This window comes from Dermacentor silvarum, chromosome 11, assembly GCF_013339745.2.
Source record: "Dermacentor silvarum isolate Dsil-2018 chromosome 11, BIME_Dsil_1.4, whole genome shotgun sequence".
NCBI lineage: Eukaryota > Metazoa > Arthropoda > Arachnida > Ixodida > Ixodidae > Dermacentor > Dermacentor silvarum.
In genome coordinates, this window is record NC_051164.1 from 59,959,100 (window position 1) to 60,031,188 (window position 72,089).

At 46.5% G+C, this 72,089-nt stretch overlaps 2 protein-coding genes across 2 annotated transcripts; both read right to left on the reverse strand.

Moving 5' to 3' along the window:
* Positions 1 to 6,182: 6,182 nt before the first annotated feature.
* Positions 6,183 to 28,035, reverse strand: LOC119432613 (zinc finger protein 239-like). The gene is made up of 4 exons (XM_049659024.1): positions 27,822 to 28,035; positions 21,381 to 21,454; positions 16,414 to 16,504; positions 6,183 to 9,557 (listed from the first exon to the last, which is right to left on the reverse strand). The coding sequence occupies exons 1-4, from the start codon at positions 28,013 to 28,015 to the stop codon at positions 8,780 to 8,782; spliced, it is 1,137 nt and encodes a 378-aa protein (XP_049514981.1). The 5' UTR covers positions 28,016 to 28,035; the 3' UTR covers positions 6,183 to 8,779.
* A 14,405-nt stretch (positions 28,036 to 42,440) lies between these two features.
* LOC125941314 (uncharacterized) lies at positions 42,441 to 47,390 on the reverse strand. Its single transcript, XM_049658323.1, has 3 exons — positions 47,310 to 47,390; positions 43,798 to 44,014; positions 42,441 to 42,542 (listed from the first exon to the last, which is right to left on the reverse strand). The coding sequence occupies exons 1-3, from the start codon at positions 47,388 to 47,390 to the stop codon at positions 42,460 to 42,462; spliced, it is 381 nt and encodes a 126-aa protein (XP_049514280.1). The 3' UTR covers positions 42,441 to 42,459.
* Between the last annotated feature and the right edge of the window lie 24,699 nt (positions 47,391 to 72,089).

Sequence of the window (72,089 nt, forward strand, 5' to 3'; positions counted from 1 at the left end):
ACGTTCGGCTAAGTTTTGCTAGGCTCCAGATGATACTCCGGATGAGCACGCAATCGCCGCATTCGTTCTCGGCTGGCGGCACGACGAGATTCCAGCTGAGCGGCTTCTTCTTCGGGAGTCTTGTACTTCTTCGGCCATCCCATGTTACATTTACTCAGTGCGAAGTCTACGAGGGTTGTGTGTTTCGCCGTCGCGGCAACATGATCTTTATAATCAGTGTGACGTCATGACCGAGCTTCACAAAGTGTTATCACTAAGCAAAGCAAGAATTGCGGCGCGAAGCAATGACATGGCTGGGCGAAGCTGGGTAAATGATTGCTCTAGCGACCGCATTGACGAAGCGGGTCTGCCGGAACCCGGGGTCGACCGTGTCGGTGTTGCAAGCTGCGCAGTGCAACGCGCAGGACGTCATCGCTGGCGCGGCAGCGGAGGAGCGTAGCCGGAGCTGGGAGAAGCGAGGCGCAGCTGTGGCAGGCGGTTGCTAGGCAACGCAGGTGACCTCATCGTTCTTAAAGGTTTTTTTTGTTCGCGACACACGGACTGACGGTCGGCTTAAAAAGCTCCACTGTTAAAAATGTTTTCCAAGCTATCCTAACTTGCCGCTTCTGAATTGAATCAGTATCAATGTGTTCAGCTCTTCGTTGTTTATTAAAGACGATAGTCTTTCTTGGGGAACTTAAACGCTGAAAATTTGGTCTGTCTGTCTGTCTGTCTGTCACCCGATTCAGCCACTCGGCCAAAGTTGGACCACTTGCTTACCGCCCACACTACTTAAACTGGTACGGCTGTTCACACTTGTGAACGTTATCGATCACAAAGTAAATATTACGCATATCTGAGGCGCAACATCACTAGGTAAGTATTAGGAGGTGTGTTCCTTTAATAGAAAATACATAGATACGTAACTCTAAAGACCCTAGTTTCTTAAGCTGCCCTGAAAATGCCATGATATGCGCGCCAACGAACGACGTTCCCCGACTGCGCGCCGACGAGCGCCCTCTGCCATGGAGGAAGGAAACCCTCTGCACAAGCTCATGTTTCCCGATGTATTGCCAGATGGCGTCCATGTCTCACGCAGCGCCTCCTCAATTTTATCAATGCCAGCCAGATGCGGCCGATTCAACATAAAGGAAGCGCTGTCTGAGGCAGGGCAAAACATAAATGGCCGCTTGATGAAATAATGCGGTAAAATGAAATCTGTTCAAACAAACCTTCATGCCAGGACGGAAATGGTACGAGAACAGCATCACGGGTGGCCGCGGATCAGACCAGCACTCATGTAGTACGGCCGGCAGAAGACTATCGTCTTTCGACGACATTTGCAGCGAAGCACGCTGATACGCGGCAAATTTTTTTAGCAAATACTTTTAACCAGCGGCAGTCACGTTTCTTACTGAGTAAACTTCCCCGGGCGGCCACTACCTGATTGTTTATTTTCTGCTTATCACTCGCGGGTGCGCTCAGCTGCGATAGATTTGTTCTTGCTGTGCACAAGGCTTGTAACGCAGTTATTCAGTATACGTTGTAATAGCTTGTACCAAATACGTATTATCGCTAGTCACTCGCTGAGTGTGTGGATTGGTACGAAACGCTCGGCTTCGAACATAAGGGTGCGGCCGGTGTAGTCGCCGTCACCCATGCTTCAGCGCGTGGATTCAAGTGTGCACCGGTTCCCTTATTCGTGATACGCTGGCGATAGAGTGCGCGTACGTTCGCGTGTGGGTTGGAGTGGATGTGTGCGCGTAACGCGCGAGAAACTTACTATATGCCAAGAAGCGGCGATACTCCCTGTGTCACCACATAACGAGCGGTACTAACTCTTGCAGACGTTCCGGGGTTGAATTTTCTTGCTTTGAGGTTAGCGCTAAACCCTGGCCGATGAGTGAATTCTCTTTTACCTTCGAAAAAGCCGTGCGTCGCAAAGAGCCGGTAACACAGGCAGTCCTTGTGTAGCAAACGTCCGTGAAGTTGGACACTCAGATTCGTTCCATTCCTTAATATGTCAGTCACAATTTGTGCAGCCAACTACTGCACACGTCTTCACTCCACCGCTCCATATTTTTCAGCGCGAATGAAGCACATTACGTTAGGGAAAACCCAGTTGCATTTCCGACAGCTGATCGCACCGAAGCAGGGCAAAAGAAGCAATGGTTTCGTATATGGTGTGCTTTCGCTGAGGCAACGTGCGGTGCGCCTCCAAAGGCGCCATCTCGTTTCTCTTGGGCGAACTGCTTCGCGAAAAGGGTCAGTACAAACATTCTTTTCGCCGTCGCCGCTGGCGTCGGCGTGCCGTCACCGTATCAAGGCGCGTGCTTGGCTCACGCGCAGAGTGTTGTTTCCAGAAACGCGCTGTGTGTTTGGCTTGAAAAGCGACAAAGGAAGGTGGATGAACTCTTTCACAGCGCGCAATCGGTTCTGCCGGAGCCGGCGCAGCGTTTTGGCAAGGTCACTCAAACAAAATGCATAAGGTCGTGGTTTTAGTTTCAGCTATAGACGCCGTGCAAGTACACCTTATTCCTTCAGCCCAGAATTTTTTCATTCAGGCATAAGTTTTTTTTTCCTAGACGTATTTAGCGTGAAAAAGCTCTCAGAATGATGAAAAGACAAATTTTCAATTTTACAATTTTTAGCAAAGTTACAGATATGGTATTGAATGACGGCACCAGGGCTTAAAGGCTGTGAATGAACACGTGATATATACTATGAAAAACATACAGCTCACTTATATTTTATTTTGCAGGGGCCTCATTGTCGGATTTCATTTCTTTCAAACGTTACGTTGGCTCTTGTAATGTTCAAACAGAGAAGTCTAACGGCACCAAATAAATAGAAGAGCATCGCACGTGCGGAGACCTCCCGTTCTAAGTCGCAGTTCGCGCTGAGTTCTTGATATTCGCAGGTCAAGCCTTTCAAGTGATCTTCAGCTTCTTTTTCAACTTGCGAACAAGTTGGCACACGGATTCAGTGAGTCTTCTTTGTTCCTATCGATGAATAATCTACATCCACCTGAATGTGCTATGGGATTTCATCACATTTTCAGCTAAATAACAGTTCCGAACAAGTAAATATGCCGAAAAACAACAAAAATGCCCACTTTCCTTCTAGAAAACACTTCGACAAACAAATGGAAGAAAACTTGTTGACTACTCCTTATCTTAATTTTACAATTACTGAGCCCTGGTGGCGTAAAATTAGTACACCGTTCATTGGGCTATTATGTGAGCCGCGGAAAGCCCGTTCCTCCTATTTATTTCTTGAGCTGCCAGTCAACATATTTTTATTGTACAGTAAAATTATAAAGCCAGACGCCTAAGTTTTATGGCACTGACGACGTCCTAGAGTGAAACGAAGAGTGTTACTGCTATTATTGATTTTCTTAGGTTCATTTTGCCACAGAACAATGGTTGTCTTGCACCATTATACCCAAACTTCGGCCTCTTACCTCAAAAATAGATTGTCTACACGACCAAGGCTTAAGTTCTTCTATTCACTTAGTTTTATGAATTGTGTGGGTCATTTTCTGTAATTGCGTCAATTGACACCACCAGGGCCGGAAGTGTTAGCGTGTTCCTAAGTAGCTCTGTATAAATCACGCCATGCTGCGTAAATTGGTCTGGGCGGAACAGCCAGCAAACGTGAACCTCAATCTACGTACTCTTTCTTTTTTTTTTTTTTTGGGGGGGGGGGGGGGTTCATTCATGCCGTTAGCCGTCCTTTGGTCTCATCTCACGCGCCATTGCGGTGTGACGTCTGCAACGTTGTTGGCGGTACTCCTCATAATGGCAGCTTTTTGAGACTCCTTCAGCAGACCGCTTAACTATGCTTTCGCATTGAATGCTTTGCCTTCGGGCGAAACTGCCGTCTTTTTTGGCGGCTTCTTTTACATCTTTAGTGACAAGGTGAACATACGGATTCACCGCAGTGTTTGTCTTTGCGCACTCGCCTACTCGCCTCTTTCGTGTTCCATAGGGTGCGTTTTCAAAGCACGTGTTGGGGTTTGCCAGCTTTCTTTAGTTTCACCAGCTTCATGTAGTACATGTTTCTCAGTCAGCGAGGTCCAAGCAGTGGCTAACTTGCCTTTTAGTTGTCCGAGTACTTTGATGAGTACGGCAACAGGTAGTTTTTTGATCGTGTGCTGTACTTCCTGCTTACGTTCGCGTCACTAAGTTTTAAATCTAGGAACCACGCATGTTGTTGCTTGAGGTTTCAGTTGTAGTCGTCAGTATACTACCATTAGAGTTATTCCAAGCTTCGTGGTAGCTACAGCGCAACAGGCACGGAAAAAGGAATAGAAGTGCGCACAATACGGCGCTGACTAACAACCCAAGTTTATTGGAATAGAATAACCAATATATGACACACCTCCCATAATCAACAACCCTCCCCCCTCCCCGGCACACGCAGATACACTATCAAAAACAACCTACATATAACAGAAGAAGCATGTTTCGACAGTAACACGCATGGAACAGCTGATTAACCAGCATAACAAACAAATTATTATGCGCCTTCTGTTATACGAAGGTTGTTTCCAATAATGAATCTGCACATGCCGAGGGCGTCGGGTGCTGGTCATGCGATGCGCATTTCATATAACTGCAAAATAATTATACCCTCGATGAGGCAGAGAAGCCGGTCTTGTTGTCCGTAATGAGTGGTACCAAAAATGACCGACGCCGCAAAGAGAAGAACACGTCGAAGAACGCTCTGATTGACGTCAAGCTTCTTAGGGAGGTTCCCCTAAACACAGTAAATTATTGGCTTTGAAAACAAGATTTCGTAAATTTCTGTCTGGGTGGAAATCGAACCTGGGTCTCCGGGGGACGAGAAGAGCACGCACCCCCGACGCCAGGCGGCTCCACTGTGCTCGTTGATTAAAGGTTTGCTTAGTGCGTGCGTCATTGCACACGCTACGTCGCAACCACTGACGAAAGATGCAGCCAGGTGCGTGAGTCATTTACCACGTGACGGTAGAGCCAAGAAGGTGGCGCCACGTCATGAGTGCATAAAATGAGTAAAAATAAAAAGCATTAATGTCCAATTGAACACCGCTGAATGGTCCTTCGAGTTACGAAGTCCTCGCGGCCAAGCGAGCTCGTTGAGACGCTTGGCGCGTTTTGATTTGCTCTTACCGAGGCGAAATTATCACGCAGGCCACAGCTTGCCCGGACAAGGAACGCGCGGAAAGAAACATTTCACCGAAGGGTTTATAAGGTTATCGCATTGCCACACGTGGGAAGTCTTAAGAGTATTTTTAGTTTGTTTGGTTGTTTTATTTCAATAAACTTCGGTTGTTTGTCGGCTCTGTATTGCGTAACCTTCCATTATGGTATGTGTTTGTGGCCCTGCAGTAGCTACCATGAAACTTCACCTACTCGCCCAATTTTCATCTTAGTTCAGGCACACGTCATCCCTTTATCATTGGGCGGCAGTATAGGTTTTGTGCTACTGCGCTTTCGCGTGAAATTGATGACAATGACATCTACGTACCTGAAAGCTATGATCCTACATCAGTTAACGTGTAGCGGCTCGATTCGTCTGTCCACTGGGAGAGCTATCGGGTGTTTACATGACTTTTCGAGGACAGTCAAGCAACCAATAGCAACTGCCGTCTCACTTGATTCCGGCTTATATTATCGCAGACTTCTTTACTACCCACTAAATTAGCCAATGCCCTCCAAGGTCATTGAAATTAAAGCCTCAAAAAAGTCTGTTTCAAGCCTGCGCAATTTGAAGACACATTACCCTTTCATTCCAAACTTTGCTTGTGCCCAGCACAAGCAAAGTACAAAATTATATTACACTATTCCCTTACAGCGTTAAAGGTGGTTACAGACGTTTACCTTGCTTTACATTTTGCGGCATTGTTCGAGAAACTGCGGAAACGGTATGAGCGTTTTAAGACGAAAGATGACCTTCCCGGTGACAATTACGTAGAGACTGTAGCCGGAACGATTGAAAGGTGTACGCGCGCCGATAGCCACGTAATCATTCCCAAATCGAAACAATACCTTCTTGCCCGCGTTGTTTGGTTGAATATGGTGCCCACAATGACAAGTGCAAAGTACCAAAGTAAACAGCCTCGTTAACCACCTGGCGACCTTTTCAACTATCTGCATTTCTGTGTTCCGCATAGTGCAGAATTATAAGTTGGCAAGTAAATGTGAGCCCACGCAGACGCCTTCCATCTGGAAAAAGGCTTTATTATCGAAGAGAGTTTCACCCATACTGCGGGACAAAACTGGTCCAAGCAGTAGAGGATCACAGTGTTCACAAAAAACAGCAGCAACATATCCTTTGCAGGGAAACATGCTTGGACGTAATTGTGCATTTGATATAGCAAACATTTATGCAGTAAAACAGAACACAAATTTGAATAATTGTTAAAGCGCTTAAGTGCGTTACATAACATAACAATGAAACTATATTCCGTGCCAAATACAACAAAAAGCAATCTGCAAAATAGAAAAGGATGTCTTAATTGCTCGAAATTGTTAAAGAGAGTGAAGTTTGGCATTTGTAATAAATACATCATGAGGCCGTCAGTTTCAGTGCGTTATTGTTTGTGAGAAAAAGTGCTTGAAGGAAATAGTATGTGCAAAGAGATGCGTTAACCGGTAAGGATGAAGATGTCTTACAGGTCTCGTTGATGATGGCGGTAAGTAGTTGATTTGATTACATTTAAAAATACCATCAAGCAAGTTTAATTCGGCAGCTTTAAGTTCATTTATAAGACATTTTCTTGCAGGTAACTTCCTGCGAGATTCTAAGAGTGTATGTTATCGGTTTTCATAAGGTCACTTAGAGAATTATGAAATAATAAGTTATATGTACATCTAGCCGCAAGTTACTGAATTAATTGTAGTTTCTCAATGCTAGTTTTTGTTTAAGTTTTTAGGTTGGAGTTCGTCATGGTAAAACATTATTATCCATTTACCTAAAACTATCACCCTATTTGCCATCTCACTGCTCGCACGAATGCGTCTTATGTAAGGTTCAAAGAATTTCACAGCTGTAACTAAGGCAGTACAAGTCAAAAGAGACGACTTCCACTAGTATAAAAAAAAGCTGTCCTTTGAAACTGACAAATATTGCGTCAAAATAAGACCAACGATGAATAAACATTTTTTTTTTCATTCGGCGAGCCTATCATACATTTATACCGGTGTCACACGTGCACTTCTGATCGCGATCGGAGCCGATACGGATAACTATTTTTGATAGGGATCAACAATGGTCGCTGCTACATGGTCAAACAATCCGGATCGAGTTATGGCCTTCTGATCGTCTGCAACTCTAAGAACTGCGTGATGCCTTGGCTACAAATGCGGATTTGCAAGACATGGTTAGATTTAGCAAATATTTCATTTTACAGCTCACTATTGCAGTCGAAGTGGTTTCTACATGTTTTTACTGAGCTGCTCTCAGTTGTTTTTGTCTTTAGCGTATTCAAAATACTGCGCCAGAGGGCGCAGACGTCAGCCTGCGATCGCGATCAAAAATATGATCACGATTTAAGGATCGCGATCGTCGGATGGCGATCACGATCCGACAGTGTCCCTGTAGCAGCACACGGATCCGGATCGAGTCTAATCCGGATCAGGTCCGATCCGGATTAGAATCATATGTTTACGTGTGACACCGGTACTCCAAACAACTTGAATCCAATAGAGCCTCGATACCGTGATCAGCTCATTTCGGGGAATAAAACAAAGATCTTGAACATCAACGAAAGAGCCAAAGACTACCTCGCATGTATGTTTGCAATCAAGATATTTATGCATTGACCAATTTTGCAAAAAAAAACGCTTTCCTTGAGCGTACACTGTGGCTTAATATTGCCGCAAAAATATAGGCAAACACTCGTTCTGGAAGACAACAGCGCCTAACTACATGAAACAATTGCGGAGCTGACTTATTTTCCCTACAAATACTCCTTTGCTTTCGAAATTTTTCACAGCGACAGTTTATGTTCTGTTCTCACTGTAGTTATCAATAAAACGATGGTACAACAACGCTTTCTTGTTAGAGCACAACCCTAACTTTTGCACAGAAATGTGTTATATTTGAACGAGCAGTCAAGAGTCTCGTGCGCACGTTTCTATAGTGAGGTACAACTTAAGAAGACAGGAGAGGCCCCACCCAAATGACCAAATCGTGGCAGCCGATTGCGTCCATGACTAAAGAAATAGTCCCGCTGACGCGACTCGGCCCAGCTCGAAGCGCGGGCTGCATGCTCTCCGTTGGCGGGGTCACCGGCCGTCCAGCTCATGACGTCAGTGCGGGCCCATTGGTGGAAGCTCATGCGCATCCGCCCTTTGAGGGGCAAATGCCGCTGTCTTCTAAAGTTGTACCCGGCTATAGTCTACACTTAGGGGCGAAAAAAAAAGCAACATTACCGACACTTACGCTTTACCTTGAAGCGAGCGTGCTATTGATCGATACGTTCACCAACAACATCAATATGCGAAGAGTGAGCACGGGTGAATACCATCAGAATTATTCGCTACTGCAAACCTCCAAATACCCTTGCGGCGACTTGTTTCACAATTTCGAAGCGCCATCATCATTGCTGATATCTTGAATTTCACTCAGCCGTATTTCACCTAGAAAGAAGCTAGTTTCACACACATGTTGCGTACGTTTGGTTTGAAAGTTCCATATGAAAAATTGTCAGAGTTGTTTTCCTGAAAGGAGAGGGGGGGAATCACGGCTTCTCTCGCACACCTAGACGCAAGAGCCGCTGACTCTCAACTTAATCTGCGCACCGATTACACTGTTACGGTCGCCCACCCGCGTGCGCCACGAGATGTGCGGCCAGTTGATCTGTATCTGTAAAATATTCTCCACACAAACAGCAAATCACCTTCAGGCACACATCTTTGTGAATGGTTCCTTTGCCTCTCAAACTAATGCCACACTGTGCAAACTTACGTGGTGTTTCATCCGCGTGACTACGGCGGTGACGTCTGAGACTCGACTTGTACAGAAACGATTGATTGCATGTTTCGCAAATGAAAGGTTTCGTTTCCTCATGTAGGTTTGAATGGTCATTTGGGCTTTGCTTGCGTTTAAATGATTTAGCACGCTTTGCACTGACGCGGCGCTTCTCACCTGTGTGCGTGCGCTTATGTACATCGAGATTTGCCATCTGCCTGAATGATTTACCACATGTGTTGCAATAATACGGTCTCTCGCCTGTGTGCTTGCGTCGATGCACATTAAGGTGCCCCATCTGCGCGAATGCTTTACCACACGTTTTGCAAGCGTAGGGTTTCTCACCCGTATGCCTGCGATGATGTACTTTAAGGTTCCCCAGTTGCTTGAAAGATTTGCCGCACGTTTCACATTTGTAGAGCTGCTCGCCTGCGCGCTTCCGGTAATGTCTTACGAACTTCGGCTTCTGTACAGAGCGTTGATCCCGTGCTTTGCGAATGTAGGCTTTATGGTCCCTGTGCTCGGTGGCGTGCCTACGTAAGGCATGCCGTGTGCTGTAAGCCTTGCCGCAGACACCATCGAACTCTTGCTGTTCTCCTTTCCTGGCGCGGGTAGAAATTCTGCAAGTATCCGGCCAGACGAGGGCAAAAAGACACACAAGCTCTTGTTACGGAAATAAAGCAACACGTATTTGCCAATAGATACTTTGGCGCACATGAAAATTCCCACCAAACCCGTCTCACGATGAACGTTGGCGTCATTGTGATTAGCTGTAAAGCAATGTAGGGACAAACCGTATCACCACCGCGCGTCATGTATGGCGCGCGCCTGCAGACTAGATCCTCTCTCGCGCGTCCTTCTCGACACGATGTGCTATCTCGCGGTGCCGCCAGGAGTACGAGCGTGGTGCGTGTGTGAATTACACTCACACAAGACTGCCTAAATATATACGCCATGAGTTCGATTCCCTCCAGCACCGGGGCATTTTCAAAGCTCTTTTTATCCATCTAAGAACGGCGCATGCCCAGTGACACGTTTCCCGGTGACCAAAGCTGCAGCCAATCAGGTTCATTGAAAAGCGGCAGATCACCAGTTGCAGATATCTGGTGAAACAAAGATGGCGTCGAAGGGGTTCATTGGAGTAAGGCACAGACACCTAAAGGCACGTACGCCGTGACCTAACTCGGAGTGAAACAGGTTCATTGGGAGGCACCTAGCCAATTTTGCATACCCATGTCCAAAGTTGGCGCAAAGATTGGTTGCGAACCAGGTTGGTTTAGCACAGCAGCATTTATCGATTCGACCACAGAATACCCAGTGACCCAGGCTGGCGAGAAAGTGGTTAGACAAACAAATAGACAAGCAGACAAATTTTCAGACACCTGAAAGTATATACGTGAAGCATCCGGAGAACGCTAATCGCATTAAAAGCGCATTTGTGTCAAGCCAACATGCTCAATCTGAGTGCTAACTACAGGCATTTGTATTGATGGCTCGATTAGGACTCTAGTATAAATTGGAGACTTGTGCATTTGGTAGTATGTGACGCCCTAATGATGAAAAAAATTTTAAAAACCAGTCCCTCGCTGAGTCGCAAATAAGGCGAAGATCTTAAAGCGTACATGTAAAACAAGTATATGAGTGCAAATATCTGCGAGTGACTTTTAATAAGTAACTGGCCTGGCCTAAACAGAGAGAACATTTGTGCATCTAAGACGTTTTGAGGCACAATTCATGAGGTGCGTCCTCGAAAGTGAAACTTTCGGCATTTAAAATGACTATTTTGTCCAAGCTAGAATAACTCCGTCTTTTAGGACCATTTCTACGTTAACGACAATAACAAATAAAAAATGATTCAAAGGCATTTGAAATGTTTAAAGAATAAGTTTAATAAGCCCCCTCCCCATCTCAGACCGAGCCCTACAATTAAAACACGAAGAAACTCTTCCGGGCTTCAATTTTCATGAGAAGGCTTATACTGCGTGTCCATGCTAACGTTGGCCAAGCTGTTCAACCAACCAAAAGATTTTGAAAAAACAGCTGCAGGATACAATTATAAGACTCACAGTTTTCGGTCGTCAGACCTCTGATGACCAAACATCGGTGCACTCGTGTCAAAAAAGACAAGTGCTCGGTGTTTTTTTTTTCTTTAATTTCTTTTTTCGCTTAACAGCTTCACCAACGTTACCTGCAACACCCTTTATAGGAAGCTCGGAGCAAGGTCACGCCAGGTCATTTTCCATCTTTCGGTCTACCTTAAAAATGAATTTTCCGCTCACAAATCAGGAAACACCATGCTACAATCCTAAACTAGACTTAATATTGTCTGCAATATCCAAATGCATGAGAACATTTGCCGTAGAATTACCCAAATATAAGACAAAACTTAGTTATGAGACCGAATGTGCTTTCTGTGAGGAGTGTGAAGTAATAAGCTAATTTAGGCGTTTAGAAATAGCCAATCTATTATTTATGTAGTAAGGGTTCAGTTAGCGTGAACAAAGTGACCCATATAATAAGTTGGGGTCCTAGGTCCGGGCACCGCTCAGTACTTTCCACAGCTTACAACGGCTCTCGGTCTGTAAACATGCTTCCCGACCAAAGAAGGTTACATAATTAAATAGATTGAAACACACATATATATGTCGGGGGCTTGCTATGGGTGATACCACGTGACTGTTCCATATATTGTGCGCTCATTTAAATAAGGACCCACTACAAATGCTTCGCACACCACGATAATTCCCCTTAAGGGTGTTTCGGCCGTAAGTTTTATGTTGTCTTTTCAACACGTCTGTTCTAATTGACACGCATGCATGCATTAAGCCGTTCCTACCAAGTGCATCAAGCAGCCGGTACATGCATAATCTAGGTGTAAACCCCACGCGCGCATACACGTTCAATACTTCGTTGTTTTGACGCACGAACATTGAAGGAGATATACTGCCGAGGGATGAATTTTAGATGCGAAGCAGTTTATAGTCGGGGCTATGTCACTCCCTCCCTCCCTCCATCCATCCATCCATCCATCCGCCGTGCGTCTACACCCCTACTGCGCATGCACATCCTCCTCCCCCTCCTCTCCTTGTCTCATCTCTCCTCTCGGCATTCCTCCTCTCCTCTCCAGATTGCGCAACGAATGGCAACACCTGCGGCTCCGCGCGCGATAAAGCGAAGCAGCTTAGGTTAGAGGCGCGACGGTAGGCGCTCCAGAGGCACCGGCAACAGTCACCAACGCGTCGCGCGCGTTCGGTGCGAACGCGGGCAAAACGCCGACGGCGTCGACAACAGTCCTGCGCGTTGCTGGTGCTGCTGCATGTCCAAGTTTATACAGCTGATAAAACTACTTTGAGTCGACCCCATGGCTGCTTAGCATACTACTCAGGGTTCCCCTACGGGAAGATGGTGTAATTTTTTATACATTAATTTCTTTATAGCGATTACCAAGCCGCAGTTATAACGTACGCGAGAGCTTGCGCGGTCAAGGAACTACTACTACTAATTGGATTGTTATGACAAAGGAAAGGTAGGCGTTATCTTCTGCGGCCCTTGAGGGACCACGGCTCAGGGTCATGGTCAAGAAACGCGCGGATAACACAAGCTTTCGAGAGCGAGGGTGACGTAGCGTCGCGGCGATGGCCTTTCCCCTCACGCAACGCCGTTTCGACCGCTCTGCTCCGTCGAGGCGCACTCGTGACGTGGCATCTTCGCCAATGAGAATTTAGGTGCCGTATTGCTGGTACAGACGCCGGCATTTTTCGCTCAATAGTCATTTGATGCTCTCATATTAATATATAACACAAATACTAAATAAATAAACTAGAGCACCCTCACGTACGGAAAATGGTTTCAAAAAGAATTGTACAGTTGTAAATGAAGGCTTCGCATTTGGCGAAAAATGTTCGAATTTAACTTTCCTACTCTATAAACGTGGTTCTCCTAAGTGTAAATCGTAATCACTATACCAAGACAGATTATCATTGTTAACCACCTTCGGCCACTTTACCCAAGTTTCCAACTAGCTTACGCCACTACTTATGTGCAGCCTGCTGTCTTGCCGAGCAGACAGTAGGGGTCACGGGGTACACGCCCGAATATGGACGTGCTGCTGGCTGACCTTGGTTACTTCGGTTACTAGCTATGGGCCCGAACAAACGACTTACACTCCATAATAAAAGAATATAAACATAACCATTCGAATCTCTACTAACAACAAATTCGCAATCACCCATCTACATATGCACGACCACCACAATGCAAATCGCAATAACCTCCCCAAAAGATGCGTTCTGGTTGGGTTTTAGAGCGCAGCCCTTAGGCGCCCGTTCCTGCGTTGAGCGTCGGCGTGCCTCGGCGTCGTACCTCGTAAGCGAGCGAACGAGCACAGTGAAAGATGAAAGCGAACGCGGAGCGCAGCGGCAGATGAAATACGCGAGGGAGAAAGGGGGGAGGAGGGTGCAGCAGAACCACAAGGCGCAAAGCGGAGGAGGGTATGGGGAAAGCGTGAGCAGAAGAGCGTGGTGCGGCGACGATGGCTACGAGATGGCGCCAGAGTAGCGCCCGTCGTCTGGGAGCTCTCGGCGGCGGCTGCCGTGAATCGCGCCCTCGCACTGGCCCCACGCTCTGGCTCTCGCGACATCCAGAATAGCGAGGCAGTCGCGCCACACTTCGTTCCGTTTACAACGTGCCGCACGAGACAGGTTGTCGGCACCAGACAATACAATGTGAAATGAAAGCAGGCTGCGCTCTAATTTCGCATTAGAGAGACATCGTAATCGTGGGTGATTTTTCAAAATAAACATTATATAAAGAAACATTGGCAGCACTATCCTCCCGTCGTTTTCTAATATGGCTGACGCTTCCTCCATTACCGTTTTGCTTGCGCTATGCCCTGACTGACTAGCACTATTGGTGCTCGCGTTGGCGCTGCTGGTGCTCGCGCTGCGGCTGGCATTGGCACTGCGGCTGCTGTTGTGGTTGGTAACAACAAAACATGCGTAGTGTAGCCAATCATTCACGATCAGCTTACGGAACGTTTGCTTGCGGCTACAACTTTTGAAAACACACACGTTTACGGTAAGTTCTGGCTACTAATGCCTCTGCGTACACATAAACACTTAGATAAACACAAAGCTCTTTCGTTCTGCGTGACACGCTTGCTTTCAGCGCATTCACTTCACAGCAACTCAAGTTTGTCGTGCAAAGGCGACAAAGAGTTCTCTCGAAAATACACGCTTTCCGAACATGAGCATAAGTCGGTCATGCTACTGTATACGCTTAGTAAATAAGGTCGGCACGAAGCATGATCCCAACTGACTTTCTTTTGATAGTAGCAGTAAGACATCAAGCACTCAATTCCTTGACACAAACGCGAGAATGGTAAATATGAAATTTCTTGCACCCCACAGCTATCGATTTAGCGGACGCATCGGCGCTAGGCTAGACTGGCTATAGTAGAGCAACTTCTAATGGGCGAACAACAACACATGAACATTTAAAACAGCCATAAAAGCGAATTTTAAAGCTTCACTTGTACATCACAAACAAAAAATACGCGCGACAGACTAAGCTGGCCAAATTAGAGCGCACTTGGTGGGGCAGAAAATGTGCGTCATTTTTTCTAACATCGTAGTTGAAACGTGAAGCAGTCTGGCAAAACTAAAGGGTGACGAAATCAAGTGACTTAGGCGTGGTCAATGTGCACGGCGTGGTTGACGCTGTACGAGTGGTTTGCATTCGCTTTCCGGTGCCGGCGGTCAACTCGAAACGCACTCAGCAGTGGTCACGCTTGTGCACTAGTGGTTTCGGAATGTTCCGAAGGAGACGACACAACGGTGGCCCCGAGCTTCTTGAAGTCCGGTAGGCCATGCCAAAATATTTGTTTTTGTTTATGAGAAGGTATTAGAAGCAGAGATTTTTAAGTTCAAACTTCGGTTTCAAATGTATGGCGAGAATCCAGCGTTGTGTGGATAACGATATTGACATACCTACTCTCAGCTACAATGACAAACTGAGGATAGCTAGAGGACCATGTCATGGCCGGCCACAAAAGGTCCTGCATGTGCTGGTGCGCTACGAATATTTTAGTGATGCTCGAGGCATTTCCATTTGGTGCTTCGATGCTGTTTCCCGCAAGATTAGGATGTATAAATGTGGTTAGTCGAGGCCACGGCGCTCCATGTAGTGATTATTGAAAGCCACAACGCACAGATCTGAGCCAAGAACACTACTGAAAGTGTGGCCCGTGGCCGATCCGATGACAGCTACTGTGCAATCTTTAGCGCACTTGCTGAAGCAAGCCGACAATCTACGAAATCAAGTGCTAAGATGACACATTTGAAATTATATATATATATATATATATATATATAGTTCGTGCAGGAATATATTACGTTTTAGCAATTGGGGAGAATGCGTACTGTTTACGGCATGCGTACTCGCCGTCTCGTCGGTCCTTAAAGCACTACTTCCTATTCGTTTCATTTCATAACCAATTTTAGCCTAATATATGCCGCACAATTTAAAAATGGGTCAGTGAGTTATACCGTAACACACCTCAAATTGTGCAGCCCCTCGCACTATCTTAAGAAGCTTTGGCTCGAGGACAACTATGATTCCCTCTGTCACTTGCATTTAAAGGGAGAAATGCTTTAGTGATATTGCTGGACTGATTCGAATGACATTTCTTACATTTTAGACAAACAGGAAAGTTCTAGCAAGTCAAGAAAGCAGCAGTTTAATGCAGGAAAACAATTTTATGGCAAATATGGATGAAAATGGTAAGCGTAAAAAAATAGAACAACGAAGCTTACAAATCCGTAGCTCTGCATCAAAACATACGTTGCAGTTGTGTAAGAGTATACTGCGTCTATTGGATGGTCTCAAATGGACAGCTCTTGTAAATCAATTCACAGCTTATATGTGAAATTCCCATAATGTTTAACAGGATTTTGTTAAAATATCACTAATAAATCAGTGATAAACTTCAGAGTAGTATGTGCTACATCAACTTGAACCACATTAGATGTATCAGGTGAAGGTTACACAATCGTGTCATCGTTTTTATTGTTTAGTTGCAAAGGTGTAATATTGATACTTGAAATTCTGAAATTCGGAACTTTCGAGAATATTTTCAGTAATAAATGGCATAAATTGAGAATTGAGAATACCTCCTACCGAGACCTGGTAATAAAGTTTTCTTTTAAATGCAACAAAGCTTCTCAAAGTATGTGCAGTGACTTCCGAGAAACACGATTCATTCGGTCCCATGTATTTAGATATGACCTCCCGAACTAAAGCTTGCCGTTAAAGCCAGCACCTTATTCCGAAGAGCAGCTCATGTTGTGCCATTTCAAGCTTCAGACCATTCATTCGATGGACAAGTTTGTCGGTGCAAGCATAATTGAGGCACACACACCGTTCCATGCCGTCTCTTGGTTGCTTCATTGAAAGGAATTGTGCAAAAGTTGGGCTCACCTAGCGTCGTTTCCTAATGCCTTTACGTCATCGCCACCATTGCTTGACATTAGAAGCCGGTGTCTGGTGTTTCCGGCCTTGTCAGAATGTCCTGAAAGCAAAGGTGTTGATTCGCCACTGAGTGACGATAATTCACGTGGCCAGAACAAGCCATGCAAGGAAACGTGGGAAACTAGAAGCTTTAGCTGAGTTGTGGGGATAAGGGAACCTGACAACAACGCCACTGTGTGAAGTACTAATCTCTAAAGTTATGTACTTATGGCCAAAAAACAAACAAGGTGATGTCCACGAGAAAGACGAACCCCAGGCACTGATTTATTCCTGATCTGTTATATGTAGACCAGAGGTTTCGTTGATGTGCAACATCCGTGTTTCTGTTTTTTTTTTTGTCGGTTTTAATAATTGCTTGGCTATGTGGTTGGCTACTTCGTGTGAGCCCTCAGTGATGCATACTATACAACAAAATATAGCAAACAAAGGCATGCCCAGGCCGATCACCAGATACTCGTTTGCTGTTTTTAATGGACAATTTTACCATGCAGAACCCACATTGTTCTATTGGAATTCATTGCTCTAATATTGGATGCACTTTTTAACTGTTAAAGCTGGACGAGAAACGCCCGAAGTCCGTAGAAAACTCCGCGCCGTTGCCTAGCAACAACCCAGCCACAGCTGCGCACGACCTGGCCCAACCTCGCCTAGCCACGCTAGCACTGAAGCAGTAGCGATGACGTCGCCTCGCGTTGCCTAGTAACCTCCGGCGCCGGTGCGTGCTCGCTTCGACGACCGACACAGACACAGCTCCGCCGAGCTCCCGCCAGCTGCGCGCTATTGCGCATGCGCCGTGACGTCATCCCGGCGTGCCTGCTGCGCGCCGCCCGTACACTGTGTATAGCTTTCGCCCCGCTTTCCCTACGTGTACTCGGACTGCAAGTGCTTCATGAGGCGTTAACCGATGCCACGGACGAGAAAGTGCTTATACACTTCGTATAACTTAGCATCACTAGGCATTACTTCGTATAACTTAGCATCACTTCGTATAGCCACGACCAGCTAGGAACCAATAAGCTCCGCTATGCCTTTAGCCTTGCGCCACTAGTGCAAGCTACCCCGATTTTTTTACGGATCCTTTTAGTGAGTCACCGCACTTTAATCAAGTTACTGGCTATGGTTTAGGGAGCAATTAATTTATTATGACTTTTCTTCCGTTTCCGTGGAAATTTCTCGTGCAAGACTCGGCCTACCTTCGATGTCTGGTCATTCTAGCTTCACTAGAATTAAACTTCATCACAAAATTCACAAGCGGCTATAAGGAAAGTAGACTAACATCTTTGAAGGAGGCGACGCGCTGCAGCTCATCAAAGATGTTATCAGGGATATTAGCAGGAGAAAGCGTAGTCCAGACTCAAACAGATCCAGCAAAAGAGAAGCCTGAGAGATCAAAATTTTGCGTACAAATCTTGCACTGGAAAACGTTAGAGAAGGAAATGTCCCAATAACACGGCCTCAGCACGCAAACAAATCCCAAAGCAGCCTACAAACAACAGGGTCCAAAGAGCAAGGCACTGCTGACTAATGACATGGAAAAAACTGTCAGCCCTTCCACTGGGGTGGAGATGGAAGACCAGAGAAGCTGTACTATGGTGGTAATTATGTATTTCCAATTATGACTGTTAAGATGTGATGGTGTAATTGGTTATTTGAACTATTAAAGAATGAGAAATATATATGATCCGGGGGTTTTCATTCATTTAGTGACCACAGGGACCATGGCCTTATTGTCGCTACGGTACACCGCCAAAGGGTGTAAGGGAAAGGTTGGCAAAGGTGTCATCTGCAAACCAAAAGATGCTGAGATATCTGCCATTGATTCTCATTCCTAAGCCTTCCTAGTCTAATACCTTAGGTACCTGTAATGAGCATGCAGTGATTAGCATTGAAGAGATTGTGTCTCTTTGCCTGACCCCTTGCTTGATAGGTAACTATTTTTCTTGTGGAGAGCCAAGGTAGCTTTTTCATCTTTGTAGATATTTGCAAGATATTGACACGTATACATGTTTATCTTTCACCGGTGGCCGCTTTCCACCGGCTAACAAATGTTAAACGTTATCGCTCGGCAAGGACGTGCCTGCATTGGAAGCTTCTCGAAGGTTATCGATACTGCTATCCGTCGTGGGATGCCATCCTTCCGTACGTGACCTTCGCATACAACACGGTCGTGAAAGAAACGACGCACATGGCGCCGTACAACCTGGTCTACAGAAGGAACCCGGCAACGACGATGACGCCATGCTACCGGACGTCACCGACGAAGAAAATCTCGACGTTGCCACCCATTTACAGCGTGCCGAAGAAGGTCGACAGCTCGCCTGCTTGGCGCATCAAGAACCAGCAGAGGACCGACAGCCGACACTACAATCTTCGACGACGCTACGTCGAGTACCAGCCCAGCGACCGTGTTTGGGTCTGGACTCCGATACGGCGAAGGACTTAGCGAGAAACTGTTACGTCGCTATTTCGGACCCTATAAGATCATCCGACGTATTGGCGCACTGTACTATGAGGTCGTGCCAGATGGCATTTCCCAATCACAGCGGCGCCGCGCATGACCTGAAGTCATCCACGTGGGGCATCTTAAGCCTTTCTACGCCCGCTGATGAACTTAGGTGCTTTGTTGCTTTATTTTTTGTCTTTCTGTACGCGTAGTTTTGTTTTCGCTTTCGCGTTTGTAGCATCGGAACGACGCTTTTTAAGAGGAGGGTATTGACACGTATACATGTTTATCTTTGACCGCTGGCCGCGCCTGCATCGGAATCTTCTCGAACGTTATCGATGCTTCTTTCCCTCGTCCGTGGTCACCGACGCCCATGTAATCTGATTGTACGAGCGACGCGAATTGTCTAGAATTTTCTGGAAGACACGCGGGCATCGGGGATTAATCTGGAACCTTCGACGACTCAAGTATAAAAGCCGACGCGTTTCGCCGCTGATGAGATTTTCGACGATCGCCGACTGTGTTCGCCGCTATCGTTGTGCATTGAGTGTAGCTTGCTTTTGCGGGCACAGGTTCGTCCAATAAACAACCAGTTTCGTCATACCCAGTTTTACGAACGTTTTCTTCACTGTCACTACTACGTGACAATATTCACCTATGCCTCCCATACTCCATTACGCAATGCCTCTATGACTGCTTATATCCTATCTGAATAAAATGCCTTTTCATATTCTATGGAAGCCATATAGAAAGGTTGATTGTACTCCGCAGATTTCTCAGATTCATATACATAAACAGACAAATATATTACCCACTTCTTCGAAACCATACCACGCAATGGGCCATCAAACGTCAATGTTAGGCTACATAGTTACCAAAAGTGCAAAATCCAGTAATAAAATTACAGTAAAGACAAGGTAAAGTACATCGAAATGCATTAAAAGTACAGGAATTCAAGCGAACATACCCGAAGGCACCATAAATATAATGTAAGCAGGATATTGGAACAACAAATCAGAGGAACACCTAACATGAGTGGTTGCCTAAACGTCCTCATGTATGAGGTCTTCGAATTTCCAGATGGTATTTTTGGTAGCGACATGCGGTAGCGACATGTGGCCAAGTGGTCAAGTGGTCGCAGTGTAATTTTGGACGCTGCATGAAAGATTCCGCCCACTGTTTTCATGGCATATATGTTTTACTTGGTTACAGTAATCCAGGGGTGACAATCTTCATGGACATACGCGTACTAAGTAAAGTTCATAGAAAAGTGATAGGCGAGCACGTTTGAGGTCACGCGACAAATGGGACCATTGGGCGCAATGTCTTAAAGCTGTTACACTAGAGAAACGAGGCTATTAGTAGTTGAAGTGAACAGCCCTTGTTTAGACAAGTAACCAGTAGGTGCATTGCAGATTTATTTTTTATTATCTTGTTGCCTGGTTAGCTAGTTAGTTAAATGGTGTTTAGTGGCGCAAAAGCAACTACGGCTATGCTGCACCAAACACAGGGTGTTATAAACTAAAATTTTAAAACAGCGAGAGCTATGTTGATCTATAACTTCTGTAAAAAACCAGTGTCGTCTAAAAATTTAAGCACGTCAGGTAATGTTACTAAGCGATCGCCTCCTAAAACTAACGCAGGATGTAAAGGTATGTGTGACGAACAAATTCTGCAATAGTTTCCGTCTGTGTGTTACTGGATACATCACACGCGGTTAACCCTTGCCGCCCGGAAATTCGGAGGTAGGAAGAACTGAAAAGAACACAGGATAGATGAAAAAGCGGGAGAAAAAGACGAAGATTGGAGAGAGAGACAGGAAAAGGCGACTACCGATTTCCCCTGGGTTGGTCAGCCCGGCGGTGCTGTCTACACTCTAAAAACAGTTGCATCCATTAGGGTCCATTTTTGCCACACAACAGTAATCGTCATCTGTCTTGCTTGCGTTTCCGATCTTGAAAACTCTGCACTTGCTACTTTCCTGTCGAGAACGCTGTGTCACGCTGATAACGCTCTCGTCGTTCGTGACCTAGAAGTGCCGGGCGCACAGCGTTAAAGAAAGGAAAGCCACGCAAGTCAGATGACGATTATTGTTCTGTGTCAAAAATACGCCCTAAAGGGTGCAACTGTTTTTACAGTGTACGTGAAGCAGAGGCCAAATGAGTGTGTTGCCTCTGCCGACGGGCCATAAAGGTCCAAACACCCGACTTCGGCTCAACTCCCAGGATCCCCTTTTCGCCTGACACGGCTAAGCCGCGCTCGGCTTCACGCGGGAGCGTCCAACCCTCATGTGCTCGGGTACGTGGCAACACCCCAAACCCCTGCTGACGCAGACGCCCCTGCGGGGCTTCTTGCCTGGTTCTTTCATCTATGAGTTTATATATTGTTGATTAGCAGACAATACGTTTCTGAATGGCGTGAAAAACGAAGTGTATTTGCGCGTTAAAATAGCAACCGAAACTTTGACACCTACCGTAGGCGGTGGTAGCGCCATCGGCCGGGTAGTAGGGCGCGTTCCACTGGTAATGCCAGGCGCCATCAGGAACCCTGCAGATACAAAAACTTATTGGTATCAGACTGTAATACAGGCAGATTACGTGAAAATTGAAAGTCTAACGTAGAAGAAGTTGCGGTTTTATAGCTGCACGCCGAAACTATCGCACCCATTCCAACCTATTACAATAACGAACGAAGTAATGCTCGTGCAATTATCGACACTATAAATTGCCGCAATCATTCGGTCATTGCTAAACACGCGTTATGTCACGCGCCCAAAGAGAAATATGAGATTTTACTCGACGACCGTCGGCTGATGTGAGCATCCGCAACGAAGAGATCATGCGCTTGTCCCAAATCGAACGTTCCCCCCGATGCCGCTCCCTTTTAAATTTCACTGCGACGTGCCTCCGAAACACTGATCATGCCACCTAGAACACTGGGCGAGTGGGAAGACGGTGCGTATCAACGATCCGGACTTCTCGGCTCGCTGCCGCATGCGCACCCTCGCCCGCACACAAGGTCACGTGATTTCGAAGGCCCTGCGTGGGCCGCCATAGGTCGGTGCACCCTGGTCAGCACGGTGATGCTGACGATGGGGGCACGCCTCGACTGTCACTACAATTGGTATCGCAATAAAGGAACGATCTTTCCTAAGCGCCTACTGCGATTTGCAATCATATTGAAGATTGTTTAGCAAAGAATCCAACTTAAAAAAACACTGCGACAGCGCAAAGAAGGGAATGAGCAGGCGCTCTTAACCGCTTAAGTGCCGATGACGTGGACACTCGTCATCATAACGAGCGTCCTCTGGTGCTGATGACGAGTTAACTCGCCGTGAATTTCACCCTTTCTTCACATCTGTATATTATGTGCAGTTTCTAGTGATAGAGCACGCGCCTCGGCTGCCGGAGGTTGTGGATTCGCTTCCCACCGCCGCCGCGCACCCACTGATTGAAATGGGCACAAGTGTACCCGAGCCTGGCGTCCGGCTTCCTTCAGGGGTGATACGCTTGGGAAAGGAGCTCGCGCCCTGAATTCCCGTCGAAACCGTCCGTGAGCACAAAAGCCCACAAATAAATAATACAGAGTGTGCGCTGCTATTTTTGTTGAGCAAAACCAGTAAAAATACAATAGGCATTCCTGGTATGATATCTTGTTTAGAAAGAATTGGTGCAAAATATGCAGGTCTAAAAAATTCGCACTTTTTCAAAATACTTTCGAAATTTGTTGTGGAATTTAAGGAGCTGAAGGCGTGTATATAGTCCTGCGTAACGTGGACGCGACCTTACGCAATCAGCGCAGTAATAGAACATGTTCTATGAACATCTAATAGAATATATGTCCTGGACCAGAGTGAATCGCGCGCTATCCTGGGTGGCCGACAACATGCTAATCCACAGTTCGGGAACACTGAAGAGAGCCTGTTGATTTTGAACCTTCGCCCAACGAAAAAGATAAGCGTTCGCGCGCCGCGCACTTCTGCGCATGCGCTGCACCAATCGCAGCGCTAACACGGGCAACGTTCAATGCGTCAAACTATACATAAGTTGCACGTGACGTCAGTTCCTGCCTTCCGGTTTTGCGTCCGCCATTACCGAGCACATACGTCGTGGTGCCGGAGCAGCGGAGCTGCGTTTACGTCCGTGCGGCGGATCGTTTTGCTTTGTGCGTATGCTTTAATCGATTGCCTTGCGCGCATGGCGAAGGAGAATTGTGCAGGACTTTGTCCTGCATACTTTGATGAACTTGTGGGACCAACGCGGGCCAGGTACAAAGAAAAAATCGCCCTATGTGACGGCGTGGATCCATATCGGCTACCAGTTGGGGCGCAAGCCGCTGTCAATGCAAGCCTGCTACCACCGGTTACCCATGTTGACATTATAAATTATCTCATGTTATCAACAAAATACATTATAAATTATCTCGTGTTATGTTTCATTAGATAAGATGAAGGCTTACAAGTCGCTCGACTCGCACAACTACTTTACGAGCGGATGGGTCCGGAACCTCATTGCCAAGAAGTTGCCGTCTAAGCCAGTTGTCTTGCTTAGCCAGGTGAGTTGAATGCACTCCTCATTTCATAGCTGTGATAAAAAAAACAGCAATAACCAGATAAAGGATCGACATACATCAGCCTAAGTGAAATTGAAGCTTCAACTCTCGTCGGCCACGCGGCGATGTCGCCGAGCAGGGATAACGTACACCGAATTTCACAATCTGGATCAGAAATGAGCCAACGCAGAGTGAAAGCAAAAAAAAACAAAAACACCTGTTTTCCTGCTTTCCGTTAAAGGAAAGCAGCTTTAGTGTGTCTACTGCCGAACTGTATTTTTTACTGCCCCTGAGTCCCTGTTCTTTCCCTTAAATTACTTGGGATTACCTGCAACGGGAGCACGACAGCTGTTTTCAAGACTTCTGCATGATCATTACCAGCTTTGTGTAAGCCAACAACACTGCAAACAGCAATTGTGGTGCTCAGTCACCACATTTTTATCTTTGCTTTGCAGCCGAACCCAAGAATGAACAACTGCTGTGAGGAATAGAAAAAACAAAAACGATTTCGTGTGATTGCTGACAGAAAATGAAGGAGGCTGTGACCGATATTTTGTTTTGACTGTTTCTCTGCAGGTAAACCATTCTTGAGGTTCTTCCTGTTGATGCGCGCAAGCCAAGTACCTCTCCGCTTCTCGGACAGCGCCTTTGTGCGGTCGCACTGATTTGTTATTACCTTAGGCAAACAGTACATCCCCGAGTCTGGTCCCTTTTCATGCGATTTGCACTTACTTCTCGTACTGCAGCCAAATATTGCACAAATCGCCATTGCGACGTACGGCGTCGACGGGAAATGAGAAATCCGCACAGCTTGGCGCTGTGTCGTCTGCCGCAATGTGCTCAGTAATGGCGGCGCCTTGCGAGATCGTATCCCAGAGTTCCGCGGTGTGACGTAGTTGCAAGTTATGTATAAGGGGACTAAATTTTTTGCAATCATGGCGTCACCGATGGCCGCTGCCTGGCAAACTGTAACATAAGCCGCTATTCTGGACATTCCGCCATTTTCTTCGAGGCGTGACGTAGACGCGACGCTTACAAAATGGCGCTGATGGCCCCGTTTTGCTTTCGTAACGTGACGCAAATTTGACGTTTCGCCTAAGAAACTGTAATGTAGGCATTGAACCTAGCGTTCTTGATAAAGGAAAACAGTTTTCCTCCCCAGTAAAAATAAAGCAGCTAGCTCAAAGCGTACGATTATTCCATAAAGTCGTTTCTCGCTTCCGTCGTCTGCATGCGCACAAGCTGTTGTCTGCTTCATTAGCTAGGATGCGTGTCCTCGGGGAATGGAATGAGTCATCGTATATTGGCGCCCACGCACTTGCTTTCTACCCTGAGACTACATACGTGGCCTGCCACTGATGATCAGCGCACGCTCTAGGCCGCGTTAGCGCTATCTCGTGAAACGCAAGTGACTCAGCCCGACTCGTCTGGCTGAGAAGCGGCCGAACATCATCGATAGCGTTACGCGCGCCACAAGTACCCGCTTGCGCGACGCAATACGACGCATGCGCCGGCACTGCCATCTCTTGTGCACTTCACTGCTTACTCGCACCGCGAGAGGAAACTTCAAGGCGCCGCCTTGCGTACATTTCTTTTTATAAATTAAAAGGTGACCGTTTTCATAGCCTTTGATGACGCGAACAGTCCTAATATTGGTTACGATACAAACGCAGTAGTGAAAAGTGCAAGAAGTCGCAGACAGTTTGCTACTTTTAACCAATTTTATTTCAAATAAAGTGTTTTTAATGAAAATGGCGGTTCAAAACACAAATGCCAACACCACCCGAAAGCAATGCAAATGCTACAAGTACGCATTGTGAACAAAGGATTTTCATGGCCCCAAATGACAGGGAAAATGCGGCGATACGCATGCCTCTCGACTGTCATTGCATATAGCCGCTCATTACCATAATTCGCGCGGCTCGTCGTACCACAAATTATGGCGGAAAATCTCTGCAATGGCGGCCCAGCGCAACGTCACGCAACGTCAAATTGACGTTTACGAAACGGCCATTCCTGTGACGCTCTTCACGGCATATTCCTTCAGCCAATCAACAAGCTGACATGCCGGCTTTCTTGGAACGCCACCTCATATTCTCGAAATTGCAGATGCATTGCACGGGGTTCTGCACGCTACCGTTCACTTTCTTTTTAAAGCGCTAAAGTCGCAATATAGGTGCCAAGGACCACAAAAAGGTATTAGCCGATAAAACTTGCAGCTTCACGTCACGTTTCGTCATTCTGACGAAAACGCAAAATTGCATTTTGCAGAACTTCCGTTTCCCGGCACAAATTTCAAAACACGTGACCTCTGGACAGCCAAGATGGCGGATAATGGCGGCCGTGCAGCCGCCATGCGTGTCCAGAATAGAGCCTATAGTAAATAAACCTGGTAGCGAAGCTTCCATAGAAGCCCACACGTTCAAAACATGGCGGTCCGTCGGGGGTTCTTGGGACTAAGCGCCATCTGTATGAGGAAAGAACACTTCCGGCGGAAGACAATATGACGCAGTAGCAGTTAAAAACAGGAGTGACGTCATTTTGTTGCCAAAGGTGTAAAATTTCTTTTGGTAGCCGGCCATTAGAGCTGTATATTCAAATGCCCCGCCATTCGACTTAATGGGCGTTTCGAGCTTTCAGCGCAGAAAGCGATACAAGAAAATATCAGCTGTACCGGTTTCGAAATCGCACCGCTGCACAGAACAAACTTTCTTTGGAGGCCGACGAAAGCTTTGGGTGTAGAGGGCTGGTCCCATCATCGGACACCAAGCCCGTCGGCCAGTGCAGCCGCACAAGATCAGCTAAAGTAAACAATTATCTGGCGCTCGTAACTCCCTACTTTTGACTGAACAGGTTAATAAACAATGAAACTACCCAAGCCGCGTAATTCAGACAAACGTCCACAAGCAAAACAGCACAACGTGTGAGGGGGGCGTATATTTATAACAGGTGAACTTTACGAGCACGCCTTTCTGCACACTTCAAGAGCTGCATAGTTCACGAACTCCCCTGCGTACTGTTGAACTTATGTAGTCTGCGCATGCGCCGCCTGTCTGCGGCACTCTGCGACACACATGCCGAGAAATCGTTTCAGCATACGGCCATCACGTACCATCCTTGAAATTAGTCTTTGCAAGCGTTCCACATTGCGAACACATCGCGAATTCTGTGGCGCCATATGCTAGGTGGAAATCAAAACTTTCTGGCTCCATGTCATTTCTCTAGGCCGATCAGCCTCAAAGCAACCAGGTATTACATACGACAAAGCATCGCTTATAATTTGTCCACAGAACAGAATGCGGCTAAACAATTGCTGCTTTTACCATTTATTTGCTGATGTCACAACGGGGAGCAGATAGCAATTGAACAATGCGGATCGAAGAGGGTGGTCGGTCTAGTGACGCTTATTGCCCTGTCTCCTCTTTTCACTTGTAAAAGTAAAATGTTATTAACTAATGAAATATTTGACTAGTAAATAAATAAACAATTAACCATTCAGTTGAATAATGAATTGACTGCCTGACTGACTGATTGATCGATCTGAGCGCTGCCATGTCGTTACGCAAGCACTGAAATGTGTCGCGGTATAAATCACTTTATAACACGCGAATGCACAGTGGGCCTAACAATGACGTATCGCAGTAACCCATCCAACCAGATTGAAACTCTCGCCTTAAGACACGCGGCAGTATACGAAAGGCTAGAGTAAAAAAAAAAAAAAAACGAAACGGTACACGTTTATGTGACAACTGTACCGAACGCTTATTTGCTACTCAGATCAACGTTTTATGCGGGCACAATATTGTCATTTTCTTTGTGATCACTAATTCGACCCTTGCGATTATGTTACTTCGACCCTTGCACTCAGTTGAGCAACTGCTCAACTTAGGGCACCTTCACCTTCCTTCGAGTGGCCTATAAATAATGTTGTGGGTGTAAATAAATTCCATTTACATTCATTTTGATCTGCCCCGTCGCTCTCCGCTTTCCATTATTTCCGAAGGAAGTCAATTTTTCGGCAGCTTCGCGACTTTGATAGAGAAATCTAAATAACCCAGGTAAAGCTCGCGTCCTGTCGCGACACTCTTGTTATAAGCAATTTTCCGCTCATTTGTTTACGATTTTAAAATACAATGCATACGCTTTATAAAATTCAGCAGTTGCGCAGCACATCTGATTATTTGGCACCGCACGCGTGCGGCAAAGCCAGGCGCTAGAAACGTTTGCACTGAACAGCCACAAATTGGCGCGCGATATTCCCACTGTACTACGGCGCCAACCAATCTAAATCTTCCACAGTCAGCATTCGGGGTCTTCGCCATAGGTGACATTCTTGAAGATTTTCACAAACGGGAAGGCTTACCTCGTGTAGTCCATCGCAGTTGACGAAGCATCCGCGGACCCTGCACAACTTGTGTTCGGCGTTATGCCGCGGATCCTACATGCAGGAGGCGTGCACCCATTGCGCATTTCTTTGACCATGTCTGATGCGGGGACTCGAGAGTAATCCCGTCTATTCGCAACTGCGCCGCTTCGCGTTGCTGAATAAGAGCGCATGCGCAATCAGTGCCACAGACGAAAAGGAAAGAGTGAAACGTTTGAAACGGGAGTCGAGCCGCTACACAAAACTGGAAAAAAGAGACGATAGGGTGGGCCACATGTTGGTCGCTAAACGGATGATGATATTTCTTTTGTGAGCTCTTGAAGTGGCGTCACAGTATCCTAAACGGTGCTATCTTTGCACCAAATTGTATTTTCCTCGTATCGTGTTGATTCGAAAAAGACTGTGTTATTGCAAGGTTTGTACAAAGTGTCATCGGATGCCAGTGGCGTTACCCTGGCCGTCAGTGTTGGCAATTTCTCGGCCTGTGCGGTGCTGGACTGGGCACATCATGCGCCCTGTCATTTGTCATTTAAGCCGCTATTCTGGACATTCCGCCATTTTCTTCGAGGCGTGACGTAGGCGCGACGCTTACAAAATGGCGCCGATAGCCCCGTTTCGCTTTCGTAAGGTGACGCAAATTTGACGTTTCGCCTAAGAAACTTTAATGTAGGCATTGAACCTAGCATTCTTGATAAAGGAAAACAGTTTTCCTCCGCAGTAAAAATAAAGCCGCTAGCTCAAAGCGTACGATTATTCCATCAAAATCGTTTCTCGCTTCCGTCGTCTGCATGCGCGCAGGCTGTCGTCTGCTTCATTAGATAGGATGCGTGTCATCGGGAAACTGAATGAGTCATCGTATATCGGCGCCCACGCGCTTGCTTTCTACCTTGAGACAACACACGCGACCTACCAGTGATGATGAGCGCACGCTCTAGGCCGCGTTATCGCTATCTCGTGATCCGCAAGTGACTCAGCCCGACTCGTCTGGCTGAGAAGCGGCCGAACATCATCGATAGCGTTGCGCGCGCCACAGGTATCCGCTTGAGCGACGCAAACGCCGGCACTGCCATCTCTTGTGCACTTCGCTGCTTACTCGCACCGCGAGAGGAAACTTCAAGGCGCCGTCTTGCGTACATTTATTTTTGTAAATTAAAAAGTCACCGTTGTCATAGCCTTTGATGATGCGAAAAGTCATTAATATTGATTACAATACAAACGCAATAGTGAAAAGTGCGAAATGTCGCAGAAAGTGTGCTAGTTTCAACCAATATTATTTCAAATAAACGTGTTTTTAATAAAAATGATGGTGCAAAACACAAATGCCAACACCACCCGAAAGCGATGCAAATGCTATGAACACGCGTTGTGAACAAAATATTTTCATGGCCCCAAATGACAGGGAAAATGCGGCGATACGCATGCCTCTCCACTGTCATTGCATATGGCCGCTCATTACCATAATTCGCGCGGCTCGTCGCACCACAAATTATGGCGGAAAATCTCTGCAATGGCGGCCCAGCGCAACGTCACGCAACGTCAAATTGACGGTTACGAAACAACCCTTCCTGTGACGCTCCTCACGGGATATTCTTTCAGCCAATGAACAAGCTGATATGCCAGCTATCTTGGAACGCCACCACATATTCGCGAAATTGCAGATGCATTCCACGGGCTTCTGCACGCTACCGTCCACTTTCTTTTTAAAGCGCTAAAGTCGCAATATAGGTGCCAAGGACCACAAAAAAGTATTAGTCGATAAAACTTGCAGCTTCACGTCACGTTTCGTCATTCTGACGAAAACACAAAATTGCATTTTGCAAAACTTCCGTTTCCCGGCACAAATTTCGAAACACGTGACCTCTGCACAGCCAATGAGACAGACAAGATGGCGGATAATGGCGGCCGTGCAGCCGCCATGCGTGTCCAGAATAGAGCCCTTAGTCAGCAGTTGCGCATACACACGAGGCCGACATGTGACCCCCACCAGTGCACTACGTGCTGCCCTACCAGGAACGCTAGGTCTTGCCGACACGAGTTCGGAAATACTTTCTCCTGTTTGGCAAAACCATTTCTTTCGCTATATGGACTGTTGCGTCGACAGTGTCGGCTGGGGACGTATTCTGCGACGATCACTTTCGGCGATAGCATCGCCAGCCCCCGAAAAGTAAAGCTAGTTTCGGTTTCAAGGCTTATTCGCTCTCCTAGCGGTTGCCGGACATCCTAAGTTATTTTTCTTAGTTTTCTTTTTGTGAATTTTAAGTCTGGCGAAGCGCGGGAAGTGGTCGCCATCGTGCGTCCGTCGAGTTTGCCGTCGCTCACCCTTGCCACTAGCTCAGCGATATCACAAGTCACATCGCGCTTGGTCATCTGCTTCGGTTGTCGTCCCAAGTGTGAAAATGGGAAAGATAAGACAGAGAGGCTTCATCAGGCGTGCAACGAATGGAAGACGCAGGAAACAGGTGAACTAAGCATTAGACGAAGATGGCCAAATCGGGGCGTCACATGTGTTGCGCGGCTCTGTGGTGTTCGAACACCGGGAATTCCAGTTCTGCAAAGTTTTCAGGTTTCCTAATGACCACGGGTAAGCATAAGTATTTCGCTTTATTTTATGAGCAGGTATTCATTTTGCATGAGTAAACCAGTTCTGTGCAAGCCTGAGTGGACTGACATAAGAGCGCTCGACTCATTCGTCATTACAGCAGCCCATCTGCTGCCGGTGAAATACTTGTCATAAAGGGCTTGAATGCCAGTTTTTGGGCTAGACATGTTGTTCATTCTTTGTCGACATGCACAGCCAAGGTTAAAAAAAGAGAAAGAAAGACGCAGTCGTGGTGGTCAATAATTTTCGCATTGGTTTGAATCTTCTGGAATCTATTTTCACTCATTATGTACAAATTTCCGCTGTGAATGAAAATTGCTTCTGTAGATTGTCACTTTCACACTGCGTGGAGGTCGGCCCTTTTCCAGTACCGAATCTGTGAATAAAAACAAAAGCGTTCAACTTTTACTTGTGTTGACCTTTGGCTGGCCGAGAAATCGGCTAGTTTTAGCTGATCCACTTCACAACACACGAACAAAATTAACGATTGATGGTGCTAGGAAGTAATTTTTCTTTCATAATACCCCCCACTATATCTGTGGACTAGTTGAAGTGTAGCCCTAAACGTAACCGCTAGTTAGGGCTTTCAAAGCGGCTACTTTCACGAAATGACGAAATGTTATATATTAACCGCGAATATTGGTAATTAACAACGGTTCGCTATATAAATATTCTTCAATATAATTGCTTGGCACTGGTGCATACGAGCAACGTCCCAGTGACTTAGAAAATGAATAGCAGCTTGCAAGGTAAACATGGTAGGAAGAAAGCGCTTCCTAATACACGACACACTTCAGCGGGTTCTGCTCTGCGATTTGGCCAATGTCGCCGCACGGCCAGCGGACCTGCAAGAGCAGGTCCGCTGGCCGTGACAGTCCGCTTGCATCTGAAGCGGGAAAGGAGGGCTTCAGCGGCAACCCTCCTCCTGGCTGCGCGCCCTCTTCCTCTACCTTCTGACCTCATCAGTGACGTCATGTAGGCATTGTTTTGTTTGTGAGTTATTTCCAGTAGGATATTCGGCAGCCGCCAGTGGTGGAAGAGGCACTGCCGCCGCGTATCGGCTAAAGTCCCTATATAGTATCGGCATGGGACCGAGCGTCCCATGGGAGGTATAGGGAGTTTCCGGCCCCTGGTATCGCCTCGGCGACAGTATCACCACCAGGTGCGCGCTGATTGGCTGGTTGAGAAAAATCGGATGAGCTGAATGGCTGGTTGAGTACTACGTCGCGCGAAGGCGATAGTATCGCCGAGGCGATCGTCGCAGAATACGAACCCTGGAGTGCGCAGCGTCGCGCACTTCATCACTCTCTGTGCCGGCTCGTTGACTGCAATTCCATGCTAGGGTGAGAGCCCATCCTGTCCAGCCTCGGCGCGGGAGTACGACTGCATTGCAGCTGAGGCTTCCAATGACGCATGCTTCGTTGCGGCAAACTCGCGAGGGATTGAAAGAGGTGGCGAATTAATTCCTTCCTGAGCAGCGAAAGAGGAGTCCCCTTGCAGTACACGCTTCCTACATAACTCGTTTCTAGGGTTGCAATGTGTTGTGTCACTATGTTGATTCAATACCAACGCATTAGCGTCAACGGTCGTCGTAAGATGGGTTCTTCCAACATTCCTTACTATTAGTTCCTTTTTTATTTTCCTACTCATTGTATATCTATCGAATTTTTATGAATGTCAACTTGTACTACTTATTTTCTATCTTCCTTGCATTTTTTTTTTCGTGTAATACCTGTGATATGCCCTATAACCCACTCCACTCGGCAACGCCTGCAGAAGATTATGACGCCGTCTACTACACAGACAATACGTGTTGCCGATGATGGTGCTGTTCAAGTGATAGGAATGTGCACCGTCCGTGTTAGCATTGCCGGTCGTCACACTGTTGTCCTTTCTGCCGCCCTTGCTCGCTGCCCCCATGACTTTATGCTTGGCCTTACGCTAATTAACTTTTTAAAGATTTATTTTACGGCACATCTTTCCACCTACGCATTATAGCCGCTAATTTCGCAAGGCGTATCCACTTGGAACGAAGTGTCCGGACTGGACCAGTTTCGAGATATTAATTTTCAATATGTCGCATGGGCGTTCCAGTTAACTTTTTGAGGAAAACGCCTGTTTTTTTTTTGCATTGAAGCACAAAATATTAGGAACACCAATGCAATTCGTTAAATAAGTAATTAAAAAGGTAATTAACGTGATTATGCTAATTATTCAATTAGGCGTTTCTATTTCTCTTCGAAGTAATGGCCGCATCATCGAGTAGTTTAGATGAGGGATTATAATTGTGCTATCTGCCACAGGCAATTTTTTTATAATTTAGTGCCGCTAAAATCAAACCCGGTATATGTACTTGCCATGATGTGTAATTTTTGTGTGCCCGAAGAATGACTGTTGCTATTTCGCCCTTCGAGACCAGTATCCAGTCAGGATCCTACCTTCTGCTTTAGCTATGGCTTGTTGGCAATACAATCTCCTGCTTGAAGAAGTTCTTAAATTCCTAAGTTTTAGCTTCTCGCTGAGCCCAAATACCCGCGACATAAAACAAAGCTTAAAACAGACTTAAAGCAAGACAAATTGCAAAGACATTTTGGATTTGCACGTCACAGTGTAGGGCTTTATGTATCTTTACCTAAACTATTGACTAGTTGTTGCTGGTCGGTCCAGTGAAAATCAGTGGGCTGCCGCAAGACGCTCGCATTTCACCTCCTAGGTTCTTCAAACTTCTTCAGAAACCCCGCATTGGTGAAACACTTATGCGAAGTATTCGTCGGGAGGGGGGGGGGGGGGATTAATCAGCCGAAATTTCCATCGCCAAGTCTGCTGTGACGAAAGAGACGACGTCGAAATCACCACTGCTTACTCGGGAGCCTCCACATTCGATTCTATGACAGTCGGACCAGGTGGCATGACACCTTGGATCGGAGTGAACAGGGCCGGTATTTTGTAGCGATGACTTTAAAGTAATAATGCCTTTTCGCGCTTATCGCGCTTTGTCAGTGGTCAGAGCGACGGTCCGCTCGCGTTATCGACGGGATCAGCCGGCCGTGAGCGGTGGATGATAAGACTATTCCAAAATAAGTCATAAGGCATCGCTACAATATCGCGGCCCAGGCCTTGTGCTATCTACGGGGTGTTGGCAAAGCACGGAAAGTGGTTGACTTCATGCGTCCGTCGAGCACGCCTCCGCTCACCCTTGCCACTCGCTCATGCAGCGATATCACAAGTCGGATAGCGCTCGGTCATCTGCTTCGGTTGGCGTGCCAAGTGTGAAGATGGCAAAGATACGACGGAGAAGCTTGATCAGGCGTGCAAGGAACGGAAGACGCGGGAAACCAGGTCAAGCACAGCATTAGACCAAGATGGCTTAATCGGGGCATCCCATGTCTTGCGCGGCTCTGTGTTGTTCTGATCCCGGGATTTCCAGTTCTGCGAAGGTTTTCAGGTTTCCTAATCACAACAGGTAAGCACATGTATTTCAATTTATTTTATGAGCAGTTACTCATTTTGCATGAGTAAAATAATTATCTGCAAGCCTGCGTGGACTGACATAAGAGCAGTGTCGCTCGGCTCGTTCGTCATGACGGCAGCCCATGTGCTGCCGGTGAAAGACTTGCAATGAAGGGCTTGAGTGCGTGTTTGTTTGTATTGCTCAGTTAGCTTGCTTTATGCTCAGCGTCGGTGTGTGCAGGTTTCTGAGTACCTGTATCATAGACGAGGCGCAAGGTTATTTGGTCTTCCAACAAAATGTATTTAATAATAACAGTAATACAAGTATAAGGTATTGAATGCTACTGAAAGCGACACTAAAGGCTAAATTGATAGATTACTACTAGAGAATCTCTAAGGCGTCAATATTATGGCGAACATAGCCTTAGTAACCGGAAAAAATATAATTGTGAGGCTTTAGGTGCCAAACCACGATCTGATTATGAGGCACGTCGTAGTGGGGGACGCCGAAATAATTTGGACCACCTGGGGTTCCTTAACGTGCACTTAAATCTAAATACACGGTTGCCTTAGCATTTCGTCCCCGTCGAAATGCGGTCGTCGATGCCGGGATTTGATCCCGCGCCCTTGTGCTTAGCAGCCCAACACCACGGCGGGTCTTTAGTAACCGAGAAATTGAGTTAAACGTAGGACACGATTAGATACTCCCCCAGGACATTCAATACTTGCCCGGGGACGGAGGCACTCCTCATTTAAGTTCTGTCACTAGTACTGAACCACTCGTTATAGTAACAACACTGTATTGCGTTATAAGACGAAAGAAAACGCTACTTGTCCAGTTCTGTTTCATTTTTTTTTAGAAAACAGAACTCATCCGACATTGCCCTTGGCAGCGACGCGGGTGGTCGAAATATTTGGTCTTCGCTCGACCCTGCGCCACCCGCGCTTTCGCGTTTCAGCAGTTTCGTTATCGCGTATAGTGCTGCGCTGGTTTTGCTGGCTCGTGAAACTCGCACAAACTGCAAGTAGCAGAGGATTTCCCTTTCGTGTGATGTCGCGGAATGCCCGAACGGTCCACGCCAGCACTTGACCAAAAGCAGCTGCCGCGGCGAATCCACCACTTTGTCTGGGCTCGGTTTCTTCATGGAAGCGCGGTTGAATCAGGGTGTGTACAATGGGGCTAGTTTGGTTATTTGCTACAAAGCGTCGCCATGACACTGGCAGCGAAATGAAAATTCAGTAACTTTTGCATACGTGGCTCTATCTTTTCAACCAACATAGCAATAAAGTAAAGTGCTGCAAATTACTTCTAGAAATGTTTTTGGCTATTTTCTTTTTTGGCATGCTATATCTTTGTTTAGTCGCTTCACTTGTTGCGCCAGCGGCGGCGCTTTCGTTTTTATCGCTTCGACTGCCATTCCGTTCGTCGGCTCTTGCCGCTCCCTGCACTTCTGCACAGCGTTCATGCCTTTGTCTTCTACTGTGCGCTGCAACTTTTTGTTTCTGTATCGGCCAGTGCTCCAGCGATGTATGAAAGGCAGAGGAAAGGCCACAAGACGTTCCGTGCGGCTCGGGAAGGGACAGTAGGGCCTCTTTATTTCGCTTCCAAGAGAATGACAGGTAAGTACGCGTTTTATGCGAGTTTTATGTAGCGAATACCCGCTAACCTTACCGAAACGGCTATAAGACGAAATGAAGGGTACTCGGTACGCGGTACATTTCTCTGTGGTGTGTAAATACATTGAAGCTACATATCGACAGCAGCTCCTCAGACAAGCGAGTGCTATCTGACCTGCTGACGGAAATTGCGTTTCTTTATGTCTCGGCGACTGCTGTTCGCTTTATGTAATAAACAACTTTATGGAATAAAAAACTAGCGAATGTACCTTCGTGTCAAGTCGCGCTTCCGCGCAATGCGTACGTAGGTGCTTAGGTCGGCGCTTAATGAGCCACGCGCTCCTGTATTCCCCCAAAGTATTGCTCCCCTGTGCAAAGCAAATTCCTCTCGAGTAGGAAATGCTCATAAACCTTTGGCCAGGGGCTCGCAACTTTTGGAAGATCGTCTTCCAGTAATAGGCATTCTGCAGGACTAGGAAGACAAGGAGTATACAAAAAGGTTGAATAAACCAATCCGTCAGTGCAAGTGAATAAGAAATTCAGGGATAAAAGTAATTTAGCTTTAAGAAGCTGATCACTGCTTTCAGACAGCTGTTGAGAAAGCAGCATTACCTAAGCATGTTACTTCAATATAGTATTAGTTAATGTAAGAATTATTGATTGCTAATTTTTTGCCATATTTCTAGCCTAAATCCCACAGCAAAATATAGTAAGAGTTGACGTACATGAATTGAAAGCACTGTTTTGCGGAAAGAGTGCACAAATTTGTTCCTGCAATTGCGTTGTGTGTAAGCAGTAAAACTTGTTACTTCTATTTCTTTCCAGACCACAGCTCCAGCACGGCCAAGCTCCACCTCGTCTGTCTTTGGGTAAGCGAAATGTGCTGTCTTGAGTCTTTCAAGCGGTCTCGCTTTTTTTTTTTTTTTGCATGAGTAATCACAGATAACAGTTACGACAAACGATTTATGTTGGTAGGATTGTCTCATGCAAAATTAAAAAAGAAGACATGACTTCTGCTACTCAGAAATTGAAAGAAGCTTTGTGTATATGCCCCTTCTAGAATGTGCAGCCGGCCTCGGAAACTCCGCCGCTTCGGTGGCAGACCTAATTAGCGCCATCCATTAGGCGGGCGGGAAGGCGAAATCCGCTCTTCTATGACCTCCGAGATTGGCGCGACCGGCGCACGTAAATCTCACAGGCCATAGTTTATTTTACGGCTTTTTCACCCCCCCCCCCCCCCCCCTCTTCACTCCCTCATCGTCGACCGTATTCGGGCTCGCGCTTGCCGGCTCAGCCTGCACCAGCCGGCCCGTTCCGCGCTTGTTATCTCCGAACATTTTGTTATCTCCGATTGTCAGCCTGCGGGCAGTTTAGTTGGTTTCCTGGTTCTCGTAAGGTGCTCGCCGTTTTTGCTCGCTGTGCAATCGTTTTCCGCCATGTTTCAAAAATCGGACCACTCGTGCATCGTGCGCTGGTGCATGAATACTTCAAAAAGTCCTGCAAGATTCTTCCTAGTCCCTAAAGACGACAGGTGGGCGTGCAGTTTGTGTCTCGGTTAATAATTGTAAATACGGCTGATTTAGGAACAGCAAGATGTTATAGTAATATCGTTGCACCAACAAGCAGCGAACATAAAGCTACGTAAAGCGCCCGTCCTGTGTCGTGTGTGTGCCGCGGCTGCCCTTCTTGTTGCCATGACGACGTAAACAACCGCGTGCGCCGCCATTTTTATTAAAGTGTCGCCCGCCTGCTAGGGCTATAACTGAAGGGGGGCCTTGGCGCTAGCGTCGAGTGAACGTCTGCATTAAAACAGCCAATGGCGGCCACACGGAGATTCCCCCCTCTGGGTGCAGTTTGCACTGTAGATGCGAGATTCGCAGGTCTGCAATAATACTTTGTTTTGTATCTCTTGCCGTACAAAAGTTGCGAATAAAATTGGACATAAAGCACATTTCACTGCCTGTCATTGTCCTGCCGAAACGAAGTGGCCACGAGCTATGGCATGCTGGTTCATGTATCATAACGGAATAGTGTAAAAGTTTATCAAGCACAGATGCGCTGCTGGCGTTTATTCAATACATGAACCACACACGCCAAAGGACATGGTCACTAAAAGTTACGACGAAGGCTAAAAATCGCAGTTGGTAGAATAATGCAGACTGTAGCAGTAAACGGAAGTCTTGCTAGTTTCCTCTTGCGTCTGCTGAGAAAATCGCGCACTCGTCGAGCTCATTGCCGGCAAGCGGGATGGCCGTCTCCCCCTCGCGCATCAGGTAAACAGTTGCCACAACACCAGGCTTAATATTTTTTTCTCAGAAGCATGACTTACCAAGCACCAGGAGAGAAACTGGCACTGGGGACTCAATGCCCGTTTTCCTGGGGGGTATACCAGCTGACAAAGCCGTGTTTGTTTTGGGCGAAAAACCGTACCGCCATCTATCGCGTGCTGTTTTAGTCAGCGACGGCTGCAAAGTGTGGTGATGGCATATGCAACGTCACCACTGCCTGGTTGGTAGGCGGAAGACTTGAATTGCGATAAAGGTATTCGGACCCTTCACATACAATTTTCTCCTAAAGTAAGTCTTTTCTTGGCACAAAACAAACGTTGCCAGGTTTCTTGAATAGCATTTAAACAGTCCACGTCGACTGAGGATTTGCCTTTTACGTCCCTTTAAGTACGAACTGGTAATCCCCTGTGCTATGCAAACTGGTATGACGTAATTTTTTTTATGAATGGCTGGTGCCTTCCGTTGCTGTTGTGTCAAACTAGTGCCATAATACTCACCGTGCTTTTGCGTTTCCAAGAATATGACGCAAATTATGAGGACAGGCAGCTTGTAAGCGCTGGTAAGTGCTACAGAAATTCAGCACAGAAGTTACAAAAGCGTGCTCCCTCATTCGTCATGTACTCATCACAAGTAAACGGTAGCGTTATATGCACCATGACGTCACTCCTTGTGGCCCGCGCCTGCACACACATAGCCTGCCATCCAAAATTTCATGTAAACAATTCCCATCAGATGACACAACTACACCAGGCGCCAAAACAGCCTTGCAAAAATGTCACTTCGCACTCGCATAAAGCAATCGCCTATCCATGTTTCGAAGTGCTGCGGTAAAGATGGAGCAGGGAGGGTATATACATATAATCATATTCCTGTACAACAAACGCTTAACAACGAAAATACTTGTATAACGAATTAATAATTCTGTGCGATCCTACTGTGAGCACCGCAGTACACATTTACAACGATGTGGCCTCTTAACGAATGATTTCGGCAGCCCCAAGCACTTCGTTATAGAGCCGTTTGACTCTATGCCTCATGCTTTTTTTTTCTCGGAATTTCCGGCTTCAGAAGGCGCCTAGCGCTATATTCGGTTTCGTGGTCCTCAACATACCCAGTTATGGTGGTGGCTCCAACTTCTGGGGTGGAAGCAAGGAAGATGATCACCTTCGGTCACCTTCACTTTCCGCGCGGCATCACGCGATACCGCTGGCAGTAAGAGAAGACCACGGTCCTTGAAACAAGGGTTGCTTCCACAAGGAGGGCAGTTACATGCGCTTCCTGCTTAAATGCAGAACGCGGGCATGTGCGGGTGTACGAGTTTGTGTGTACGTGCGCATGATGTTGGCATTGAAGATAGTGTACAACGCGCAGACACACGTACAGCCTTCCATACATATGCATGAATGCATATGAATCTGTCGGCAGGGGGACTGGCGTACATCCTTGCAATTTTTTTTTTAATAATGGCGTGCGAGCGTCGACCCCACGGCTTGTCAGCGACCCCGTGCCGGTAAGGGGCACTGTCGAAGCGAACGACGCCTCGGAATACATTCGAACTGGCAATCGCTTCGCGCCCCCACGCATACTGTCGCCGATCCCGCTGCCCCTCGCCGCTGCATGAACGCTGACATGCCGTGCAGTCGACGCCTGTGCGACATTACGCGTATTAATAAATTGCACGGGTGCACACCGGCGCGCGCACGCGTACACGCTCACACACATGCATGACGCAAGACAGACAAGTGTACGGATGTGCGTGCGCACGCACGCTCTCCTGCCGCATGTTTCCATTGCACGTGCAGGTGCCCACAAAATAACTCGGAACGGTGGCCGCTCGTCGGCGGAGCACACCCGCGGAAACATACAGCCTTGGTCTGCGCGTGCGCGGCATCCCTTGCAAGCAAGCCTCGCACCCTAGTCCATCTAGATAGGCGTTGCCTTGCGTCAAAAAGCTAGCGGTTTGTCCCTCTTAGCGCTGCGACAACACATCTGGGGAGGATCGAGGCTTGTAGGCGACAGCGTGCTCTCGCGCTATGCAGCGTGATCTCTAAACGCCCGCGTAATCCTTGTGGCGTATTCTCGTCGGAATCTGCATTCCTTCTACGAGATAGTCATGCTTTCTGGATAGGTTGGGTGGATGGAATTCATGAGCGTTTATAACTGAATGGTGACCTGTTCACCATGCTCTACTTTTCATTATACCTTATGTCTCGCATATCTGAGTTAATTATTTCGCCTGAAGAAGCTATGAATTCATAGCTTATCTTTCATGTGGGCGAGCACTGGAGCGCACTTTTCAACCTGATTATCGTGTTGGGCGATGTATTTTAGCCCTTGTGCATTTATATTCCGAGCCGCATTTACTACTTGGGAATAAGATCAGAACTTTCATTGTAACACGACGGCTCCTTTAACAAGGATGACTTTGAGCAGTAAAAGTTTCCAAAATGACATCATACGCGTATTCCAACACGCAAATTTCATGCACAGGAATGAATTTTATGAATGCGGCACTATACTAAAGATATCTGCAATGCTTCGCAGTCACAATGAACATCGCATAGTGCGCTATTTACTAAAACTGGCCGCTTCGCTGCACATTTAGTAGGGAGTACTGTAACATTTGATCGCGTGTCTGCGTTGGTCGGCGCAAACATTCAATTTTTTGTCAAGTGTGGTGATACGTTGCTAACCAATGGGGTGTTCAGCTGTGTGATTTAAATGCGTATGAAAAAAAACATTCAGTGGGGTCCCTTACCGATTGCTAAGACAACTTTGACGGTGAAAAACCTAATGCGTTGACGTGATTACATTTGCTATGTTCGATCCTTTGGAACCTTTTGAATTACTCTTGAAATACTTCAAATACTATTTGGGACTCTTGAACCATTTTAATTACTCCTAATTACTTTCTGTAACTGTTGCATTACTCTTCATTGCTCCTTGTGACACTTCAATTACTCTTCGGAACTCTTGAAGTACTCGTAAATACTCGTTAGGAGTCTTGAAATACTCTTAATTACTCCTTATGCTCTTTGGAACTCGAATTAGTCTTAATAACTCTTAATTACTGTTGGTGACCCTTGAATTACTCTTACTTAATCTTAATTAACCTTCGGGACTCTTAAGCTGTCCGCAATTAATCTTTCGGGCTCAAATTATTAATTTCTTTTAATTGCTCTTTGAAACTCTTGGACTGCTCTTAGTTATTTTGCATTACGTTGCAGTTTACTTTGACATGCTTTAGTGTACGGTAGAGGTATCGTATTACGCTGTCTGATATTTAATACCACAAGTGTCGACGCCGACAACTACGATGACGGACGGTCAGATTTTGCGATTCGTGAGCCATTTAAGGCTTTCGCCTAAATCGTATTAGTTTGGACAGCAGAGTGCCGCTAAAGAAAAGGCGCAACGCTGGGTTTATATTGTCCCTATAGCAAATAAAAATTCTTTTCACCTAATATCATGTGGTCGTGTCGGTGAAGACAACAGTTGACACACGGGTATCAAAACTTCAATGTTTATTGGGTAAACTTGGGCCCAGCAAAAAAAACGCGCTTTCAGTGCGATGACGGCGGCGAGCATGATCGTGGGTCGTCGATAATCTGATTCTTGGCGAAGCGTGTCGGCTCTTTATTACATTAAGCATCGAATGTTCTAGCGCTATTGCAAATGGTGGCGCTAGTATCCGGATATGCTCGACAGCGCGCGTCGTGCATGGAATCTGATTAGAGCGTTCGACGCCATTTCGGAAAGTTGCTGTGCATACAGGCGCAGCCTTCGCGAAGCGGTGATTTTGTTTAATCAAGCTGGTGACGATCAGTCGCCACGAAAAAACAACGAAAAAGTACGCGTGCCAATGCCCCCTCTGAAAAAGCATCGTCCCGATGCTGCAAAGAGAACAGGACAGTTAAAACAAAAGCACGTGGTTAAAATATCACACCCGCCGCAGTGACTCAGTCAGCTAAGGCGTTGCGTTGCGCTGCTGAGCACGAGATCGCGGGATCGAATCCCCGCCGCGGCGGTCGCATTTCGATGGAGGCGAAATGCAAGAACGCCCATGTGCTTGCGTTGTAGTGCACGTTAAAGAACCCCAACTGGTCAAAATGTATCCGGAGCGCTCCACTACGGCGTGCCTAATAATCAGAACTAGTTTTCCCTTATAAAAATTTTTATTGAAAGTCTGAATAATATCTGTATACAATTTTCATCAGAATACCAGAAATTCTGGTTACATTGTGATTCGTTTTTGTGATGAGTGCTTGATAACATTCTGCATGTATTTGGCCATCGCGTTTCTGGTGAATTCTTGGTTACCGAGTTTGTGGTGTATTCTTGGTTGCTGCGCTTCTGGTGCATTCTTTATTATTCTATTTCTGCTGACCCTCTGAGGTATGTCACAATTGTGTTGAATATGTGATAAATTCATGACTTGCATCAGCACTTGCAAAATTGCACCTCGGATCACAACCTCCGCCCCAGGTGACAAACAGCTAGGACCTCGAGAAAGTATGATCAAAGTTGGCTACTATGCCATCCACTGGCTTTGCTGTGTAATTTTTGCAATTGTATTTAGAAGCAGCGTTAGCATGGACGCCAGTAAAGAGGAGTAAATAGGTGCTAAATTTTACTTCCTATGAGTGGATATAATACAATCTCTCTACTTCAGCTCTCGAGCCAACATCGAAGACAGGCTATTCTTCAGGTGCAGGGTTGTCGTAGCAAGCTTGCTGCATGTGTAGCCTGCAAGAAATGAAAAAAGAGGTTCACAGGTATACAATGTCTCCACAGCCATAAGTGCAATGCTTGACATCAATTATCTGAATGCAGACAATACTTGGCAGAATGGATACTAGACCACTTTGCGGCTGTTCAAGTTGAACCCTTAGCCACTGCCCTACATGTATGGTGGGACAGATGCATTTTATAGGGCCCCCAACATTACAAAATTGTTTAAACCAAAAATATATTTTAAGCAGGGAATGTGTGTAGATGCTGTGTTCATTAAGAAATGTAATATATTTTGTACTTAATTACTGGCTACAGGACAACATTATATATAAAATACCGAACTGCTATTTTAAGTGATGACACATGAGGCAATAATGTTAGGAACACGTATCAAGCACCCTTTTGTTTCAGTTGAGACAAAGTTTAAACACTACCGCTTCCAAATACCATAATTTCAACACGTGGGATATTTATATGAGGCAGATGTTACTTGAGCAAGTAAGTGCAACAAATAATGAGGTCACTAGCAATTATTTATCATCTGATTTGTTCACTAACACTTTGCAGTTGGCAAAGTGAATCCAATGACTTATCGAGGCTTGTCAGCTTGAAATGAATTTAGAAACTTGCTCAACTTTCAACAAAATGTACTGCCATTCCACTTATTTTACTACAGCTGAGATCGAAATACTGAATTCTGCTATCAGTCATTTTTTAAGTGGTGTTGAAGAAAAACTGGTGTTGCACGTAGTACATGACTATTTTTGCAAATGAGTTGTTTTAGATTTATTTATTTAGAGAAACTGCTATGCCATCAGCATTTTCTTTCCTACAAGGTACCTTTGAGCTAGAGTACACAGTTGCCTTTCAAAGAAGTCCCTATACCAGGAGATTTTTTCCCTAACCTCAACAATAGTGCCATTTTTGTTCCCAACACGGGAGAGTTAGGATTACTGATGATATGATGGCCAAGAAGGTTGGCCATATCTTGCATTCAAAGGACTTCGGTGAGTATAAATTGCTCAGCCTGGAACTGACATTTTACTGCGCTTTATTGGAGGTGCTATTACAATGTGCCATCAGCCAAATTAATATAGCGTACTTTACACTAACATTAGTCATGGCAATTGTGAAGTAGGAGACAACTAAGAAAATGAAGAGCGATATTTTGCTTTCAGTTGCATACACACAACATCAAGACACAAATAAGAAACATCAGACAAAACAATGAGAAAAGGAAACCTACATGGCAATATCAGTTACTTACCGATCACTGCATTGACCCTGACTGGGTCCAGTGCCTCCTTCACAATGGCGTTCTTGTTAGCATTGCTGCCTTTTCCGAACAATGATTTGCCCCGCATCTCCTCAACTGTGAAGATGCTGCGTAGGAGATGTCTGGCAAACTTGGTAGGCCCCTGGCAGTGCGAATGGAGGCGCTCCAACAGGGTGGTTTCGACAAGAACACATCCACCGATGTTAACCTGCATCCCACAGAAAACATGCATTGAGCAAAGAGCGGTGTTTTTGCACATAGCAAAGCACAACTTTGATGTCCAAATTGTAACATCGAGGGTGAACAAATTTTAGCCATTGCTTTTTTATAAGCTTTAAGCGCCATAACTATCTTTCGGTTTACAAAGCCAAAGAAGTCAGTCTTTGCGTGTCACATGAAAAGCACAAGCAGTGACAAGTGAAACTGCTGACTGGTTTTGGTGACATTGCGCTTAGTAGTGCACGGAACACTAAACAGTTTAGCCCACACCAAAGAGCAACAACCAGTTTTTTTTTAATTCTGTGTTAGAAAATTCTGTGTTTTTAATTCTGTGCTGGAAAAGTTGAAAATGTAGGTGAAACTTTGTAAACTGTGCACCTAAGATACAGTTCTAGTACATCACTCTGTCACAGATTTAGAAGCATTTTTCCACACTACAGCTATTTTTGAGTAGACAGAAGAGTTTTCAAAAATTCCTAAGCTGAGCTTTTGAAATTATCTTCTGATATCAGTTACACCATTTGTTTAGATAAACTAGATATCCAAGCCTACACTATCAAAATGCATGTCACATGAGCTCAATCTTATTTTTACTTTTCATCCTCACGAATTCTTTGCTCATCGTTAGACCTGCTAACTTTGTATTCTAGCCGTATCTAGAAATATAGTTTACTGTAATTTCATATTCTGCTTTAGCGCTTTATAAAGCCTGCACAAATACCCAGCTACTTCGCAAAAGAAAGGTGAAATCATGGGATAACTATAAATTGCAGGCACCATGGTCAGGTATCGACAATAGCACACACATACAAAAAAGGAAAGCTCTGTCTGCGAATCTTTTCATTTTTTCCATCGTTAATAACAATAGAAACGTGCACAAGTTAGCCCAATGGCAAGTTTTGCTCATATACCATGGTCAGCAACGCTACTGATGAACTCACTCAATGTTCAAATGAAAAAAATTGATAAAAATAGACTGGGGCAGGAACTGCCACTTCATTAGTAGAGCACCATACACAATATGTAGATTATAAGCTTAGGCCTCAGTAACAGCACGGTGGGTATAGCTTCCATAATAGCTGGTAAAACTGATGGCATCTTGAGAGCAATTTTGCTGCATTGCATACCTTGTCTGTTAATGCAGAAGCAACAAAATTAAATGAATAAGAACAACCAAAATTTTCTAAAAGGGAAAGCTTGCCTTGTCAGCTTCAACAGCAGCAGATGGTTTTTTTTCCATCTTCCTCATCATTTTTCGTAACTTCTTGACCATGTCATAGGAGTCTAGAAAAAGGGAGCATATGAATGCAATCACATTAATCAAAATGCTTGCCCAAGTGGTTATTAAAGTAACATGTGGTCTGCAGTAAACGAGAATTCTGCAAGCCATCGTGTATATTAAACAAGTGGGATCCAAATTTTGACTTTTTGACCTATTAGAGCACTTTGAACAGCATTTCAGGTGCTCTACTACAAGGATAATTGTGATAATTTACAGCAGTTACCTAAATAACAGGGAGTTTCTGTGGTCTAGTTCTTCAAATTGACAAGCACACTGCGAATGACGGTAACATGGTGTTCAAGTGAGGATGTGCAAAAAAACAGTAAATGACTAGAACTATGAAGTAAGGTACTGGTGATAGTAAAAACAAAAAGCCTGTTGGTGAGATACCTTTGTGTCCTAATTATTGGCACTTCCTTTCATTCATGTCCTATATAGCCACTTTAAACAAAGGCTGTGGTGTACTTATAAACAAGAATGACTTCAAGGTACCGGTATGTTTAGAATGTAGAGGTGCCATCCCTTATTAACAGAATGTGAGGTGTGTTAAAGCATTTTTGTTTCTCTCTTATGAACACCACCTAGAATGTCATGTGCATGTGTGTACAAGAGTGGGGGGAGTCTATCTACACAACAGCGTATACTGTGGCCGTGGCCTACACTTACAAGACAAATACTAGTAATCACTGTACAACTTTGTGCTCTTCACCTGGCGACCTTTTACAAGATAATGTAAGAACAGTGTGCACAAAATGTTGCTGTACATAGCAAAGCAAAATTTGATGTTACGTCTAGGGTGAACAAATTTTAGTCATTGGTTTTTTATAAGCTTTAGTCATGGCACAACCCATGCTAGTTGTGCCATAGGCGTTCTAGTACCCGTAGGCGTGCACAGATCAGCGCATGGTTAAAGGGAACACTAATGTGCGGCTATCACTTTGCTGGCACTCTAGGCTTCCAGCAGCTAGAAAAGCCATATATTAAATATTAATGGGAATGTTATCATTCAGTTCAAATCTAGCTTTCCCTTTCTATACACTTGCAGCTTTGTCCGATGTTCATGTGGATACCAGCCTTCAATATTGTGGACCTACTTTGCCTTCGCAGCTTTTGCACTCGCTTAGAGAGATTAACTCCGTAAGCAGCATTGCTGTTGGTGGGTGATTTTAACATACCAGACTTTCCTGCAGATTGTAAACACAGCATGAAATCTGCTTATTGTCTTGTGGTGATGCGTTAATCGATTGAAAGTACTTACAGCCCAACAGAGCAGTGAACAGCAATTTAGTACAATACAGCAATAAGATAGAAAGTCGATTTAAATGTCAGTAGAAAAAATAAATGGGGTCTGTAGGTTGAAGCTAGGATATTTACATTGCTACTCTATTGTAATTATGCAATATATCTAAATGAGGAATGCATAAAAGTATGAGATAAGATTAGCGGGGATCACATTACATACAATTAACTAGTACCTTGTAACTTAATCTTCAATCCTAGTCCATGGTTAAGAGCAACTGTCGAAAAATAGTACTACCGGCGTGAAACAACCTGAATAGGGGAGTAAATTGCCTAATTACAGTCCGCGCCGTATGACGTGACACGACCGCACATAAGTACACACACGTTCTCATGATGGGTGCGATACTTCTCGTACCAAGCTGGTGCGTCACATGCACTGTATTCATCGTCACAGCCCATGTACCGCGGTATAACAGAATCCATAATCAACATATTGCCGTGAATGCGGCGAGATGTGGATGCAGTGGATGCGGCGCTCCAGCAACAAAATCGAACAAGATATAAACAAAAAATGCCGCAGAAGGCGAGTATCCCTGCGCCCATAGTGTGAACCAAAACAGCGGTGTGCGCCTGCCTGTGAACATGACTGACAAACGGCGCGGACTGCACTCTGTTCGTTCGACACACACATACAACGCAACTCGATGCGCTGTTCATGCTTGACTCATTCGGGAAATAAAAAAACTAACACAGAACTCACCTCCTGTTGTGAAGTCTTCTCTAGAGGCACTTCGGGCACCTCCTCCACTTCCTCGGCACTGCCCGTTGCCGACTGCGCCATCCGCACAAGCTTTGTTCGCCGGCGCTCCATTGTTTTTTTCCAATCCTACATAAAACCGTTGTCAGGCAATAGAAACAACTTTACAGCGAAAACTTATGAGCAGCGGTGTTACTTACCGAAGTCAAGCAACTCTGCATCTGTTGCTGGTTTGCCCTCCTTCCAATTCACAGCTATCACGCTGCCGCGTAATTTTTCGATGGCATTTACGTCGCTCAAAAGACGTAAACCTATGTTTGTATCTGCTATCGCTCGGACGTTACACACGTTCCACAAAGAGGACGACACCCATTTAACCAGTATGTGGCTCATTTTGTTTCAAATATTACCCACCTGAAGAATAACACGAACTCGGCTGAACGTTGTGTGTACCACGCGGCAAGCACGGCGAACTCGTACACAACGTGGTCACGTGGCGCACACAACAAAAACAGGATGTGCAAGGCCTGACCAATGCCTCCCTGACAGTCACTCAAATAGATGGCAGTAGTGTCGAGTCAACATACAAAACATACAATACCTGCAGGTTTAGTGTTAAATATTGCTATTTCATTTGTAATTCGTATTAAAATATATACCGAATTAATTGTTTTATTAGCTTTAGTTTAGAAGGATAAATAGTAGCTATATAAAAATATAAACTAACGCACTGGCCTTTCATATGCCAGTGTAGCCAATCCATTGCCCTCCGAGGACGGCTGTAGTGATTATTGCCTGGGTGTTCTGTGTTATTGCTATGTGGCTGCTGAGTTGCAGTGCGAATGCCAAGCGTTGTCTTTGAAGCTGAGCAGGATTGCATTGCAAGAGATACACAGAGGAGGAGATTCGCAGGAGACGACTGTGTTATCCATTCGACGCTTAAAGTTTTCTTCCCTTCCATGGAACGGAAGAGAAAATATAACCAATATCTCTTGGACGCAACGCACGAGGTGCCCGTGCGTTCCAGGCACCGTGCGAAAAAGGAAGCCCTATTTGACGCTTCACTGCCCACGCTGCAAGATGACGGTTCTACATCACCTGATTTAGTAAGTGAGGAAACCGCTGTGACCGTGGCCTAAAAGTCATTAGCTGTCGAGTTTATGATAACATTATGATGCATCATCAAAAATATATCAAGATGTAATCAGAAATTCAAGAACCATTTTCGTAAGGGTTGGCGCGTAAAACCCCAGAAAAAAAGGTATCACGAAAAGCAAAATAGTAAAAAAAAGTCCTTTAGCACGCGTAGAATGGCTTAAGGCGCACTTCGTCGACGACTTCGGGTCGTGCGCGGCACCGCTGGGGTTGCGTTGCGCCATGGGGCACAACCTCATAATCTAGTTCACCAAGACGACAAATGATTTTGTAGGGTACGATCTCGCGAAGTCCTCGTCGGCGTATGGGAGTCCAGACCCAAACACGGTCGCCGGGCTGATATACCACGTAGCGATTTCTAAGATTGTAGTGCCGGCTGTCTGGTTTTTGTTGGATTTTGATGCGCAAGCGGGTGAGCTGTCGTGCTTTCTCGGCGCGCTGGAGATAGGCCGTGGCATCTAAATTCCCCTCCTCGGGGACACGCGGCAGCTTGGCGTCTAGGGTCGTCGTCGGGATTCTGCCGTACACCAGCTGGAACGGCGTGAACTGCGTTGTTTCCTGTACTGCCGTATTGTAAGCGAACGTTCGTATGGTAGCACCGCCTCCCATTTATTGTACTCGATGCCGAGATACATTGCAAGCACGTCGGCGATGGTCTTGATGAGCCGCTCCGTAAGGTGGCTCGTCTGCGGGTGGTGACAGTTGTCCTTCATGGTTTGTATGGCTGTATTGCAGAATAGCTTAGGTGAGCTCTGCTGTAAATGCCGTTACACCGTCGGTGGTGAGGACTTTTGGGGAACCATGTTGCAACAGGGTGTTGTTCTCAACAAAGAATTCAGCCACTTTGGCTGCACTGTATATATATTTCGGGCTTATGTTTCGGCGAAACGAGCAAGGTAGTAAGTACGCCACCACGACGATCCACTTGTCAATGGTGTCTCGTCGCTGACATTGTCGACATGTCTTGACGTAACGGGCGACGTCAGTGGTCAGGGATATCCAGTAATACTTCGCCTGTATCCTTGACAGAGTGCGGGAGAATCTGACGTGTCCAGCCGTCGGATCATCACGTAAGGTGTGCAGCACCTCTGGACGCAATGCGCTCGGAACAATAAAAAGATATGCTTGGCGCGGGCTGGTGAAAAGTTCTTTTTTACAAGTATCTCATGTTGCACTGAAAACGAAGACAGTCCTTGACTAAACGCTCTATAGGGACAACATTGTTGTTGCCTTCCAAATACTCGACGAGGCTTTTGTGTTCTGGGTCTGCTCTTTGCTGTTCAGCGAAGTACTGCGCGGTTATTGTAATACCTTGAAAGTCGTCGTCGGCTTGGGGCAGCTGGTCAATGGGAGCGCGTGATAGGCAGTCCGCGTCAGAGTTCTTCCATGCCGAAATGTACACACGACGGTAATGTCAAATTCCTGGAGTCTAAGACACCATCGGGTTAGCCGTGCTGAAGGGTGATTTAAATTAGAGAGCCAGCCCAAGTGGCGGTGACCACGAGAGCTCTCCGGTGGTATCGATTGATCATGGGACAGCGTTTTTTACATGGACTTTAGGTCGATGATTGCGCCGTGGTGGATCAGCAAGTCCTTGTCGAGAATGACGTCTCGTGGACACTGTTGGAGGGTAACGAAGGTGGCGTGGTAGGTCCTGTCATGAATGGTAACTCTTTCCGTGCAGGTTCCAGTCAGCGTTATAAAGTGTCCTCCAGCTGTTCAAATTTGCTGGCTTTCCCATGCAGTTAACCATGCTTGCTTCATGCATCAATATATGCAAGTCAGGCGACAGCATCAATATCGCGTGCACCGTTCACGTTAATCGCGGCTTGTATCCGACGTGGGAGCGACTCATAGAGCGCTTCAATGAAGTCATTCTTGCCTAGGCGCTGCTATTCGCCGGTTATGGCGAGCCACAGTTAGAACTGGCGGCTCCCATATTCATGTGAGACATGTTTTGCTTAATTGATCCCCACACGTTTTTGATTATGTTGAAATCTGCGCCTTTTGGAGGCCAGTCAAGTGTGCGAACAGCAACTTCTTCCAGAAGCTTTCGCACAGCTCTGGCGGTGTGTACTGGGCTGAGGTCTTGCTGAAACCAGAAGTAACAATCTCTAAATGATCCGCCCAGAGCGTACGTAAGCAGTTGACCATCGAGAATTTCACAGTAGGCATCAGCTGTGAAAGATGGGGACAGCCGCAGTAGCGGGCCGAAGCCATCTTTGCTTACTGCTCCCCAGACGTTTACAGCACACCGGCCGCTGCTGTGGATTTCAGAAATATACCCAGGCTCGTATCTGCAGAAAGAGAATTAAGGAGAAAAATGGTGCCTCTGGGGAAATATGGCCAAAAATAATCATCAAAAGACAAATACCTGCAGTTGTAGGGCCTCCAAACGCGGCGCTGTTGGTCGCACCTCGACGAAAACGTGCACTCATCGGAGAAGACTACTTCTTTCCAGTCTTCCGCCGTCCAATCTCCATGCACCCTGGCAAAATCAAGACGCTGGCTTTTTTGCCGCTCCGTCAAGTGTGGTTTTTGGGCGGCAATAAACCCATTAAGTCCGGCTTCTCGCAGGCGCCTTCTTTCTGTTTCTTCACTGACTTGAAGGTCGAGAGCAGTCTCAATTTGTTGGGCACTCTGGAAAGGGTCCGCAACCGCTGCAGCAACGATGAGGTGATCGGACTCTTCCGACGTGCATCGGCCGCGTCCGGGTCGAGCAGCATCTTCCAGTCAGTTGTCTTCATCCCTGTAGGCCTGAATGATTCTATTCACGGCACTAATAGACCTCTGCGTGAGGCGGCATATCTCACGTTGAGGAATGCCTTGAATAGATAGGTCAACTATCCTTCTGCGCTCGTCGATTGGCACTCTCTTCGCCATGCTGTGTCGATAGGAAAAGGGTGTAAATTCGTGACAATTCCGCGGTTTCTATCTTCGTATCTCGTTATCAATCGGGCACGCAAGGTGCTCACGACTACGCCAGACGAAACCGGCAGGCTTTTCCCGCGCTAGTCACAGTCGCGTATAGCAAATATAGTGATTGATCAGGCCAGGCGTATGGAAAAGATAGGAGGTGCCAAAGAAAAAAAATTATGTGGGCCTCCTTATCAATTGTTAAGACGACTTTGAAGGCGAAATCATTAATGCGTTGACGTCATTTCATTTGCGATTGTTTGATTATTTTGGTTACTTCACTAAATAACAATTATTTGGTCGTAATTGGGTTTAATTATTTTCTTACTTGCTGTTAGGAGTCATGAATTGATCCTAATTAGTATGTACTATTCTTTGGAACTCTTGGAGTACATTTACACCACACATACTAATGCACAGCTAGCCTTTGCTGCAAATACTTGAATACGTATGAATCCGCCAATATGGAGGCCACTGTGCACCCATGCACACAAACACGCACACACACACACAGCGTATGAAGCCGGAATGCAATCAGGATTACATCTAAGAATAATATATTAGGCTCAGATGTCTTCCTTTGTACAATGCGATAGGGCACAAACACCCCATATGTGTCCAAACCTTTCGAATGTCAATGAGCACATTTTTCATGTGTCATAATGAATTTTGATCAATAGCTCTGTACCTAGCCATGATATAATTAAAAAGCCTTTCAATCAATATCCGCCTGAAAATGCGCATCTGTAGTGTTTATATGCATTTTTTAACAAAGTACAGTCATTGCACAATATAACTGCCAAAATCTTGCACAGTGTGGCCTTCCACTGGAGGTTTTAGCTGCCGTGTTTGGTAAGGGACTGCTGGCCTCTCCACCTCATTTTTACAGAGCTCTGACAAGTCGCTCTTACAGAAAAAAAGAAATATTCTGAATTTTACGTCGTCATCCGCCACGCAACAAACCTCCCCCCAACAATTTCTAGATTATGTTAAAGAGAAGATTTATTTGCCTACCGTCCCATGGTTTCGCATGTGTTCGTCGGCCGGTGGTCGATGGTAGAGTTATCGCCGAGTAGATTTATCCTCACTCCTAAAAAAAAACATGCCTGGCACCGCTTTTCGAACCCTAGCCGCCGTGCTGTTATCATTAGGCCACAAGTGTACTTTTTTCTTTACCGTACGAAAAAATTCAGTGCCATTCCACTAGGTGCAGGGGGATGACCAGCGAAGCTGTGTATGTGGTGATTGACCGTTGTTCTGGTGACTCGTTTCAAGTTTGCGGGATCGGGGCCACATGGACGGTTCGCATTTCTTTCCGCCTCGCGGTCCTGGCGGTCGGCATGCTTACGCTTGGCGTCCGCGGCCCGCTCATCGTCGATGGTCTCCCTCCTTCCGCCGCTGTGTGCGCTAACCCACAAAGCACCTACACACGATATAAGAAACACTATGGCGTTTTTACAGCGAATCTTTCAAGGGCTCAGTCTCCCGTGGTCGTGTCCGCGTGTAGAAAAAAACTCGCATTGACTCGAGCATTTTTTGTTTCGCACTTTATTTATTTAGGTCTGTGAAGATTTAACATAAAAGCCATGCGCTGCCGGTGTTTTGTTTCATGACATATTTTTATGGGCTGTCAATCTCAAAATTCTGAGGAGCAGTATAAACTTGGACATGCAGCCGCACCAGCAACGCGCAAAACTGTTGTCGACGGCGGCGGCGTTTTGTTTAAGCCGGGCGTAATGCGTCTGCTCAATTCAAAAATGTGGGCCGATCTTGGCAGTGCAGAAAGGTTCCAAGCGCATTGGCGTATGCGTCTGCGAACCAGCGAAGCTCAACCTGGCTAAGTCAAGCATGGTTGGGACTACTTAAGCTTAGTCAGTCATAGTAGGCAATTGATAGCCGATTAACAGCCTAATCGATAACCAATCAATTATCAATAAATTACAGAAAATGCTGGGAATCACCAGGTAGTACTTAGCCTAGCCCAAATACGTGGCCAATACCTTGCGATAGCCAATCGACAGCCAAACAATAGCTAATCAGTAATCGATCAATATTAAATAAATTCTGGAAAATGCTCGGGATGACTTGGTAGTGCTTAGCGCAGCCCAAATACGTAGTCGATATCTTGCGATAGCCAATCAATAGCTAATTTATAGTCGATCAATAATCAATAAGTTCCGTAAAATGCTGGGGATGACTTAAGACTTGGCATTGATTAGCCTAGCCCAAAAGCCAGGAATAGCTAGGTGCCCTCAGCGTCGCTGTCTCTTTAGCATTGCGTCTCCAGCGCAAGCTGCGCTAACTTCTTTTTTTTTTACGGATACGCCAATCGCGGCGCGCGTACTAGCGCTGACGAGCTCACGTGGCCGCCAGGATGAGGTACGTCACGTAATGAATAAGCAAACGTGAGTACCTGCGAAAAGGATGGTGTGGTGCAGAAGTTTTTTACGATCCCGAAGTTTAAAACGCCGCCTAGCCGACGTTTTCATATGACGCCACGAGGTGGCGCGACGCGTCTGGAATTGTTTTACGATCCGGAAGTTTAAAATCGCCTCCATCCCAACGTTTTCATACGACGGGCCAAGGCGGCGCGACGCGTCTGAAATTGTTCATCTATCTACTTCCGTTGCCGGACGCGATCTCCTGGAACCTGGTCAGTAACATCTTCGCTGTAAAAAAGGCGATAGTTTTTTACAACAACACGGCACTCAGGCAGGCAGACACATGCACCTAATAACGACATCCACTCATGCTGTGGCATTGGCAGGCCACAACTGCATGCGTGTCCCTTTCGTGTAAACACCGACTAACTCTCTAAGATGGTCGCCACGTGTTCATATTGATGATTTGCATACGATGGCCATGTGAAGGAAGATGACGGCAAACAATGCGCGCGTGGTCGTAAGTGCAATGCCAAAGCATAAATAAACAAGATAATTCATTTTATTTATTTTTGCGAAAGTCCTTTGCTACTTGCAAAAAAAAAGAAAGAAAGCTCACTACGTCAGCTATAGGACAGGGGTTGGTCATAGGGTGGCAAGGGCAGTGCACTAGGTTTCATTCCCTTGGTGCTGGATTCATGTGCTCCCGCTGTATCGACCTCCAATGCTGGATGTCGATACAGCGGGAGCACATGAGTGTGAGTGATACAATTGACTTGCTACCGCAACGCGATCACACCGATACTCGACAATATCCGTGCGTCGATTTTACGTCAAATTATCGCCTCATGAAGATCCAAGGTGGGGGCTGCCCTGCCAAGCCTAACCGAACGAGAGCGATCAAAGCGTCGGCGGCTGGCCGCCCGCTGCAGCCGAGAGAATATCTGTTGAGAGATAATCTTTAAGGCATGGCCAAAATGGACCCCATCACAACCGGCCTATCGACGCAGACCCCGACGACAAGCAAACCTCCGAAAAAAATGGCAATCAACGCCGGGAATCGAAGGTGCAAGCAACGATACTGACGACAACGGGAGAGACTGGATTACGGTTGTCCGTAAATGCCGATGCGATGCCAGCCTTCCGACACCTACGACTGGAGAATCCAAAGTAGACCACACGTCAACTTGCAAAAAAAAAGAAAGCTCACTACGTCAGCTATAGGACAGCGTTTTGTGTTATGTTGACAAGGAACACCATGCAGGCACAGGAACGAAAACCATAACTCCCACCACTTCCACCATCCGACTACAAGATCGTCTTCCGTCCACGAGATGGCCTCGGCTTCATCAAATGGCAATCTCACCGCGTCGCCCGCGCGTTGAGTCAGGCTGTCCACATCACTGCAACGCAATTTGACGCACTCACACTGGGAATCTGCAACGAACAGAACCTGGCAGTGGCGAGTATGCCAAAGGAGGAGCTGGCGGAACGCATCAGAGGGATTTCTGCCCTCCAACTTGGTGGGAAGAATTACCAAGTATACGCATATGTGGCAGCCCCCGACATGTCCTGCAAGGGTGTTGCCACTGGGATCGACAATGAAACACGACCGGACGAACTGACTCATCTACGCTCCCCGCAAGCACCGATTCTTTTTGCACGCGTGCTCGGAAAGTCGACGGCTGCTCTCATCACCTTCGACGGGCTGGAAGTTCCAAGAACAATTTATTATTATGGAGGAGAACTCCTATGTCGACCCTACCGACAGCTATCTCAGGTATGCAGCATATGCCTGAAAACCGGGCAAAGGGCGGACATCTGTCCCACGCCGGAGAGCACCCGGTGCAAGAACTGCGCACACGAAAACCCATCGGAGGACCAGCAATGCCAACCGAAGCGTGTGCTGTGTGGAAGCGATCACCCAGTTACGCACCCAAGCTGCCCAGCCAGGCAGCGCAAGTCCTTCAACAAATCACACTTCTTACGTAACGCCGGCTACACCAGTGACGCCAACAACATTCCCACCACCACCAACCCTGAGACTAGCACTAGCCAACCACAAACTCCCTCGTCAAAATCGCCGCCAGCTTCCACGGAGACGAGCGTAGACAGAGGTCGATTCCCCCGAAGATCAACGGACTCAAAAAAAACGATACAGATCCTGGGAATCGTCCACATCCAGATCACAAAGCCCACAGTGCACCAAGACACCCGACATGAACAGTATGAAGCAGCTCCAAGCGACCAATGGGCGGAATCACGGTCACCCGTCGACAAGCTGGAGAACAGCGCGATGAAAGTGGTCACGAAGGGCCCTGGAACGAATCCACCAAAAGTGAGCTGGGTTGAGCGGCTTTCAAACTCTTCCCCCTTACCTTCTCCCACTGCCACCAATTTTCCACCCCTTACAACATGCACACGCAGTACTCATACAGGGCAGGTGCCTCTCACAAATAACTTCGCTACCAACGCCCAGGTCCAGGAAATGATTAATGACATAGTCCGAACACTTAGGCACGAGATGCGAACATTAGTAAACGAAATGGCAATGACTCTTCGACATGAATTACACCAGTTAAAACACGACTCTCAACAAGATAGAGAGCGCCTGAGCAACGAAATGCAACGGGACAGATAGGAACTCAAGGAGAGTTTCACGCAAGATAGGCAGAAACCAAAGGAAGAAATCAAAACCACCCTGCAACGCATAATCAGTGAGCTAAGCCAAGAATTTAGACAACAAATTCGCGATGAAACTACTCAAACGGTCGTTCACAACGCCACCCCTAACCGCACCCGTGTTAGCTCGCTCGAGGCAAGAGACGATATTCAGACACGTCCATACGCACGCCCTTCATCTCAAGCCAGTTTACAATAAATCATGGCTAGGCAACAAAATGTAGCGCAAACACAACCCATCAAATTTTGGCAATGAAAGTGCCGCTGTTTCCGCCAGAAACGAGGAAATCTAACGCAGTTCATACACGCACCGACAGACACACCAGACATATTGGCACTGCAAGACACATACACTGAACCGGAAATTACTGGATACAATACTTTTTGCGTACAAAGAACACCACAATGGTCCGATTAAAACAGCCACATTAGTGTCAGAGGTTACCGGCAATCGACCACACCCTCAGCTCCGAACGCATACCGCACGTACTCATCGAAATAATTCCCGTAGACAGGAAAGAGCCTAACTTCTTTGTCCTTAACATCTATAGTGCTCCTAAAGAGCGGGCAGACTGTTTCCATGGGCTCTTCAAACACGCATTAAAGGAAGCAAAGCAGCGGTTGCTTATCATGGGGGACTTTAATGCAGCACCCCAAACGTAGGGTTACGAGACAACTAATCCGAAGGGTCGACGGCTAGCACTGATGATAGCACACCTAGGCTTAAGCATTCTTGACAGACGCAGCTCACCCGACGAGAATAGGCAACAGTCAGTCGAGACACCTGCCCGGACCTTACGCTGATCAGAGACATCAGGTACCAGGGATGACACACCCTCGATGAGACCCTCGGTTGTGACCAAATATAATATAAACGCATCTAATAGCACCGCGAACAAAATTCAAAGAACGTAAAGTATGAATGACGGATTGGGACAAGTCCCGACAGCGGCGCAAGCAAGAAAGCACCAATAAAATCTACGAAGGCGGCGTCAAACCAGAAACTCTGCAGAAATGGATGCGACAAATTGAGACGCACTTCTGTGAGACAACGAAAATCATCGACACGTCACCCAAAGATCCCGATGTCGACGGACACCTATTACACCATTGGGAGGCTCGCCATTTCCTGCAAAAGAGGATGGAAAAGGCAAAAACACAATCGCAAGCTCCGGCAACGGATATCCGCCTTAATAGCCCAGGTGGAAAGTTACGCAACCGAACTAACGCGAGACAATTGGAAGAACCTATGCAATCAAATGCAGAGTACCCTGGGCACCGCCAAAACGTGGGTACTGCTTAGAAATCTCATCGACCCCATCGAAGCAAAGCAACGAGCAGAAATACCCTTCAAAAATCTTGAGACAGACGCCTCGGAATGATGCGGCCATATTAGAACAGCTAAAAAACACTTGCATAGGTAAAGAACCCACACAAGCTTACATAGATTATCCGCATGCGGATCCTTCGGAATTAAGACATCGCACAACATGAAGTTAGAGCGGCACCGCATCGAATAGTACGCAACACCGCCCCAGGAGCAGACGGAATACTGTACCGGCTTTTAAAAAACTTCGACGACGGATCGATAAAACCACTTGCGGACTACTTTCAATACCACTGGCTAGAGGGCTCGCTGCCGAAAAATGGCGGCACGCTGATATAACAATGATGCCAAAACCAGGCAAGCAGCCCTCTCTAAACCAACTGAGACCCACCTAGCTCACATCATGCATAGGAAAGTTGTTCGAAAACGTTGTCTTGGCTTAGCTTCAGCCGTACCTCGAAGAGCAAGCCTTATTGCCACACACAATGTTCAATTTCCGACTGGGGCTATTCACTCAAGAAGTACTGCTCCAAATTAAGGAATAGATAATTGAACATATCAACACCCAACAAACCAAAGCCGTTCTTGCATTAGACCTGAAAGGCTCGTTTGATATCACCCGCCGTGGTTGCTCAGTGGCTATGGTGTTGGGCTGCTGAGCACGAGGTCGCGGGATCGAATCCCGGCCACGGCGGCCGCATTTCGATGGGGGCGAAATGCGAAAACACCCGTGTACTTAGATTTAGGTGCACGTTAAAGAACCCCAGGTGGTCCAAATTTCCGGAGTCCCCCACTACGGCGTGCCTCATAATCAGATCGTGGTTTTGGCACGTAAAACCCCATAATTTCATTCATTTCTCGTTTGATATCGTAGCTCACGACCTCATACTCACCAGTATAGTGGCAACCAAATGTGGCAGACGATTATACAATTACGTCCGGGCGTCTCTTAAAGATCGCACTACGATACCCAACATCAGAGTTTGCTCCGCGCGAGCCCCTGTCAATCGCACCAAACATCACAGAAAACATTACAGTGGCGCCCATACCTCGGATATGCACCCCGAACACCATAAAGGCAGGCGCGCTGCACGTACAATGGCACTGCACCGAGCATACGGCAACGACCTCGACACCTTCTGTACAGACGCCGCGTGATATCTCGACATTACAGCCGAAGTGGCAGCGGTGGCCGGCTGGAGGGGCGAAGCAGTCTTAACAGCCACAATACGCACTAACAACTGCACGGAATCGGAAGAATGTGCCATAGCCCTCGCCATCAGCGCTGAACCCTTGGACAAGATCATATATATTCTTACAGATTCCCAGCAAGCATGCCGAAACTACCCAAAAGGGCGGATTTTCCCGATGGCTCATAAAATATGGTAAACAAGAAGCAATATATTCCACTAGTTCACCTAGTCTGGACACCTGGGCATGCGCCTCTCCCTGGCAATGAGCGCGTTCATGTGACAGCCCGAGGCCTCACCCTCAAGGCGCCGGTGGAAGGCCAGTCCAACCCAGACAAGGTGAAAAGGATACCACTTACATACACGCATATACTACAACACCACAGACTATGCCGTAGAACATTCATTCCACCACACGTGAAACTAAACCGTCCAGAAGCAGCCGTTTGGCGCCAGCTCCAAACTAAAACGTTCCCCAGCCTTTCTCTCCGCCACACTTTTTACCCTACCCAGTACCCCGCCAAATGTACTTTCTGTGGAGGACACCCAAACACCTACCATTCTACGTGGGAATTCTCCAAACCACTAGGCCTACCTAAAATACCGAACGCCTCCCCATCCCAGATGGAAGCCGCTCCTTCCAGCACAGCCTTGGATGACCAGCGATACCTGATAGACCGGGCCAGACGGATAGCAGCAGCAAATGGGGCCCTGGACTGAGGGCTCCATCTTCTGAGACTTAATTACAAAGCAACAAATAAAGTTTTCTACTACTACATTTTCTCAGTCGGCATAATTAAAGGGGAAAAAAACCGAACGTATATTGTAACGAAATCAACGCTAGATTTACTATATGGTTTATTACATGAAATTCTGTAGGACAGCTGTGAGAAAAACAGCCACATCGAATCAAAACGTATTGTTCGGCTAGTTGGTTAGCTATAGCTAGAAATGGCGACAAAGAATATGAGTGAAAAGAAAGGAGACTGAAACGATCACAATGCATACTAACAACTCCGGGTGTATTGTTTAGTTGGGCAGAATAAATGCCGGTTACTGCAATATGAGCTGTTTTTGTCTGTTTGAGCTCTGCGCCACCAGGCGGCAGCACCATACCGGCCGCTCACGTTTACGGTTCCGCCCGAAAGCCCCAACGCCCGCGTTTACCCGATTACCGGACAAGCTAAAGCTCTCTAATAGGCAGGTATCCAAAGTTTATGCACCTTCTAGTCTCTGGGAAACGTGCTCGACGGCGTGTCACGACCGACGATACTGTTATAGCACCAATGTCTGGGCATTTCCTTCCGCCGCGACGAACGCGTCAATACCGAGCGACGACCGCGGGAAGCTTCATGTAAGATGCACCACCTGGGTGGAGCGCCGACGGGGATCTTGTTTCATACAGACCACTTGCGAAGATCGCCGAAAGGGTTTACACACGCTGCAAGGGCCCGACACCCCTGGAAACACTGCGACAGCTTTGGCTGACCTGGGCCACGGGTGGATGTGATGACTTCAACTTTCAGCTTCTGCCGGCGGCCGCTTGGAGGCAAGGTGCAGCATAAAATCGCAAAAAAGATGTTTCTCGTTCTTTTTTTTTTTTTCAAAGCAGCTTGTTGTATTCGTCATTTTCAGCAGTTCAACTTTTGTTCCGACGCAAAACACCACCCGCCAGCGTTTTTGTCCGTATCCCTTTGAGCGAGTGTACTGGGTCCGAAGCGACTGCTTTCCCGTGAGAAAAGAATTCGTCCCATCTTGTGCCCAAGGATGGGCTGGCAAGCCGGGGACTCCGAACATATTTAGGGCCGTGCCAGCCCATAGTGAAGGTAGGCGGTCCCAGTCGACGCTGTCTTCCTGCTCAGTCTTCCGCCTCTCAGCTGACCGGCGAGCAACTCCCCTCAGCAGTAGTCGCACCTGTGTGATGGAGTGTTGTGTGCCAGGATGACCTAATCGAACAGAATATCGGCGTGATGGTCTGTCCTTCCATAGGTAAGCACAATGAACATTTCTTTTGTTTATGAAAATAGAACTGCAATGTTCGCTGCCATTATCTTCAATTAACAGCCGAAATAGTGAGATGTCTCCTAAAGTGCATATATTATGGTAAAAAAAAACTTAAGAAAACGTAAATTTGCCCTCGATAGATAACACCAGAAAGTGAAATAGAAGGTTTCGTTCTGCACTATATATAAGTGCCAACAATTGAGTCGCACTGCTCTTTATTTATATCTGTTCACTTGAAATGTTGGTGCAGATCGAGCAATGACCATTGACACTGAAATTGTGCACTAGGTATAAAAGGCAGCGTGACCTAAGAGAAGAGTGGGCCGTAGCAGTGTGCCCCTCACCTGCGTGGGCACCATCACAATGGAGCGCTGTTTGCTCGGAGCACTTCAGCGACGGTGGTTTTGCGAGCGTTACCAGAAGCCAGGGTCACTTGATGGCGAATGCAGTACCATCGCTCGCGGACACCAAGGTTTGTGTTGTGACACTACATGTCTGCTTGCTACTAATTTTCTATGTTTGGGTTCGGTTCCATAAAACCTTATTCGTCGAATTTTTAGAGGGTGCGCTAGACGGCGGCAGGAGCGCGTAGATCCCGGCGATCTGCTCAGCCCACTGGATGGGCCTCATGCAAGAAGTTTCGATTTATTTTGTTTGTAGCATTGTTGCGATTAAAAAAATGAAATTTAAACTCCTTTACATAATGAAGACATTCAAGGCATGCACCCACAATCAATTTTCTCACTCTTTCGGTTAGAGAGTGGATTAGTCCAATTTTCATATTTACTTATCTTATTACTGGGGCTTGAGTCATTTCAAAATATATGCCTCACTGGTAAAATATACCACCAGGGATATCACTGATTGATCGCATTTTCATAATTAAGGAATGCGCAAACTTTTTCCGAACTTCCATTGTATTCTAAATTGCATGCTAGGCAATTTCAAACTCTCAATTATAAGAAGTACTGCCTTAAAACTTTCTAGATACGTTACAACAAAGCATACTATAGAAAGCTCTATATTCCGTGTTTTGCTTTGACCTCCAGACTGTGTAATCAATGGTGCAATACAATTCACAAATTTTACCAAATTTGTCATTATTACCACAAGGGTTAAACATTTATTTATCATCTAAGTAATTTTATCAGCTAGCATAAATTCCTAAAAAGCCCACGATGTGAAACTATTTATAGTCGAACAATTACGTTTCCTGTTATTAAAAATATTATTGACTGAATTTTGTATGTATTTCTTCTGGCTGAAAACAATTAAATTGCCATAAAACAATAATAATTGAAGAAACCAAGAAAGATTAGTCTTCACGTAACATACTAAGTTTTGCAATAGTCTATAAGTAGAGAATATTCTGCACGTAGTAACTCTGCTTGTGTGTGCAAAGTTCAATCATGTCATGAATTTTTTTTTATAAAGAAATCTCTCAAGGTTGTACTTCCCGTGTTGAGGTTAAATACCATTTTTTTCCAGAAGATATGGTGTTGGTCAACAAATTTTAAAGTGGCAAATGACAGTTGAGATGAAGTTACGCACCTTTCCTTTCAGTTACGGAGGTAAACATTATTTTAGTTAATTTATTAGCACCTTAAAGCCCTAAAGGCATTAGAGAGGGGCATTACATTACATTATGTATGTGTATGTCTTGCAGCTATGTCTATGGTATTTGTGTGTGGAACAATGCACTGCGAAGTTACTACAGCTCCATTTTCCCCGACATTCAAGTGGTATGTGTATTTTACAAGCACACTTAGATCGAACATAGTTTTCTGCAGAAGGGGATGTGGTGTGTAGGGTCTGTCTGCACAGATCATGCGAGGACTTTTGCATGACTCTGCAAAGGTTGTTTCAATTCTTTCGACAGCAAATGTTATTGATGGATCTTAGAAATATCTGGTGGGTTATTCCTTAACTGCAGACGCCTGCAAAGGACAATGTCACAGCAGTGATGCAACTTTCAAGCGAAGCAGCTTCATCCACGGGAACATCAAAGCATCAAGATGAGCCAGTAAGTTTATGCACAACTGTATGCAGGCATAATGCATGTTTCCAGTTTGATCATGCCTTTTTCATGACTGAGGTAGATGTCCCCCAATATTCGTGAAGTATTATTTTCGTATATTCACGCAGGTCTCTCTCAAGTGACAATGGACATGGACATCTCGGAAAGCTTGTCAGATGTGCCAGCAGAGGGTGCTGCTACATCTGCTAGCTCATCCTTTCGGAAGGCACATCGCGGATGAGCCTTCCGAAATCCAACATGGCTTGGTATGTTTGATTGTGGTAATGATCACTGGGCTTGCTTAAGACATTTTCTCATGTATGTGCCTTGGTTCATTCGTGCTCTGCTCCGCTTTGCAAAAATTTGATGTTTCCCTGTAATATATATTTTGAATTCTACCTTTAAAGTCATTACTGCTGTTTCAAAAATGCATATGAGACTTTGTCACAGTCGCTTGTGGGGTGTTTTCGACCAATTTAATATATCTAATGGTAATGCTCAGAATGAAGAGAAAGATAGAACTGATCAAACTATCATCAGCTACATTACAACGCTTTTTTGACACATGTGACAAGCATACTGCATGAGTTGTGTTCAAATTTCATTGCAAATACTGGCTGAAGCACGTGCTAATGAGCGAAAGCCATATATACTACATCATAACCTCACTTTAGTCAATCTAGGATAAGTACAAGATAAGGAAAATAAAACAACCTGCAGCAAAGCAGTGTTATGCAAGATTAAAAACTACTTTTTTCAGTAACGTTAGCATAAGGACAACAGACTCCTTACCCGCCGTGGTTGCTTATGACTATGGTGTTGGGCAGCTGAGCACGAGGTCGCGGGATCGAATCCCGGCCACGGCGCCCGCATTTTCATGGGGGCGAAATGCGAAAACAGCCGTGTACTTGGATTTAGGTGCACGTTAAAGAACCCCAGGTGGTCGAAACTTTCCGGAGTCCCCCACTACGGCGTGCCTCATAATCAGGTCGTTGTTTTGGTAAGCAAAAGCCCATAATTTAATTTAACGCACTCCTTGTCTGGATTATACTTCAGCCATGTCCTCTCATTACACGCGTAAATAACACCCTTGCTAGGCTCCAACATTTACTACAGTAGTAAACTTTATAACATACAAACTGTGCTGTGTAAAGGAACAGACACACAGACAGCACCCGTTCCTGGGCCGGCTGTTTGCTTGCTTGCTTGCTTGCTTCCAATACCATGGCGTATACCCACCACGGGGGATTGGCCAAGAAGCCGGCGGTTAAACAGGCGGGTCGGGGCGAGAAAACTTTAAGGAAAAAGTATTGTGAGGGTACAGTTGAAATTATACAATAAAACTAACTGATGTTAGAGCCAGCTGTTCTATATGCTGCCTCATCGTCGTCGTCTTCCCAGCGCCTTCCTTGCGAGCGCCCACGGCCAAGTTCACTTCGTCTTTACACTCGGCCACGCTGCAAGTTTCCGGTGCGCCTGGAATCACGCAACCCGTCAGAGCATTGAAGCGTCATCTGTCAGCGGTCCAGCGCGCAAGCAGCTTCTCTGGCGGGCGGCACTGACTGTTGCGCGCTGGTCGCAGGTCTCGCCGACAACCATCCCGCCGCTAAGCGCTGTCCGTCTCAGCCGAAGCCGAGGAGATTCCTTCAAAGGGTGCTTTCTTGATCACTGCGAGTGGTGTGACTGCTACATGTCTTCCGTGCCTCTCCTCAGGTTTCCGAAGAACTATCACAGGAAGAGTTGAAGATGCTGTCCAAGGATGGTGATGGTCTGAATGACCGGAGGGCACAGTCGGAGCCATTATGAAGCGGCGCTTCGTTGCGGTGGCCACTCTGCCATGGGAGCCACACTGACTCCGAAGGGAGCACCCCTGACACCTGCGTGGATGCTACGCTTAACAGCGACAGTGTCGACAGGTGCAGCAGGGGGGTTCTCGGAAATAGGCGACTGTGGTGGTGTGGTAATGGATGGCTCTGGTCAATGGCCACTGACACTTTCCCGAACGCCAAATCAGCAGGAATCGGAACTGAAGGACTGCCGCCGCCACTGCCACTGGAACCACGAGGTGTTGGGGTTGGTTGCAGCTGAACACTAAAAGATACCGAAGTGCTGACACTGCTCTCCTGCTGCGTTGCTAGCCCCAGGCAACAGGCATCCCGCAATGAAGGCTGCCCCGTTATGTCTCCCCTGCGACCCGGTACAAGTGAAACTTCCGAAGACGAGGACGACGACGGTACCGCGTCGAGGGGGCCTGCATGCGGTTGCTGCTGCAGCCCAGGAAGGAGTAGGACAGTGCTCTGGACCATTCGGTCCAAGCCCTGGTCCGGAACTCGCTGCCTGACATGCAAGTCGAAGGCCGTCTCGTAGATGTGCCGCTGGCGGGCCATCTCGTTGGCGGACGGCGCTCACTGCAGCAGGGGTGGCGTGTGCCAGAGGGGAGCTCTTGGTGCGCTGCTCTTCGGCCCTCAGCAGCCGCGGAGCCACGGTGGCTTGGCCGATGTCCAAAGGGTCACAGTACTGTACATCGCCCGTGTCGTCGCCGCATGCCTCTGTTGCCGACGCTGCTGCTGATGCAGCTTCTTCCACTGTCCTGGAGGCCTTGTTGCTGGGTTCGCTATGGATGGCGGAGGGCGCTGACATGGAGTTCGAACCAGAGGCCTGTGACTGATGCGGTGGCGGCTGAGGGCTCGACTCGCTGCCCCTGCTGCTGAACCGTTGGTCCGCCGCCGCGATCTTCGATGATGACGAGCCGCAGCTGATGCTCGGAAATGTAGGGGCAGCGCAGGCATAATGGAGCGAGCGGTTCTAGCGGAAGTGGGATGCTAGCGGAAGCGGTGGTCGCCATGCGCTTCCCATCGTCTGGGGTGAAGCATACGGCGACCCCCGGTGAGCCGCCGTCTGTGGTGAGGCAGCCTGCGAACCGCTCTGTCGACGCGTTGCTGGGCACACCTGCCGCAGCATCGAAGCAGTGGCTCACCGGCGCGCCGTGTGCAGAACTTCACTGGTTGGACTCACCGCAGGCATAAGGTAGCTGGCCGAAAGCAGCTATTATAGCTGCACTCCATTCAGGCCAGGACCGCTGTTTGATGCCTTCGTAGTTTTCACATGCCTTGGCGCCACCTCGAAGTCGCCCCGCTGCAACCAGCCATATTGTGTTGTCGGGCCAGGCATGGCGTGTGCCGAGCGCTTTGGCTGCTTGTACCCACAGAATAGGGTCTTTCGGAAATCCGTGGAACTCCGGTAGTTTCAAGGCAGCCGGTGATGCGTAAGGCTGCTGGCGGAAACCGGAGGTGGTTGAAAAGATGTAGTCTAGCTGCTGCTCGCATGACGCCCGTCAAGCTGCCGGCTGAGCCGCCCGTTGAGCCAGGGGTGGAATCCGCGCACCCTGAGGTGGCAGCAGTGGCCGCAGTACTCGGGCCAGCCGGACCAGTGGCCAAGGGAACGTCAACGGCATCCGTTGAGCCACGACCGTGGCGGCCGCGGTACTCACTGCAGCCGGAAGCATGGCCAGGGGAGCGTGAACGGCGCCCCTAGCTGGCGGAGATGGCGATGATGTCATGGGGCAGTGATCCAGGGCATGGGAATCGTGGACGGCGTTCCCGGGCCGCAGTAAGAACCTACGACTGGCGAGGATCCATGTCTAAGGCAGCGTGGACGGCATGCCTTGGGGGCTCGGAGATCGAGGTAGGGCCCAGGTGGGGCATCCATGACAAGGGAAGCGTTGACGGCGTTCCCTCGCCGGAAGGACGTAGGGCGGCAAGATGCAGGAGGATGAAAGGCCTCCGCAGCACGGTGCTTAAGGCTGTAGCGCCTTAAGACTGGGTTTTCGCCGGCTGCGCCATTGTAAAGGAACGGACACAGAGACAGCACCCGTTCCTGGGCCGGCTGTTCTATATTCTGCCTCATTTTTGTCTTCTACCTAGCACCCGCCTTGCGAGCGCCCGCGGCCAAGTTCACTTCGTCTTTACAGCTGGTAAGCTTGATCAACATCGTATTTTGGTACAGTAGATAAGAATACAGTACATAGCCACACCACTCATCTCGCTAACAATATCCTTCTTGGTGGTTATTATTGTGCTTAAATTTTAGATCATGTCAATGGTCTTTCTATTAGTCCTGTACTTTACCTTCAACTGTGCATCTGGTATTTCCTTTGCACAGTCAGCAATTTCAATCTATGTTGCAGTGAACAGTCCGTCATCATTGCACTTGATGCTAGGCCTCTCAGCGAAGGCCTAGCCAGCACGTTCAAGGGTAACACTTCTGCAGCGCTGCCTATGCACAACCCAGCAACACCTCGAACAGCAAGATATATTATGGTAAGGATAATACTCGACCACTACAATTTTTACATACCTGTTTTTAGGTACCTGCAAGTGAAGTAGCATTTATTTTCATGGCATAACATATAAATGTCACTCAATGAAGCATAATAAATGTCACTCAGTGAACTGCACGTGGGCACTAACATTTATGATCATGGCAACCATGTAATTAAAAGCTGAAACATATTCATATTTGCCTACGGCGGTATGAGTTTCCACAGGCTTTTCAATTAGCAAAAATAATCTGCTTTCAATTTCTCTTTTCCATTCAAATGACACAATGAACTAGAAGACAGAACAGGTCTCTCACCAATTTCTATGCTCTTCATTTGTTCGATCGGTCATGATAAGCCGTGATACAGGCAGACAAAACTGATCTTTCGTGTAGGAGTATGAGCTCAGTATATTTTGCCCACTCAAATTAAAAGGCTGCTGTGAAGCATCCCGTCTTGAACTATGCTACATTGGCCTTTTCTGTGTGAGTTGTTCCGTACTTTTACCTTTCCTGCCTGGGCCTAGATGGGCCTGCAGTATCTTGCAAATAAATAAATAAGCAAACAAAATTAAGTAGCACCAGCAAGCTCGTGTGGATGGCAGTTTTATGCCCTCAAAGTTTTTAAGTTCATAAAAGCGTAAACAGAAACTGTCGTGAGCAAAGTAATGACCTAAAATGTAGCAATATATTCTTCATGGCTCGCATAAGAATGTATGCTAGAACAATTAAGTACTTTGTTCTGGGTACGTGATTTGTGTCACGTTGGTTGCTCATACACCTGTTTTCTGTACGGTGCAATATTTTGCAGCCACAGCCAGCAGAAGACACACCTGAAAACGCCTTTCTGAGGCATGAAGTAAGGCGTTACTCAAAATTGCAAACTGCAACCAGGAAGAAGATCAAGACTGTGCAACCATCTCGTCGCCGGCTTTTTCAAAAGCTTGCTCATCTCCAAGATGTCATAGAAAATTTATCTGACAATCGCATTCTAGGAAATGAAGATGATTGCCACGTTGCAGAGTCTTGGTGGGGCAAAAAAGAACATTGCTCATGCGTCAGCTGACAAGTAAGTCTGGTGCAGCAGTGTCACCCGCTGACTCGCCAGATCTCAGGGCATTTGCACTGACTTTGCATTTTTATTCCCCTAGAGCATACCGATATGTACGAGCTGTTTTTGGCACATGCCTCCCGCATCCAAAGGCACTGCGTAAATGGTATCACTCCATTGATGGGGCTGCTGGCTTTTCAAAAGAGGCACCGACTGCATTGGCTATGAAGGTAAAGCAACATTCACAAAACGGCCACTCCACATTATGCAATCTGGTTGTGGATGAGATGGCCACTCGGAGACATGTGGAGTGGGATGGAAAAAGGTTCCATGGATATGTTGACATGGGCATTGATGTCAATGATGACAGCTTTCCAGTTGCCAAAGATGCATTTGTTTTAATGCTTGTTGCAATCAATGACAGATGGAAGCTGCCGATTGGCTACTTTCTTGTGGATGGCCTTGGTGGTGAGCAGAGGCGCAATTTGGTGCTGCAAGTTGCTAGCTTCGCTCAAGAAAAAGGTGCACACATTGTGAGTTGACCTGCGATGGCGCTGCAGCGAATTGGTCAATGCTGCGCAACCTTGGCTGCAAGATGGACCTGACTGAGCTCGTTGCTTCTTTTCCACATCCAGTGGCGCAAAAACCTGTTTTTCCATGTTCGATCCCTGTCACAGGTTGAAGGTTCTGTGGAACACCCTGTGTGATAAAAGGCTATTGCTGGTACGAACAAACAGTTCATATTGTGGAAATACATTGATCAGGTGCAATGAAATTCTGTACACAAAAGGCCTACATTTGGCCAACAAACTTAGACAGTCACATGTTAATTGGAAAAACCAACCCATCAAAGTCTCATTGGCGGCTCAAACGTTTAGCCAATCAGTAGCAGATTCTTTTGGTGAATGTAGAGCTAGAAAAATTCCAAAATTTTCCAATTCCTTGCCAACAGAAGAGTTCATTAGACATGTCAACAACGCATTTGACATCTTAAATTCAAGACGTCCAAGGCAAGAAGGATGGAAAAGGCGACTGTGTCCTGAAGATGTGACTCGTGTCACTGCATACGTGGAAGAACTGAAGGCTTACTTTTGCTCACTTAGGGAGTCTGAAGCTAGTAAACCAATGACAGAAACTAACCGAAAGACAGGGTGCATTGGCTTTGTGGTGTGCTTAGACAATGCCATCCGCCTATACAACCACTTGATTACAGAAAATGGCCTATTGGCATATCTTCTGACCTCCAAGCTCAGTCAGGACCACCTTGAGGTATTTTTTGCTGCAGTAAGATCATTTGGGCGCTGCAATGACAACCCAACAGCAAGCCATTTGCAGCAGCATTCAAGCGTCTGATAGTTCACAATGAGGTCAATGACATTGATGGGGAAAATTGCTTACCATTCGAACACATCAAAACTCTCTTTGTAAGCTCCTCTGAAAAACCATCTACCATCGATGTAATTAACTTCACTGCCCCTCAGAGAAGCCCTGCAGCCAGTGAGCCAGTCACGGAAGCAATTTTGCAAGATCATGGCTACTCTGCCGACCCAGGCAGGGTGTCTGAGCTTGGAGATGAAATTGTTGTGCGCATAGCCGGGTTTGTAGTTCGCAGCTTACTGCTTCACGTACAGTGCGATGAGTGTGCTTATGCACTAAAGGTGTCAGCTTCTCCATTCATGCCTGCATATTTCCTGATTCGTCGAAAAACGCGAGGCGGACTGATCTACGTTTCAAATGATGTTCTCAACACTGCAGACAATGTGAGAAACAGCTGCGTAGGGCTCTGGTGTGCTCGCCACTACCATCCCAAAGGCCTGCACCTAAAGTTGCAGTGGCCACTATGACAACCTTTGTCGGCGAGGACTTCGCTAAAGTGTTAGATGAGCTCATGCTCAAAAATCACCCGCTTGAATGCCACTCATCCCATCTTGTGAGGGCAATAATAGACGAGTACCTAGATGTGAGACTGCGCTACGTTGCCAAGATGACAATGGAGATCTCTATCAGTAAGGAATTAGGCAAAAGCACACAATGCTGACGCAGTTCAAGGGCCCATAAATCTAGAAAATCTTGCAAATTTTTGTACTATCATTGACTAATTATTCACAACTACTCCAAATTTTTTATGTCAAACCGCATGGCCTACATGTAGGTTTAAGGGCTTCACAGGCAAGCACCACGCAGTGGGTTATCAACCATGTTGTATTAGAGGGCTAAGGGTTAAATCAGACCACTTGAGCTTTTTCAATTGGCAGCCGAACAGTAGACTGGCTTTTTGAATGTTGCCACAACAATGTGTGGCCGATAAGGTAAGGATATTGCCTGCAACCTCGTGCAGAGGAGCAGGATTCCTTTTGCTCGAATGATATTCCTTTTTTATTCATCCACTGTTTAGGACCGACTGGTCTTGGTAATGTCATAGGCAGGGCACTGCTTGGATTACTGAGAGTGCAAAAAAGAATACCATTGAATTAGAATTGTTATATTATCGTGAACATGACAGCAAAGTTCCACACTCGCTGTGCCGCCATGGCAGACAGTAGACGTGGTGGACCACGCTGGAGCTATGTGTGAAGAAATACAAACGTCGCATTCATGTTGGTCATTTGCTTTGGCTGCAAATTGACAAAGCATAGTTAGATTGCATGAAACTTTCCACCTGTCACTGGCAAGTAGCACTGTGGGTAGAATACATCTGACTCGATCATACAAAGACTCAAAATTCCAAAGCAACACATGGGCTATAAGAGATGCCATAGTGGTGGGCTCTAGAATAATTTTGACTGCCTGTAGGTTCCTCAGCATGTATCTTAACTCTAGTACACAACCGCATTTGCAGTCTGCCGTCAGAGGAACTCAACTACAGCTGGGATCAGACCAGCGACTTTGCACTCGGGAAGCACTATTGCCTCTGAGCCACCGTGGCTTGTCTTATTTAGCGGCTGTGACTCGCAGGACAGGAAAACCTGCTACACAAGTTTCCTTTTCTCTTGGGTAAATTATGTTCGTGATGGCTCCGACAATTCCTTTATCCATCAGCGTGGGCAGTCCCACCAGGTTCTGTGTTAAGGCATTTGTTTTTTTTTAGTGACTGTAAAGCGCATATATTGTTCAAAAGCATTGTATGCAGACGTCAAACTTTTATAGAGGAAAAATGTGATACCTTATTGTAAATTGTGCAAGTACATGTTTGTTGTCTTGCTGAAGGCTGTAGCTTGAATCACCTGCATGCGAATTCTGCTTAAACAATTGTTCTGTTCAGCACCAAGCTAAACAGTATGGGCAGTGACGGTAGGTTAGCTGGCCTACCTTTCACTAGAGCAAACTGTGTGATGACATGGGCCTCCTATGAATGCTCCCAATGCATTGTGCGTGAGCTAAGTATAATCTCGAGGATGACAATGTATTTTGAAAGTTTGATCCTGTATGTCTTTTACCTGACCTTTGTGGAAATTTGCCTCTGTCACCTGGTATACCGTTGGTTTTACTCCTTCCAAAATAATATAATGTGCTCACTTTGTTTACCTGCTTTACAGTTGCCTTTTATGAGACCAGATTCACTGTAACCACGAAAAATCGGTGTATACCACTCAATGAGTGCTTTAAATAGCGTGAAATATTCATTTATTTGAGGTTCATATCGTAATAGAGCCGTCCCCTATTAATTTTGCTGTGTGTTGGATCAGCTTGGACAGCGCTAACTTTTTTGTAGGTATGTGATACAAAAGCTTAGTTGTACATTT

What these genes read in the sequence shown, in the direction of transcription:
- LOC119432613 (XM_049659024.1), bottom strand. Translation starts at nt 28,015, where the DNA reads ATGCGCTCTTATTCAGCAACGCGAAGCGGCGCAGTTGCGAATAGACGG. An exon ending in ACTGCGATGGACTACACGAG is followed by an intron (nt 21,455 to 27,821) that starts GTAAGCCTTCCC and finishes TTGTATCTGCAG; the next exon opens with GGTTCCTGATGGCGCCTGGC. An exon ending in GCATTAGGAAACGACGCTAG is followed by an intron (nt 9,558 to 16,413) that starts GTGAGCCCAACT and finishes GGATACTTGCAG; the next exon opens with AATTTCTACCCGCGCCAGGA.
- LOC125941314 (XM_049658323.1), bottom strand. Translation starts at nt 47,390, where the DNA reads ATGGCGCAGTCGGCAACGGGCAGTGCCGAGGAAGTGGAGGAGGTGCCC. An exon ending in AGAAGACTTCACAACAGGAG is followed by an intron (nt 44,015 to 47,309) that starts GTGAGTTCTGTG and finishes TGTGGGATGCAG; the next exon opens with GTTAACATCGGTGGATGTGT. An exon ending in CAGGGTCAATGCAGTGATCG is followed by an intron (nt 42,543 to 43,797) that starts GTAAGTAACTGA and finishes CATTTCTTGCAG; the next exon opens with GCTACACATGCAGCAAGCTT.